Genomic DNA, 72,089 nt, shown 5'->3' with positions numbered 1-72,089 from the left:
GCTGTTTAGTTCGGTCTCTCCCAGATAATAGTTTAATTGCTTAGATAATGTCAGATGTTTGCTGAGTGTCTGAAGAGAAACATAATGGTGGGAAAGCCAAATCCAATGATACTACTACTACTACTACTATAATTTGGTTCATTTCAAGTTTGGTAGTGACGTACATGATGCAGTCATGTCTACAGTAGAATTCATCTCGACCTTTGCAGGACTTAAACCCCATTAAAAGCTATTAAACCAAGATAACACTCATTGAAACAGCTCAACTGATTAAATCGGATCTTCTCTGGTTGTGCACAAGTGTCTGTTTTACATGTGCGATATCGCAATAAAGCTGGTATTATAGCTTCAGTTGGGTAACCGATTATAAAGGAAACGAAAGGAAACAATGGTATGTGTACCTTTGTTCACGAAATGAGACAATGGCCTGCTTTTTGTAAACCAGCATTCTTGAAAATGAGCAACATAATGATTGTTGACTTAACACGGTTTGGAAATAATTTCTTCATATTTTGGTGTTATCTGTCGTTTACATATCCTTCCTAAAACACAAAAGTGCGACCCTCTCCAAACACCTAAATTTAGCTAAAAATTTAGGACATGTTACAAAACTATATTTTCTAGAATTTCATAGAATAGTTTAAATGTAGCTTGTACCGTTTTTTTGTGGAATCCTTCAGAACGGAGCGGTCCGTTACCAATATAGCTCAATATTTTCGGTCAAATCTCCATTCAATTAACACGGGGAGTTGGCTAGCTATGAGCTAGCTGTGCTTTGCCCTCACTCATATTCTACGAAAGTGCGACCCTTCTGAACATCTAACCTAGCTGTAATTTTAGGTCATGTTAGAGAAATATATTTGCTAGAAGTTTGGAGAATAGTTTAAATATTGGCTGGTTATTTTTCACACAGTGATGTTAACTAGGCAATGCCCATATACCTATAACATACACTGTTTGTAGAGGTCACGCGTCAATGGTGAGAGCACTGTGTATTGTGTATAGGAAAACGGACAGTAACTGCAGTATGATATGCGTATTTCGCTCGCCGCAGTATCAAATCGCACGCGTTAAGTTAAATACCCTAAGTGTACACGCACGCGTACATTGGCGGTTTGTTGACACGCTTGCAGCGCAAAGGCGAAGTGGCACTACCAAACTTGAGGTGAACCAAACTATACTACTACTACTACTACTACTACTACTACTACTACTACTACTACTACTACTACTACTACTACTACTACTGATAATAATAATAATAATAATGATAATATGCTTTGCATATTTGACAGCTCATTTTAAACTAGTTACCATGGTTACGGCTCCACGCATGGTCACTCGTGCTTTTATCGCGTGTCTTGCCATGGACCGTGTAATTACTTACACGGTCCATGGTCTTGCTTAGATTTATTCTATGGTTCTTGTTCAGACTGAAAACTGTCAATATGGATTATGCATCGATTCCTTAATCCAATGATTAATTAAATCCTTGTTAAAGGTGTGATAGCTACATCATATTTTGCTTGGTCTCTTAATTTGTATAAAACCAACATCTCCGCAAGAAATCCTGGACATCAATGACAAACAGTTCGTGTTTTGATGATATCAGCTTCTCTCACGTTAAACAAATTGCTCCCTTCAACTCCAAACCACTTGGTCATATTTTCCACCTCTCTCTGTCCACGGGTATTTTTTAAAGTTAATCCTGTCTTCAAGAAGGACAACCCTCATAACTTTTTCAAAGTACCTCAAGGATCTAAACTCGGCCCTTTATTCTTATTGACATGCTAACCACATCTCCCACACTTCAGATCAACTCTCCTTTGACCTCTTTGTTGCTGATGAAAATATTTTTCTTTCTCACCCTCACTTAGACACTCTTACAAACAATTTCATTAATGAGGTTACACATGTCTCAAATTGGTTTAAAGCAAATAAACTTTCTTTTAACATCAGGGAAAACAAATTATATTCATTTTTCAAAACAAAGAAAGAAAACTAGACAATCTACTCACAGTATTAAAATTGAAGCGTAATCAATCAACCCTACATATCATACTAAATATTCTTGGAGTCATGTCAAAAGTGACAAGAATCTTAAGCAGGGGTAAATAACAGGAAACTGGGTGGACATTTGCTCACCCAGTAAATTATTTTGCCCACCCACTAAATTCAACTTGCCCACAAATGTCCATCCGCAAAGAATTGTGCACCATATAATAATAATAACTAATAGTGGGTAAATTTCCTAACTATAAAGAAACTTTTTGCGTAGTTTAGTTAATTTACTAGCTTGGGCGGAAAATAATGGGGAATACCATTATATACGCATGCAGAGATGCCACGCCACACAAAAAACCTAAAAACCTGAAAAATCCCAAAATACCTGGATGGCCTGACACTTGCTAGGGTTCAAGCTAAGCTTGTTTTAGTTTGTCCACTCAGTGAACTCGTCCAGCGTATCTTGAAGCTTGCTTGGTTGGGAATACGGATACTTTTCAGGAAATGTCGGGTCAACCACATACTTCCAACAGTTGATGTTTGCATCTTTGGTCTGATCTGCATCATAAATGATAACCTGGTAGCCAATTGGGGCGAGTTTAATCCCTTGTGGGAGGGCACCATTGATAAGTTTTAAGTCAGAGAGTGATTGATTGTAACGGACACATTGCATACGGTTGCTGACACAACCAAAGAACGATGGATCTGAGGACTCCCAAGTGGGTAAATTTCTCAATGAGGATGTTGTGGCCTATCATATCGAACGCTTTGGAGAAGTCCGTCAGAACCGCCATTCCCACGTTGTTGACCTTGTCAGCACCACTTGACAGACAGATAACACTAAACACACTACACAGTGTCATCGCCCCGATAGCTTCATGGCAGAAATCGCCATGGTAGATTGAATCCACCGCCACACATGGCCATTATACATATCGACCTGTTAAATATAATAGGCCGAAGGACATCTGACTAAGGCTACTGACAATAGCCCCGATTAGCTCGGTGACTCACCTCGCTGTGTGTCAGTCAAGCATGGTATGCCATAGGTCATATTCTTTTAGACAACCTTCACGATTGGCCTATACACTGCGCTATATAATTCGGCATATATAAATCAGAATTTCTCTACTGTCTCAAAGCGCAAGCTAACGACTATCATATCTGTTCAAAATATATATTCATGTGCAAGGAACCACATCTGGTTTCTTTATACGAAATCATTTACGGGAGATATTCATCATTTTCTAACCCGGTATCCGAAGATTTTCGTCTGATATCAAAATCGTGCATAGCAATTCACGTGTATCGATCCCGTGTATTCATTTTAGTGTCTCTGCTGCACCAAATAATTATTAGCCAGACGATGTCGGTGTGCACTATGCTAGTCCAGCAAAATACCACAGTTCGATGATGGAGATATTTCAGTCTGCCGCTTATTTGAGTCGACAGCACAATCGGGCACTATTGGCTCTACTACCGCCAACACATTATAAAACTTCAGTGAATAGATTCATCAGGTTTGTAAGACATATCAATTAGAAATTTTCGCTTGACAAAACCAGTAAGTTTTTACTTACTCTCTAATATTTCGTCCTACACGTCGGAGGACTTCTTCAGATGTGAAACATCTGATCCACTTTCCCGGGAAACTGACTTCCGGTTGTGATTGGTCTTGTTTCCAGTCTTCAAAAGTGGGTCATATACGTGACTTAGGAAATAAGTGCCTTCCTCTGTATTCTCTGGTAGATGACAAAGATCTCAAAAAAGCGCACCAAACTTGAAATTGAAGATATTATCGAACTCCTTGAATTTATTCTCACCACCACATATTTTGAATTCAGAGGTGCCATATATAGGCAACGGTTTGGCGCAGCGATGGGCAGCCCAGTCAGCCCCATAATAGCGAATTTATTTATGGAATTCCTGGAACAGCAAGCAATCGCGACTGCCCCGATTGATTGTAAGCCACGGTATTGGCGTCGTTATGTGGATGACGTGCTTGAAATCATAAAAACAGGTGAAGTCCAGAATTTAACTGATCACTTAAACCAAGTTGACAAAACGGACAGTGTAAAATTCACGTACGAGGAAGAGAAAGAAGGGCAAATACCATTTCTCGACACACTTATTGTTCGGAAACCTGATGGTACGGTAAAGCTCCTGGTATATAGGAAACCAACCCACACTGACCAATATCTCAGTTTTAAGTCAGAACACCCTCTCCATCAGAAAATGGGTGTGGTCCGAACTCTATTTGACCGTATGTACAGCGTGGTCACGGAAGAAACGGATAGAGAAAATGAAGAAAAACATGTGCGTGGAGCCCTTAAAAACTGTGGCTATCCTAAATGGGCAGTAGACCAAGTCAAAGAAAAAATGAAACAAAAATCTAAAACGACTGTGAAACCCAGCGCTAAGAAAGATCAAAAGATTGAGGACAAAAGCAAGGGGATGGTAGTGCTCCCTTATGTCAATGGAATCTCTGAACGAGTTCAAAGAATTTTCAAAAAACACAAAGTAGACACTGCAATGAAGCCCCACCAAACCCTCAAAAAGATTTTGGTCCATCCAAAGGACAAGAGAGACAAACTTAAGACAGGCAATTGTATTTATGAGATCGGCTGCCAAAATTGTGATCTTAGTTACGTTGGTGAAACCTCTCGGTTGTTCGGGATTAGGCTCGCAGAACATCAAGCGGAGGTTAAGAAAGCGAATGACAAAAGGTTCACTCGGTCAGAGCGAAGGACATCGGAGCAAGAACAAACGAAGTCAGCCATATCTGATCATGTCGCTAGAGCAAATCACGTTGTCAACTGGGAGGACTCCAAGATACTTGGCAAAGAACATATCAGAAGATCCAGAGAAGTACGAGAAGCGATGGAGATCAGAAAGAGGGGGACAAAGACCATGAATAGAGAGGAAGGCACTTATTTCCTAAGTCACGTATATGACCCACTTTTGAAGACTGGAAACAAGACCAATCACAACCGGAAGTCAGTTTCCCGGGAAAGTGGATCAGATGTTTCACATCTGAAGAAGTCCTCCGACGTGTAGGACGAAATATTAGAGAGTAAGTAAAAACTTACTGGTTTTGTCAAGCGAAAATTTCTAATTGACATTATAAAACATTATTCATGGTTTCAGACTCAGATAACATCACTGAAAGGTACTGCGTGAAACATGCAGCACTGGACAGCAATGGATAATGGCCACAGTACCGTTGTACGGTCTATTGCCATTTGGTCTAATATCATTTTCAGTCTAATCAGTTAGACTACCAGTCTAATTCCCATTTAGTCTATTGGTCTATTACCAGAAAGGCTAGTTACAACTTAGTCTAATATATAGCCTAATGCCCATTTGGTCTAATATTGTTTGGTCCAATAACCAATATGCCTACTAACCATAGAGTCTAAAATCCATTTGGTCTATCTTTTGAATAACCGTTTGGTCTAATAACCGTTTGGTCTAATAACCGTTAGGTCCAATAATCGTGTGGCCTAATTACCATTTCGTCTATTTGCCATTTCGTCTAAAAAATTGCCATTTCGTCTACTACTGGTTACGATCTGTAAAAACGTTTAATGAGATGAGCTTGTACTACTATTCTACTGCACTTGTATTACCTTTAATTGTGAGAATCTCACTGATTATAAACCAATTTAAACCAGCTCTCAAGCGCATCGTATATTATATTTATCATTATTAAATCCTACTTGACATATATACCTAATACCATAATATATTAATTAATGTATTTGAGTAAATATTACATGATTGATCACTCTACAAGCTGCCCTGGATAGTGTCATTATTATCACGCATGCGCAAACAATCACGTAATATAATATACATCCTCACTGTAACTGGATACAGACAATTAGCTTGAAAAGCTTATCATCTTCACAGTGCTGGGGTAATATTGAATTCAGAACAGATGGTTTTCATATACGTGGATCTTGGTGGATGTTTTCTAGTGTTAAACCAAATAGTAGTCAAGGCTCCTGCGTGAATTATTTAAACAATTAATTTTTCAAACGGGTTTGCCATTGTACAGGGAGTGTAACCTGTAAGTTCAGTGGTTGAGATTGAATGGCTCTGGCTTCAGGACAAATAAGGACAACAAACTGTCCTGAGCAATCTATCACGGCGTCATCACGGAACATGCGGTTTTAAATGCATCTAACTCCACAATGAAGACTTATTTCATCTCGTGTTTCGTTGTAGCATCAAATCTTTCATACAAGTTCAAATTTTAAAATATCATTGAATTGATACATTGGCTATATGAAGGTAAGCTTATACACTGTTGAATGTTCAATGTTTAAGTTTGGTGGTGAATACTGATGACTATATGGAAGCTTACAAGTGCCACCGAGAAGTTAAGCTACTTATCTTGGTAAGTCGACTTCGTAGGGACAATAAGATGAGATGCCAATATTATGGATCTCGTCAAGTCGACTTTCTATGGACGAGAAAATGAGACAACAAGATTGTAGATCTCATCAAGTATTTCATTTTGTCAAACGTTATTCCAGACTGTTACCGATGTGCTTTTTAAAGTTTTACTATAGCCCGACAGCATAGTTGCAATTTTCTTTTACCCCTCGACGATTTCCGCTGCGCTGCGTTTGTAGCAAAGAAAAAAACGCACGCAAAACGTTGAACTATCTTTCAACAATCTGAGAAAAAGAAATCTTTACAGTAGGATCCATCCCGACCACATTTGTAAATGTAGTGTAATGGTAACTTCATAAGAAATGTTAATTCTTTTTTATTCATCTGTTAGTCTAACTGCTCTGTTTTGTGTTTTTGTAGATTTTCCATTTTAATTTCAAATGTATATTGTGGAGCACATACCCCAGTCAGTAATTAATTTGATAGCCGTTTATGACAAACATTATACAAACAAATGATCATCATCATCATCGTAATCATGACCATGATGATCATTACCATGATGATATTGACTATAAATTTCATGTAATGCGAAATGGAAATGAGCTATAGTAAGTGCCATAACCATATTTTCAATATAATATCAGCGCCTTGATCTTTCAGAAAGGCTATCAATGGAATCTGCCCAATGTATCCCTGATTTGGGATTTCAGGCATTCAGATCCACCCAGTGGCGGCGAAGCAATACATACAATACAGAGGGGGACGAGCATAATTCGTACCTGTTTGATTGGGATAGTTGGGCGTGAAAAACTTGAATTTGACTATTTTAGCCCAGAATGAAGCTAATTTGGGGCTAAAGAGGAAGATGTATAGGACACTTACTGCTTAATGTTTTCTTCTATTTGGATTGTTAGGGGGATATCCCCATGGAATAAATGTAGGGGGAAGTGTCCCTCCAACTACCCCACACAATTTACGACGCCTATGCATTCACCATATCTCGCCTACCCCTCATTGACCAGCAGATAGTTCATGCAGCTCCTCATAATAATTTTATCATACCATTTGTAATTTCAATTGCAATATACTCCAATGCTAATTTCCTGGACGCGTTTGGTTCATATATATTATTGTTAATAGTTTCGTTGGTGCGAGACACGTGTTATCAAATAGACGTATATTTTGTGTGTATATTGGTACATTTTGTATTAATCTCGCAGAATATAATACAGCCGATGGAAATCCAACACCTCTTGATGTGAAATATAATGATAATGCCACCCGATATGTGAGCTGTTTATAATAATCACGAAATTTCTGTTATTAGCGTACAGATTAGTGTCATTTCAAAAACACTTTTAAAATTAATAGCATTTTCTTGACGCCAACCTTAATGGCCGCTACACACATTACCAATATGAAGTGTATGATATCAACAACAGCTTAGGATATAAAAGGTATAAGAATAAAATGGACATCAATTTCTGACTAAATCTCCTTCTTTACATAGATATGGCTGTTTCTTATGCTCTACGTAACCAAACCGACGTATAGACAGGGTAAGTAAAATAATTTATGCTCAACATCCAGGTTTTTATTTCTGGATATCTCAGTGCTGACACTCTACATAGGACCAAAAGTTACCTTTCACAAAAGGCTTTGTATTTTGAAAAATAAAATATTTATCAGACGATATTACCATTAAATCAACAAACCATTTTCAGCTCAACGCATGGAGGTGAATTGCAAAGGCAATTTGATCACATTTGATCACAACTACATCCACTTTTTCAACCTAAAATTTCATATTGTCACACCAATGTGACGCGCAAGTATGTTTTAAAAGACCGTATGTGAACAATAAAGCCACAGACTACTACATTTCTCTAATTTCAGCTATAATTGAGAATCCTCTAATTTTGTATTGACTTTTTCGCCAACTGTTAATAGACATACATTAAGAGCCTTTGTCTATGCAGCTGCTGCTTTTCATTCGTATTTGGCTAAAAATACACAGGAAACCTTCCCAGTAGTTATGATAACTAACATTATTATTTTCTCATCATTCTGTGATAGATAATAATGTAAAATCAACACAGATGCTGTAATGTATAACTTTAAAAAAATCCACCAATATTTGTGACGTGTCATGTCAAAAGGAGACACTTTTGGGCAGGTTATCAATTCTGAGGTTTTTACATATCTTAAATAAAGAGATATTTTGCTCCACAACGCCGTTTTTTCGAATGAAATCGGACATTCCAAAGCGAAGATATTGAGTTCGTAAGTTATGGTATTATAAAATTGGAAATCAGTTTCAGTTTTTTCAGTTTAGTTTATTTTCACCATACAATATTATACAAACCAAATAATGAAAGAAAACATTGGTGGGGAGACCAAAAAGAGCAAGGCTCGAAATGTATGGTCACCCTAGAAGTTGCAAATGATGATAATTATAGATGACTACCTTAAATAACTACTAAAAACATGACAACTACAAACACGAAACAGGACTGGGTAAGTGCAGAACAGGACCGGACAGGACATGTGCAACTAAACACTAAAGTGAAGGCAGTGATGATGGCATATAGCAAAATTCAAATTAACTATAAGTTACAGGTATAAAATAAACAAACCAATTAAGTTACTGATAATATGACAACAGATATGACTTATATTTTCTTTTAAATACATACAGTGATTTGGCATTCTTTAACTCATGTAAAATTGTATTCCAAATCAGAGGACCTTGTCTTCTAATTGTATTTCTTGCTAAATCAGTATTGAAATTATACGGACGATAAAATGAGGATATGCGGGTGGGGTAGCTGTGAAAGGACCTGTTTTGAATGAAATAATCGGCAAAATTAACAGGAAGGTTATTGGAAGCATAATTGTGCATAAATGAACAAAGGGTTAATTTGTGGATGTCATAAATAGTCAGAGTATTAAAATTCTTAAATAAAGGTGGAGTATGCTCGAGCCAGTGAGAATTCGAGCAGATCCTCATAATTCTTTTTTGTTTTAGATGGATTGAATGGAGATTGGTGTTATTTGAATCTGCCCAAATTAAATTACAATAAGATAGGTGGGGAAGCACAAGAGTATTGTATAATGAAAACAATGTTTTGGAAGGGAGAACTTCTTTAAGGCGATACAAGATACCACAATACTTAGATAAAATATTAACAACATTTGAAGTATGTTTTGACCAAGTTAAAGACTCGTCTAAGAGAACTCCAAGGAACTTTGTATGGGAGACTCTGGAGATTTTGACTCCGTCAATGAAATATTTAAATCATTATACACACGATTGCTATACCTGTTTTTAAACATAATGTAATTTGTTTTGTCTACATTTAACGACAACTTATTTGATTTAAACCATACAGAAAGCTTATCTAATTCCTGGTTAACAATAGTTATTAAATCAGGGAGGTTAGCATGCGAAACAATAACATTTGTGTCATCTGCATAGGTTACAAAAGCAAGTTTATCAGAAGAAAAAGCAATGTCATTTAGGAAAATGATGAAAAGTAAAGGGCCTAAGACTGAACCCTGGGGCACACCACATGTTATATTACGATATGATGAGTTACATTCATCTAAACAAACATACTGAGTTCTATTGGTAAGGTAACTCTTGAACCACACGAAGGCACTTCCTCTGATACCATAATGATGTAGTTTATCAAGAAGAATGTGATGATCAATCGTGTCGAAGGCCTTGGAGAGGTCCAAGAAGATGCCCATTGTATGTAATCTTTTATCAAGGTCTGTAGCAATCTTATCATAGGCGGTAATGAGTGCCATGTAAGAGGAGAGCTTTTTTCGGAAACCAAATTGACAATTATGAAGCAAATTATGACATTCAAGAAATTTATACAATCTTTTATGAATAATACTTTCAAAAATTTTGGAAAACACAGGTAAAACAGATATAGGACGATAATTGTTACATAAAGTAGCATCACCAGATTTGTAAATGGGAACGACACGTGCAATTTTAAGTTCATCTGGTACAATACCTGAGCTGATAGACAAATTAAAAACATGACATAAGGGTATTTTAATTAAATCAGTAACAATCTTGACAATGTCTGGTTTAACGTCATCAAAACCACTGCTAGTACCAGCTTTAAATAAAGAACAAATATCAACGACTTCCTCAACATTAGTTGGAGATAAGAAAAGAGAGTGCATAGGTGATGGAACTGAATTGAGAAAATCATTGAATTTTGTGGGAGTTGAAGGAATATTACTAGCTAAATTAGGACCAACATTAACAAAGTAATCATTTAAACCATCAGCAATTTGCTGTGAATCGGAAACAATAGAACCATTAATGACAAAAGAATCAGACAAAGGCTTCTTCCTTCTATTACCTAAAAGATCATTCAAGACACCCCATGTCTTTTTAAGATCACGTTTGTGGACATCAAGTAAGTTACAGTAATACTGCTTTTTAGATGCACGAATAACAGAGGTCAGTTTGTTCTTATAATCTGACAAGGCACGCTTGTTAGAAGCATTTGGTGATGATCTATACTTTCGATAGAGTTTGTCCTTTCTGCTGATAGACCTAAGAATTGCCTTGGTGATCCATGGTTTATGAGGAATGCCTTTAGCCCGAGAGATACGTTTGCGCTTAACAGGAAAAGAGCGATTGTACAAATCATTGAATTTTGTAACAAAATTGGAATAGGCTTTCGTAGGTGATGAATCATTCATAATATTATCCCAATCTGTGAGCTGAAGATGATTCTTAAAGCAATTAATATTATCTTGATTAAATGTACGACAATTGATAAATTTAGGACTATGTTTATGTAAATCAATAGCACCAGTAACTTGAAATACGGGATAGTGATCGGTAATGTTATTAACAAAAATACCCGACTTAATCTGCTTACTTAGAACATTTGTGAATATGTTGTCAAGAATACTCGCTGAGTTATTAACAATACGTGTAGGACGGTCTATAAGTGGAAACATATCATGAGAATAAAAGTTATTGACAAATTCATTAACCTTGTTGTCGGTGTCATAATGAAGAATATCAAGATTGAAGTCACCAGAGATGTAACACAATTTATTTTCAAGTGAAATACGATCGAGACAGTAAGACAAATCAGAATTAAAAGAATCAACATTAGTACGATGGGCACGGTAAACATTACCAACAATGATGTTTTTGGATTGTGGAGAAATGATTTTAAAAAAAATGGATTCAGAATAATCAATATCATTACGATCGGCTTGGATTAAATTTAAATCGGGTCTGGCTTTAAAAGATAATAGAGAGCTTGCGAAGTGGAGTTACTTTAACTTTAACTTTAACGTCTAGAGGATTATAGAGGATTAGTATTCAAAACCAAAAGTTAACGCCAGAATCTATAGTGTGCCGTAAATTATGATGAAAATACGTCATAATTAAAACAATGGTTTGCATATTTCCTCATAGACTACATAATTACCACTTATGTATTGTCTAGTTAATAGACCAATTATTGGAAATCTAATTTGGTTTGGGTAAAAATCAAAATCAATTTTGTTCCAAACGTCACACTTGATATATACATTTGTGTGTGCTCATGACGTACACCAAATCAGCTTGCGGAACCAAGTTTTTGGCTTGACTTCAACGCCAAGGGGATTAAGTTCCAGGAAAATGGACTGATTTTACGCGACCCAGCAGTGTAGTGAACTTCTGCGAATTGCAGCTACTGTGAACATTTTTTTACAACGTTGCGTGTCTTATAATTACAGCTCTATATAACCAAATATGTTTGTACTGTTCAGGTATTTTATTTTATTCTTATTTTATTCATTTAGGCCTATATTATGTACCCCAATTCAGCAGAAAGCTGGTCTAACATGTGCCACGCTATTATACGCATAGGCCTATGGGTATTGTATGTCAACCAAATTATTCATTATTAAAAGAGGAGGCCTATTTGTTACAAAAATAAGAATGTCAGAAAAGGTGCATCCAGAAATATGTTGGTTGAAATTCAAAATTCTGGGAGTTTTTAAAGAACAAAATGAGGATCATTCGGGGAGATATATTTAATTCGATCAGAATGCAAAGAGGAGTCCTTGCCCTCCTAAAAGAAAACTCCTGGCAACACCACTGGGGAGTGGGAAATTGAGGATAGATGAATAGATGGAGGGAGGGGATGATATGGAGAGGTGGTGATGGTGGTGGTGGGGGGGGCTAGGAGAGCAAACAGATAAATGGGCTTGTGTCCTGATGGAAATATAAAATTGACAAAGCTGACGTTTACTGGAATAATAATTGAGCTTTTATTATAATAATCCGGGACAATAATATAGGCATATCACAAGAATATTTAATTGAAACATGTTTAGAAGTATAATATTAGCGTATAGCTAGCTCATAACATAGGCCTAATTCCCATTGCATTGGTCATCGCCAAGAGATGTAATCCATGTTTATTCAAACTAAGCGCCTATTGTAATAAGTGTTACCAACAAACCACTTCAGCAAACAAAAGGGAGAAATTTGATGCAGTCGCTTTTACATACCCTTCTTTTGATCACCCATTGATACACTTCCCCTAGTTTAAACAACAAGACGCTGTTGGTACAGAAACCAATCTGACGTTCGCGTTGAAGTGAAGTTGAGCAAGAAATCGAATCGATATTTTTGAAGTTGCCGTTAAAGTTCCAGTAACTTCATTCCGCAAGCTCTCTAATGTATTATGAACATAAAGAGCAGCCCCGCCACTTCTCCTACCTTGACGAGGGATACTTATCAAATTATAATTGGAAATGTCAATCAGGTTTGAATGATCCTCCTTGAACCAGGTCTCGGACAGGGCAATAATCGAAAAGGTGAAATTCAAATTTGAAATGAATGCATTGATAAAATCCTGGTTCTTGTTACAACTACGTACATTTAAATGCAAAATAGAAAACCCAGCTTTAAACGACAAGTTAAAGTCAGATGAAGGATCAAACACATAGTTGAAAGAATTTAAAATGCCAAGGTTTTGAAGGTAATCATGCGATTTGTCATTAATACCGACTTCAAATAAGAAAGGATTGAATTTTAAATCTAACATCTTATTATAATCATAAGAATTATTGAAATAACGAATAGTAAACAGAAATTCACCATCATCAAGAATGTGATTAAATGGGAAAATATCACCAGAGCATTTGTAACAGAACCAATTGTTGTCTTCAAGATTACCATAAACACATCTTTTATGATACATAGCTTTACAGAACTTACATTGAATAGAATTGCAATTCACCTTATAAATACACTTATTACATTGATTACACTCAGCCATCACACTACCAACATATAACAAAGAAACACAAGAAACAAAGAAAACAATAAATGGTAGACAGAAAATAGACATTGAGATATCGGCCTTTAAAAATATTATTGACAATGTTGAGAGTAGGAATTACCTTGAAAAATGCCTCAAGAAATGCCAGTTATATTCTGGTCTGAAACTATCAGACAATATTTTAAAACTTAATAACATCACAAATTCGCAACAAACCCAAATTGTGAAAAAATCGGTGACATCCCGCTATCTCTAAGGACCGCTATCTCTAAGGTTCGCTATCTCTAAGGTTCGATATCACTAACGTGTAAAGTCTATGGAGATCAGAATCCCGCTATCTCTAATAGAGAAAAGGGTTCGCTGTACCTAAAAACAAGTCCGCTACTTCTAAGGTTCGATATCACTAATTTAGAATAAGGTTCGCTAGTTCTAAAGTCCGATATCACTAATGTAAAATAAGGTTCGCTATCACTAATTTAAAATAAGGTTCGCTATCACTAATTTTGAATAAGGTCCGCTGTCACTAATTTATTGAAGTTTCGCTATCTCTAAGGTTCGTTATCACTAATTGCAATAAAGGTCCGCTATACCTAAGGTTCGCTATCACTAATTTTGTTTAGGGTTCGCTATCCCTAATTAATTAAGGTTCGCTATCTCTAAGGTTCGCTATCACTAATTTTGATTAGGTGCGCTATACCTAAGGTTCGTTATCACTAATTTTAAATAAGGTCCACTATCTCTAATTTTAAATAAGGTCCGCTATCTCTAATTTTAAAAAAGGTCTGCTATCTCTAATTTTAAAAAAGGTCCGCTATCTCTAATTTTAAATAAGGTCCGATATCTCTAATTTCAAATAAGGTCCGCTATCTATACCTTATTTATAATTAGAGATAGCGAACCTTATTTAAAATTAGAGATAGCGAACCTTATTGTAAATTAGAGATAGCGAACCTTGTTTGAAATTAGAGATAGCGAACCTTATTTGAAATTAGTGATAGCGAACCTTAGAGATAGCGAACCTTAGAGATAGCGAACCTTAGAGATAGCGGACCTTATTTAAAATTAGAGATAGCGAACCTTAGGGATACCGGGATTGTTAAAATTAGAGATAGCGGACCTTATTTTAAATTAGTGATAGCGAACCTTAGAGATAGCGAACCTTTAATAAATTAGTGATAGCGGACCTTATTTAAAATTAGAGATAGCGAACCCCTGACATTTGCACCACTAGCTCTGCCCCCTGGGGCATGGCCATGGGCCCATTACCTGGCTGCCTGTGTGTTGGTAGTGGCGGCATGTGGGTCTGGGAGCCTGACTGTGTGCTCGCTTTTGCTATGGGATGTTGGCTCCTGGGACGTATGTTGTGCTGCCTGCTCGTGGGTAGTGTTTTGGGGCCCATGTGTGTGCTCCGGTGGGTGGAGTGAGCGGTGGTGGGGGTCGGGGCTTCATCCAATGCAGGTTATGAATAACGTATTATTTCTAGTTTCATATTAATTGGTGCATTTTTATATCTTTAATTTCTTTTGAACTATTTAAATGTTTGTGTGCAATTTTTCGGACTGGGTAAACCCCTGACTTTTGCACTTCTAGCTCTGCCCTCTGGGGCATGGCCATGGGCCTAATCCCGACTGCCTGTGGGTTGGTAATGGCGGCATGTGGACCTGGGAGTCACCTGTGTGCTCGTTTTTGCCTTGGGATGTTGGCTCATGGGACGCATGCTGGGGCTGCTGGCTCGCGGGTAGTGGTTTGGGACCCGTGGGGTGCTCCGGTGGATGGAGTGGGCGGTGGTGGTGGTCAGGGCTTCATCCAGGTCTTTACACTGGTTTAGGTAGCTGGGGTGCTGTTGGAGTGTTTTTCGGGCTGACCCCGGTGTTTGCCTGCTGGTAGCATGTCTTGGGCGCAGGGATGTTCTTTTCCATTCAGTTATGTCCCTGCGCTTCTGTTTCTTGTTCTTGGATATGCTGAGTCAGATCTGACGTTGCTCCAGCTTTGGCCCCAGATACCATAATCCATTGTGTTTTGTCATAAAAAATTAAAAAACCTTTTTCTCTACTGTTTGTATATTTCCTTGATGCTTTTGATGTAATGTGCAATCATATGACCTATGCCTTAAATGATGTTTTTATTGTATTGCTCTTGATGTAATTTGTTGTAATATGTGCAATCGTAATGATATAATGTTTTATATGCCGTTTTTATTGTGTATTATATGTATGGCCTTGTGCCACCTGGGAACCAAGGGAGAACAGTGCCAGTGCATTGATTGGTCACCCCAGGTTAAATAAGAAATAAATAAATAAATAAATAAATTTAAAATTAGTGATATCGAACCTTAGGAATACCGAACCTTTTTCAAAATTAGTGATATCGAACCTTAGGTATAGTGGACCTTTTTCGTAATTAGTGATAACGAACCTTAGGGATAGCGAACCTTAGAGATAGCGGTCCTTAGAGATAGCGAACCGTAACCAAAAAATCACCCTGGGCAGATTTTGGCTATTTCTCCATTTACGATCCTGCCCAAAAGTGTCTCCTTTTGACATGACACGTCACATTTAAGCCCGGGGTTTGTTATATCTGATCACGCTGATTGTTTAGTATAACTTTTATCTTTGCAACAGATACACAAAGAAATTTGGACATTCCTTCCAAACCTGACTTCCAAATCAATTACAACATGGAGAAAATGGCAAGCCAGGCTGAATCTAATGATGACCCATGTTTACAGCAACTGATTGAATCGCTAAGAATGCTGGTAACGTGTGCACAAACTCATTATCATAACCAGATTGATACCAAATCAAAACAAGATGGCGCCGAAATACCTACATTGGCCACTTTAGCACGGTATTACAATCTCAAGAAAACTAACGAAGTAATGGTCCGTGTTCTTGTTATTTTGTCTAAGCTGTTCCATCGTTTTAGAGTTATCTGCTATGGAAACATGAAAGACGCCCGAGAAAAGTATTGTCCGGATTTCTTTGAAAGATTGGACAAGGTAAGACGTTTTTGCTAATCGTACCTGGCATTCTTTTCTTAATATGCGTTTAGGGGGTACGGTGGTCTAGTGGTACTGGTTCTGACTCATAATCTGAAGGTTGAAGGTTCGAACCCCTGCGGTGGTGCTATCGTATTGTGCCCTTAGACAAGGCCCATAACCTCTATTGTCTCACTCCACCTAGACTCGTTGTGCGGGAGAAATGCAGCACAACAAAGAGATGTGCATCTTGGCCTGTAAGCTAGACTAATTCCAATCAGCCGTCTACACTTCGCATGTACTGTGTATGCTTCGTAGTGACGACTGATTATCTTACAGCCAATATCATGACGGACTTCTGAAAACTATTCAATGCGACTTCAGTTGTGCGCCGTAGCGCGACTGACTAGCGGCGCCCGCGTACCGCGTCGCTGTACCGCGCCGCTGTGACAAGATCGCGCTCTGAACTTCTAAAACAACAAACTCGGTCAAAAGGTCAATTTGGACACAACTGCGCATGCTCTATGCCACAGGAATCCTGTTGCAAAATCCGTCACTTTTTTTCCATGTAGTTTTCTCAGTCGTCAATCCAGACGGTTGACGACTGAGGGCAGCAGTCTAGCCTGTAAGCATTGCTCCGCCATGACTTTACCTTTGTCGTTGCACGAGAACATCAATTTTCCCATTGTCAATGTTGTAGGGGCTTCTCATTCCAGCATGAATTACCACAGGACACGGTATCTAAAATAACTTTAAAAAAAAAGAAGAGGAGGTTGGAATACGTTTTAATGTGCGTCTTCCTTTAGCCCACCCGTTGAGGGCGACGTCATTGCTTTGTTGGAAAGAGTACCTTTTGGGAAACTTCATGTATATATTCATTAGATGGTCGGCCTTTTCTCCCATCTACATACACTTTAAATACATATCATTAAATCTATATTTGTATTTTTCTATTTTTTATAGTTTTGAATTTTGACCAACTTTGAGAAATTGTCACGAAAATTGGTTGAAAAATGTTTAATTTGGCTCACAAATAATTTTTAAAAAGGCTGATTTTCGGCCAAATTTAAAATACTTTTGGTAAAGTTGATCAAATATCGCCGTACAAAAAATATCGAAGACCCCCCTCCCCCGGTTTCAAGTGTTCATGTTTGTAAACACGTTACTGTGCTAAATTCATAGATCATGGCTCCCTTCGTTTCATCAAAGATCCGCTGCCACGAAATCATGTTTACTTAAATAATAACAAAAGCCCTCATTCTATTTTTATTTCCTTCTGTCACATTCGCCTTATTTTAACAACATGTATTTTGGTGTACATGATGCAATGGAATGATATTATGGGGATTTCTAAATCCATAAATAAATCTGACTAACTTTTTTATTGTGTGATGAAAGGGGATCATATCAATTTGTAAGCGCTCTTTAACAAAGCCATAGTTGGTTGAATTTACAACCGTATGACAAAACAGGCGAAAATAGTAACTTTTTGCACAAGATGTGCAATTTAAAGAGAATTGGTCATTGCTCATTAAAATGAGGCTAGTATATGGACACTATAAGTGTGCTCTTTCATTTAATGACATACAATTTGAAAAACATTGTAAGGAACACTTGGGGTTTTTACTTTTAAAACCTACATTTTGGTCAAACATTGTGCTAAAATAGGTGGTTTTCTGTGAATATTCTCAGTCATCCAGGTAGATAAACATAATAAAATGAATATTAAATCTGTTCATCTGGACTTACTATTTTTTTGATAGCGACAGTATCGCGTCTCATCCAAGACGCATCATCAGGCTGACTGATCAGGTTGTTGACTATTGACCTGTGACACACTTGATGGTATGACGTCACATGAGTGTCGCATGGGGTCAAGTGTCAGAGTTCACGACTCGCGGTCAACTTGATCAACACAAGAAGTCGAAAGCAAGACAACAACAAAAGTACGAACGTTTGATTTCTGTCAAATCTCGAGCGGATAGAGATAACAATTGGCGTGATAAGGATGGATTAGACCAGGTTTCGCTAGCTAAGGAACGCTGGGTGAAAAACCTCTCCAGTCGGACTCTTTCTGTCGCGGAAAAGGATGTCTTATCGCGAGGATTAAACTTCTCTGTCACGCCGGATAGGATCCAACATGTGGAGCTTATTACAGCAACAAAATCAGCGATAAACCATATAATAATCAATTGGACGTCGCGAAAGCGGACGAATTACGTGCTCAAGTGACTGCTTGTCTTGTTAATGCTAAACTACCACCATCAAATATCAGCAAGGAACAACGCACTGCCATTTCGACGCTAGATAAAAACGACAACATCCTTGTGTTACCAGCAGATAAAGGTAGATGTACTGTTGTTTTAGATACATCTGACTATGAAGAGAAAGCCAATGCTTTGTTGAATGATGTTAAAGTATATAAGCCGTTGAAACGAGATCCCACGGCTGGTTACAAAAAGAAAGTAATCGAGTCTCTTCAACAATTAGAGAAGGCTGAGGACATAGATCGTATTGAATATCACAAGTTGTACCCGGGTGAAACGGTACCGGCTTTTTACGGTCTTCCAAAGATTCATAAGCCTGACATTCCTTTGCGACCCATAGTCAGTAGCATTGACTCTGTCACTTATAATGTAGCCAAACAATTGTCGTATATCATTGGCCCTTTAGTTGGTAAATCATGCCACCACGTAGCCAACTCCAGTGATTTGATGGATAAGCTTAAAGACATTCAAGTGGAAGATGACGAAACTTTAACATCTTATGACGTATCCACAGCAAACACAAAAATGTTTTAAAAACGTTTTAAAGAAGTTATATTTTGGCTTTTGGTTTAGGTAAAAACGTTTTAATAACATTAAAATGTCGGGTTATATGAAGGTCATGAAAACGTTTTAAAACGTTTTGTATGAAAACACACTACAACAATATTTTTAAAATGTTTTCAAATGTCAACACTTGAATAACATTATGTTTAAATATTTGCACCCAACAAACACAGAAATGTTCTTAAAATGTTTTTAAACGTTTTAAAAACATTATAATGTCGGGTTATGAAAATGTTTTTAAATGTTTTGTATGAAAACACACTACAACAATATTTTTAAAATGTGTTTCAAATGTAATTGTAAATTTTTTCGCAAACATTTTTTGCCAAATATTTTGTCAACACTTAAATAACATTATGTGAAAATATGTTAGAAACTTTTTAAAAACGTTTTAAATAAGTTATATTTTTGGCTTTTGGTTTAGGTAAAAAGTTTTAATAACATTAAAATGTCGGGTTATATAAAGGTCATGAAAACGTTTTAAAACGTTTTGTATGGAAACACACTACAACAATATTTTTTAAATGTTTTCAAAATGTTATTGTAAACTATTTTTGCAAACATTTTTGCCAAATATTTTGTCAACACTTAAATAACATTATGTTAAAATATGCAGTAGATTATCCAAAAAATGTTTTTTAATGTTATGAAAACGTTTTATACCCTTAATATACCCTTTATATAACCCGACATTTAAACGTTTTCTGACAACCTTTTTATAACCTTTAGCGAATGATGTCGAAAACGTTTTGTGTTTGCTGGGTCTGCCCTGTTTAAATGCGTCCCCCTGACGGTGCGGTCGAAGTAGTCAGAGAGTTTCTACTAGCGGATACTTCACTGAGTCAACGCACTAAGCTGACCACTGAGCAAATTTGCTCCCTTTTGGAACTTTGTTTGAACTCAACCTATTTTGTGTACGACGGGAAATATTACAAACAGAAACATGGCTGTGCGATGGGTTCGCCGGTTTCCCCTATCGTCGAAAATGTATACATGGAACGTTTTGAGAGGTTAGCCCTACAGTCCTATAACGGCACTCCACCAACGCATTGGTTTCGTTATGTGGACGATACGCTCGTGAAGTTGAAGAAAAGCGAACAAGCCCCTTTCTTTGAGCACATCAACGCTGTTGACGAGAACATCAGTTTTACGCAGGATGGTTTACATGACAACAAACTTGTTTGGTCACAATTGAGAACAATGGCTCGCTAAATACCACTGTGTACAGGAAATCCACACATACGGACCAATACCTGTTGTTCGATTCGCACCATCCGCTCATTCACAAACTCGGGGTAATTAAAACCCTATTTCATCGTGCGGAAAAAATCCCATCTACCGAGGAGGCTAAGTTGGAAGAACGCAATCATCTCAAATCTGCGTTAGGGACTTGTGGATACCAGAACTGGACATTTGAGAAAGCTCTCAAACCTCGCGAGAAATCAAAACCTATCTCGTCTGATTCCTCTGCCACAAGGAGCACTCGTCCAAGGAACATTAGCATCCCATATATTGCTGGGGTTTCGGAGAAGCTTAAGCGAATATTCGGGAAACACAACATCGCTGTCTCCTTGAAACCTGGCAATACTTTGAGACAGAAACTGGTGCATCCCAAGGACCCCCCCCCCCGTAATAAACAAAGCAATATTGTTTATGCCATCCAGTGCAAAGACTCTGACTGTGAGGACTCATATATAGGGGAGACGAAACAACCCTGGCATAAACGCATGTATCAGCACCGTAGACCCAGTTCTACAAGTTTGAACGATTCTGCAGTTTACACGCACCTCAAATTTGCCAATCATTCATTTGAGGATAAGGATGTGCTAGTGCTCGACAGTGAACATAAGTGGTTTGAAAGAGGAGTTAAGGAGGCAATACATGTCCGGCGGGAGGAACCTTCGCTCAACAACCTGTCAAGGACCTACGACGCAGCAATAGTCAACAACCTGGTCAGTCAGCCTGATGATGCGTCTTGGATGAGACGCAATACTGTCGCTATCAAAAAATAGTAAGTCCAGATGAACAGATTTAATATTCATTTTATTATACTTATATCTCCATATTAATTTTTGTTAAATTCTCTTACAGGAATCCAGCAGGATACTTCGGTTATCTCGTGAATTTTCAATCGCTAAAGAAGATTGCCTCAAAATGGAACAAGACATCACTGCCATACGCAATTCCTTGAGCGTCATTATTCAACAATTGGAACATTTGAAGAATTCACAAGATAACAATCGTCATCGAGAAAACTGGATTACCGAATGTTTGATTGAAATAGACCTTGATTGGGACAACGTTGAAAAAGCTAAAAATGAGCTTCCCAATGGATACGTACAAGATTTCTGAACAGTTTTAAAATGAGCACCGGTACAATTCTGGTTTACTCTGCCTAGCCTGTGTGTTAATTATAGTTATTGGTAAGGGTTATTGGTTAGGGTAGTAAAATAGCAAAACATATCAAAATCGTCAAAAGTCTCAAGCATGTTAAGTATGCTAATGGGGTTATTATTTTCTATTCGGCGACATTAGAGAATGAATTTGGAGAAAACCTTCTGATAATTACAAACACTCGCTGAGCAGCGAGACCTTCCCTCTAAGCTTTTAATCCGATAAGCTGATTATCTATTTGTTTTCATGAATTGGAAGACATTCTTTGATGTATTACTGAGCTCAATCATCTGAAATTACTGGAGCGTGAGCCACCCAGGCTGGTGGCTCAGCATAGTATTTTTATTAACAGAAGGTTTTCTCCAAATTCGTTTCCTAATGGACTGGTTAATATGTGTGATGTGTATTGAATGAATAGAAATTTCATGTATTTTTTATATTCGAGATCGTGTTTAGCTAATTCATGTATTTGATCTCGATTCTAGTTTTTCTTGTGGCCCAGGGCTTGTGGAAACATTTTGTACTCTGAATTTGCGTTTTGTGCATGCTTATAAATTTGCAAACCGCACGAGACATCCCACCGCATGCTCTGCTTTTGTTCTTTTTGCAGTTTCCATGGTTATGCGGTCTTGTGTAATCACTGTTAGTCTACAATCTGCTTATTTTATTACGTTTTTCAATGCATATAAATTATTATTGGGGAGACATACGTGGGCAATGGGTAGTTTACATTTTAACTAAACCAAAAAAAAAAAAAAAAAAAAAAATATGGAACTCATTTCATAATCATATTTCTAATTTATTGTGTTTCTTATTTGGTAACGTTCTTTGCTACCGCATAGCCTTTGGTTATCTCCTCCCTGACTCGTTTTATCGCAAAAGTCCGTCGCTCCATACATATGGCTATTTGATCTTTTATTTCATGAAATAAAGTTTTAGGAGCGACCAGAAATTAATATTGTTTGTGACGCCTCGTTCGTACTATCCTTTACATCATTCGCCGTAGAAGTGACGTAATAAGAGGATTAACTACCATAACAATAGATGAATACAATTTTTGAATATATCGCCCTGCACTGCAAGCAGGTTGCGCTCATCACCTGTGTATGTCTGCAATTATAGATTGAATACAATACCGCTCTTTTCAAAGTTACTTATCTTACAGGTGCGAGTGATCAGCATGATATATATTTTCTATAGAATTACGATCCAGGCCTTTATTCCTGTTCTTTGACATCAATGGTTCAATACATATATTCAAAAATTGTATTCATCTATTGCCACCTCTGGCTCTTCGGATAGAAGACACCCTCCCTACAACTGTAACCCAAGTTTTTTCCAAGCTGTCCCCAGGAAACCCTTTACCAGGAAATTGCACGAAAATGTGATAAAATGCGCACGTAGCGCGCGAAAATCTGCTATTTCAATGCTAAAATTCAAAGGGGAATGTATCGGAGTCACCGAGTCAGAAGGCAAAATTTCCAAATCATCCCACTGATCTGTTACTAAAAGAACATTACCAGGAATAGCGTGCAAAACAATTGCAATTTCAATGCTAAAATTAACAAAATTGAGGACAATATGTGCCCTAAAATCATGTTGGTTAATCTAATCCCGGTATTTTGATCCAGTACACAATTATTTTTTTCCAGGAGCATCAGAGGAGCTGCCCTAGCGCTGATATTATTTATGATTTACATTATAATAAAAATTCCCTTTAAAAGGGAAGGCCAGCCTCAATGCAGAAGAGGTCTTGTAAATAGTTTGGGTCACCGTGAAAGGCATTTTTTAGGATCACGCTTACATCCACGTTACATGACAGTTCACCAAACCATCAATGGTGAGAACATGCACACTGAAACAGCAAAAAGCATTAACTCCTATAACTCCTGTCAACTCTTTAATTCATTACTCCAAATTGTTCTGTATTTTTGTCTTTACTGCTTTTTACCCATGCTTATTATTAAAATCAAGAAATACACTGCAGTTGTTAGTTAATTCGCTATGTAAACTCAACTTACATGCACATTTTATTTTAAAATGATTTTATATTATTTCGCAATGTTTAGTTTACTATAAAGTAGATAGTGGCAAGCACATGATAAAGGACTGATCATTCACTACAATCTTCACTTTTAAACTGTATTTTTTGAATGTGTTGATTGTTAGTCCGAAACTCCTGCAAAGCTATGGACATGGCATCTTACCTACTCCATTCTGTAATAGTCTGCATTGGGTGTTTTCTCATTCTTCAATCATTTTGTTGAATGTAATTTTATGAATCAAATAAAAAAGATAGAAAGTGGCCTCACTTTAGTTATGTGTCATTTTACAGTATTTATAATTTATAAAGTAAGACAATAATTTATTTATTTTCTATAAGTGCATGTTAAAATATGGGATATATTGTTCAATATTATAGCTAGCCCCTAAAAACTTTATTTTCCATCGGATTTTTCCCGTTGAAAAGACAAAACTGATGTTAAAGATAGCAATAATATCATCAATAACATTTTGAGTCAATTTTATCCATAAAACGATACAGGATAGGATAGATAATTACTTTGACTTCAATGTGGTCCATATAATTAAGATTTTGATTCTACAACATTATTAGATCTGTTATCAACATATCAATTATGCACTCACAGGCAACCAAACATCATGCTATGATCAGTAGTCCACTGATATGACCTCGTTCCAGTGATCATTCCCCGCTAATTACTAATTGTTGACCATGTCATTTTTTTGATATGCTGATAGCTGAACAAGTTTATGTTTATATGTGTAGGCCTAACCTATGATAACTTTTTAAGTCATAATTAATTCAAACATAACTTTGGCAATACTCAATCGTTTTCGTTCGTTGAAACGGCAAAACATACTTTCTTTTCCTTGCAAATCGAATTAGCAGACATCAAAAAAATTTCCACCACAAGAAGTAAAAAAAATTATTCATACCAATAGAAGAAGGCTATAATCTTAGCTAATCTTTAGTGTACACAAATCCCATCTCAGAATTAGATACCAGCCCTATGGGCTGGCGAAAAGGATAGAATTATAACTCTTAATTTTTGAGATTCGTGTTCAAGTTCGAGATGAAAAAACACACGGACTTTCCAAGGCGACGTCTCACAGATCTACTCACAGAATGGCTTTACCGAGATATGCGCAATCCGGAATTAATACTAAATGGGATCAAATGTGGTAAATTTTGGGTCTAGAATAGACCAAAAGGAAGGTGCAAATCGTAAATTTTGTCACAACAAACGACAGAGCAGAGGAGGGGCCTGACTTGCCACCCTGCGCTTTCTCAATTGGTGCTGATGAACAGAGGAGGCATGCTCCCTGAATACATACTATATCAAGAACGAAACCAAACAAGACAAGAGGGAAACCAGTAATATCAGAACAAAACTATATTCAAAGAATAATATAAGAGCATAATAATAGAACATGAGTAAATTACAATGGATATAACTGCTCTTTCAATTTTGAAAACGTTAGGAAATTGAGATAACGGGATATTCCGTAGCTCCCCTAGAGATTTGTTTTTATGGTAATATGATCTATTAATTTTTGAAATAAACTTTGAGGTGATGAGAATATGTGTGAAGTACAAAAATCCAGATTTGAGGAGCATAATATGAAAATGTGCGATTAGAGGTTAATATGATTTAAGAGATTCAATTGTGTCTGGTTCCAAATGTTACCACATGTTTTTGACATAAATGAAAAGCATAGAACAAATACGTATGGAATGATTAAAATACAAACGAGTTTCGTTAAGCTGTGATATAGAAATTAGCGCGCAAATATTAGCAAAAAAATGTGAATTAAACACATAGTACTCCTCCAAAGTATGCAGAAATCATGACATATGTTTTGTTAAAATAGGCCTACAATGCATGTTATTATCCTTGTACTTTTCTAGGGTATGACGAAGAACATTAACCTCGTAGATCGTGTGCAACTGATTATCACCATGAGGTCTTTGCGATCATGTGACCCGGGTCATGTTGTACTGATTTCGCGGATCATAGTAATATTCATGTTACCATGATTACAAATGTGTAATTTATCTTTAAAGCACTAGCGCTAATGTTGTTGAGCGATTTAAAACATCTGTTTACGATCATTTTTTTCTCAGGCGAATGCCGGCAGTGATGCCTGGTAGTTATAGTTTTGTAGTTCGGGTCACAAAACGGATTAAAAGTTAGGTAAAACATTGTTTAAGCAACTAGTTCACCCGTAGCTGTGAGAGTAACTGGTAGCGATGCTATTTGGACCCCTGATGACCCCTTTTGACTTTTTGACATCTTCCCGTCATATCGAGGATTCTTTTTACCACTTTTAAGCCCAATTGGGCATTGACCCCATGTGACCTTCGCCGTTCGACGAGCAATTGTTCGACGACGTATATGTTCGACGACGTATATGTTTTGTTTTTATTTTATGCGGTTACCGGCGGTTAAACCGCGTGATTGTTTACAATAATAGAAACCGGCTCCAACCGGACGGAATCGCCCGAAACCGGCGGTCGAGTTTGGATTTGATCCCAAACTGTTTTGCAAAGAGCGGTCTTTTTACGATGACGTACTATTATGCGCTAAATTTCCCTAGGCTTTCGGGAATTGCCAATATTATATCTAGCTCGAAATAGTCAATTGTCATGTGCAACTTTATTACTGATAAAGCCAGTATTATTGTACCAAAATTCTCACGCAAGGCAATTAATTTTACATCAGTGATACTGATTGACCCCAGCCCAGCAAGAGCAGAGGAACTTCAAACTTCAATGCATTTAGAGTATCACGTGTGAGTAACTATTGAGATACTCTGCAACTTGCACCCTGTCTCTCCACCTCGTGCAAATCTTTCACTGTCTTTCAATCAGTGCCAAAGTTGTACTGGAAATGTCTCCTCCAAAAGTTGTTTGGTCACCCTTTACTCTTTGGATTAGGTTCATACCATCGACCAGAGAAGCAGAGTGTTCTGGGAATTAGCCAAGCAATGTTTCATTGTTCTGCAAAATGTGGCAGCTTTGTTTGTTTTCCTGAGTAATCTATCTGGTGTTGACAGGGACCAAAGCCTTAGAGGATGAGAGAGAATTTCTTCTATTTGCAAACTTGCGCCGTTGTGCCATCACTATGATGCGGGTAACGGAGATCTATCTGCTTTCAAGCTGATTGAAAACTTTTTTCTGAAAGTCTTCAGTTGATGGAATTTCTTTGTTGGCGAGTCTTTCGTTAATCTCTCATCTGTGCTTGCAAATTTATAATCATTGCCTGGCAGCTACTCTGATGTCAACAAAATTGGATTTCTTTTAAGAATGAAAAAAGAATAAAGAAAATTAAAACCCAATTTCATGGTCCCAATATAATCCATTAAATATGTAAACAATAGATGAATAGAAATAAATATAAGTAAACAATGTGCTTAATTTTTGTAAACAACTAAGTTGTTTAGACGTTTAACTCGGGATGATTAACGCCGAATTTTGATGTTTGATATGTCAAAAGTTGCAAATATAACCAATCAATGATGATTGATTAAACCGTGAAGAGAGTTGCAACTTTTTACCAATAAACGTGTTACCGCGTTATGTAGTGAACCCGTTGCTTACGATTGCATACAATTGTTTGATGATTTCGTATACGGAAAATGAGACTGTATTGTGAATATCTAAAAAGAGGTAGGTGCTTTTGGTGAAACTCGCTGTTGCTTTCGGTTTGCAATTGGGATTATTTTTGGTGGATTTCTTTTCTCTGTATTTATGAGCCAAGCTTGGAAAGGTTGAAAAAAGTGAGTATAAAGAACAATAAACGAATAAGGATGTAAAATATTATTTGGGTGATTTGCTTATTAAGCGGAGAAACGGGGACTACCCACCCCTAGTATGTGATTTTTGTGCTTTGGTGCTTTTTATAAGACTTATATTCTGATTTGTACAAGTAAACATATCTTTACCAATTATATGAAGGTTGATAAATCCTTCAATAATAAGGACATTTTCAGTGGAATCAAATGACACAACGATATAATACTTTGTTTTAATTAGGGTGCTGAATTGGATCATGTTATTCCTCATATCACTTGGTTTGCAAACCTGGCGAATGGGAATTTTTTTTAAAATTATCCCGAACACCGAAGGGCTCCCCAGTGTGAATATCGCTCTCTCCACGCTAGCGCCGGTATCTCCAGAATGTATTTTTGTAACAGGCAGTTTGGATTTGTCAGACAGTACGCCCTCATCAAACCTCCACACTTCGTCGTTGGCAACACAGTTGCATACGCCACCAGTATCACAACCTAACAAATGGAAAATATTAGTTTTACTGTGGTGATGCTATATTTATTCAATCTTGAGAGAAAAAACACCATGTGTTGTAACCAAATGAGAACATAAGATCTGTACACTTCTGTGAAATAAACGAAAAAGGCGAATTCCAACAGTTCAGGTCTCATATACTGCATTGGAAGGTATTCGCTTACTGTCTGGTTCATGTAGATTACTATATTAGATTAAATCTCCTGAAAAAGTTTCCTTGAAAATACCTATAGATGTTAATGTCAATATCAATAACGTAATTCATAACAATACATGACCATAATAAAAGGCCAACACAAACAATTACTGCTAAATAATTTGATTCAAGTGTTTTATTTAGTTTTCGTGTAGTTTCCGTTTGGTTTTGTGATTTGAAATTACATTGACTGCGCGTTGCAGCTTACATAAGACCTGACTCTTTTGTATTTCCTATTCAGAATAACAAAATCATTGGGAAGACACTTATAAAATAATAAATAATATCCTTCTTGTTATCGTATGACTAATCTATTCAAAGACCTGTACTACCCAAACAATAGTCTGGAGTTTTATTTGCGGATGAAAACTTTCACATAACCTCCAAAACCTTGTAATAAACAAAAACAAAATCCCGAGACTATTTTTGGTTGAAAATATTCACCCATTGAACATATTTGGCATAATCATGTACATGTATAACAAAATAAATATTTATTGCGCCGTTTACGTAAAATTACCTGATTGCAAACTACAAGTACAAGCTGAAGTTCCTGTTGGAACACTTCCCCAGTTGTACATATTGTCACCATCTCTGGACACCCACCAAACGTTCCATTTCGATGGAGCTAAAATGTCACGAAAAAGATTTTGAACAAAATGATATTGTGCAATGCGGAGCTTATCAATACTTGCTCTTCTAAAGGCAAGTGGGATGGCAGGAGCCGCAAGTTAAGCCATTTAACTAAACAAAACTGCCGTGTACTTCTTAATATTAATACATTGACCTTCAACATATTATAGGAAATGAACAAAGGAAACCAATAATTGTATCTATATAATATATCTTGCGATTCGTGACCGTTTTTCCCGTCCAATGCAAATTTCATGCCACATGGACATGAAAAGTCACCACTTATATCAGAGCTTTGGAATCTCCTTCATAGAACTAATACTATGAGCCGATGTAAAAAAGGAATAAAAAAACCCAACAACATTTGAATGGAACAGAGTCCAGCGCTCATACAAAAAGTTGTAGAACGCTTGATTTCTTTAACATGTACATAATACAGGTAGACAATGCAAGTAAGGGGCAACGGGGAAAATCGAAATATGGTGGAAGAAATCTGATAATTTGCCTAATATTTGGCGCTTTTTGCCTAAAATAGTTGGATCTGTTGAATCTGCAGATCCCTTCCACCTGCCCGGCACCGCCACTGCAAAGCATCCAAGTATACAGCCATTCACATAACTTGAAAGTCAGTAGAACTATTGCACATAATATATGACAACTTTAAGCAACATCGTCTTTAGAAAAAACAAGTTAAAAGTTTTAAATAGCTACCTCCGTAAAAAATGCGGTGTCGTAACATTCATACTTAATGTACTGTTCACAGTGAGTAGATATGTCAATGAGAGCTGTTATCTGCGGAATGCTAGCTTGGTATACAATCTCCTTAATATGCGAACCAGAGGTCTCAAAACCAGGTGGCGTTTCAATGTCACCTTCACTATCGTGTCCAACGATCGTTGTACCTTTCAAATTTAATAATAATGTGAACCAATGTGAAAACGTAGATGTATATACATAAGAAGAAAAAACACCGATGTTTAATGTTGATTTTTTTCATCCTGCTTTACTGACCATTCAATTAGCTTAGATTCTTGGTTTTTTTTTAAGATACAGGGTGTCCCTGAAAGAACTATATTGAGGAACATATAAACTATCACATGCTTTTGATTTTTTGACAATTGACAATATCTTTTAAATAAAAGAATTTTTACGAGTGATTAGGCCAATACTTTGGGCCATCTTAATTAAATAGTTCATCTCAAAGCCCTTCCCAAGTTAGAAACCTAATACGGAATGGGGATTTAATTAATTTTTTATCTATTTGGTTTTTTATTTTTTGTTTGTTTCTGTGGCAAGAATAGATCACCTTTTAATCACTCAAGGAAGTTTATGTGGTCAAGATGAAGAATTTTTATTGAGACTTACGCTTTAGGCTATTTTGACGTCTGACGAGGGTGGATTGAAAAAATAAATAAAACATCGAAATTTACTCAATCCAGCGGGAATAACGCGAATGCACGATTATTAAATCAAGATGGCGTTAGCACTCTGAATATGTAGTTTGCACAGGCGTAGCGCCGGTCCTGTTTTAAATACATCTTTCAGACTAACATTAATGCTTGAATAAAGCACATCTAGTTTTGTCCTCTGTTTAACCACTTCACATTTTCTTACTGGCGGCACAACTTTGATCTGGGAAAGTTGCACCAACACTAAATGATTAATATTAAGCATATAAGGGAGCCAAAAATTGAACGACCAGCAAAAATATATTGTACCAGTATGAAATGATGTGTTACCATTTACGTTGATATTAATAGTGCTTGAAATAAAATTTAACATAATGTTTAATGATCATTATGTTGTTACAATGTACCTGTGTCCATATCACATTGTACCGTAAATGGTTCAACGCCATTATTAGGTCCATCAGGATCAATCTCATATGTTCCATTACCACTAGAATAACAAGCGTTTCTAATGGCTGCACACGATGGGAATCCTGTTGGAGAAACGTAATGATGATTTCTTAAAATGCCTGATACTATTAAATATTTGTTCATTCCAGTTACTTGCGTACCTATCTTACAATGCATAAAGAGGATCTCAAATAGAAAAAAGCAAAAACTTTAAGAGATCCTTTACAGGTTACCACCACATAACATCAGAAGCCAACACAATACAATTAAATTCCATCTAACTGGAACATATTATACATAGTGCCTTATTTCTAATTTAAACTTTAGAATTGATTTCGGTTTTGGTCACGTCGTTTCCAATTATTCTACCTAAGCTCTTGACGGACGTTATTACCGATGCCGTTGTTTGTACCCTTTGTCACAAATAAAAAACAATGACATATTGAAAACGATACAGCTCTTTTCAAAGACACTAATCCTACAGGTGCGGGTGATCAGCATAATTTGACAATTCTATAGATTTACAATCCGGGTCTTTATCTCTGTTCTTTGATAATCTACATGTATGTGCAATGTAGAGGAACAGCGTTTAGAAAGCGCATTACTTTTATGAATGGACTAAATTAACAATTTTAACTGAAAATCTACAGCAACTGATTTTGATCTATGATGTCCGGACTGGACTTTTTATGTGTGAAAGAAATCATCAGTTCATGAAGGCTAAATTTGAACATGAACATTAAGATTCAAAGGCTACACGATCTTGAAAATCTTGAAAGAGGGTAGCTATCTTTTTTAGCTATCAAGTTTTACATGTTAATATCTTACCTTCCTGTGATGTATGACGAGTTGGTCTGCCAAAGAATGACGTTCTATTTGCGATTGTCAAGTGAGTAGATTGACACTCAGTTTTCAATTCGCAGTTCCCGGTGTCGGAGACATAATTAAAGAAAAGACATTGCCAATGACTGATACATGATAAGCTACAATGAGTGATACTTGTAGCATAAAATGCCTTGAAATCATATCCTTGTAGCGTGTATCCGGAGCTTACGGAGAAGCGAGAAAGCTTCATATATTCATCACATTTCAGCGCTTCAATTTTATGGACGGTGGCAAATAATGTTATGCAAAATTGCAAATATATTGGCTGTATTTTCAACATATTATCCACAACAACTGGATTAAGCTTTCTATAGTAAATAACGTCTTGAGTGATAATGTTTCACGACGGGAGTTCATAACAAGTTTTTAACGGGTGCGCTGTCAGAGTTTAGAACTGTCAAGCTTTCGTCAGGAGTAGCTCTGACCTCTTTAGGACAAAGTACCTAAGCAAGAGACATGTAGACCACCCCTCGCCTATTAATGGCTCATAAAGAGCCGTTCACTGAAGACTGGACTGTCCCTTGTCAATTATCGCACTTCGAATACAATCGCGCTTCTTGGTAAATAATAAATAAACAGTAAATAACGTACTATGCAATGCCCAGTTTCTAGCATAATGCGTAAAATTGATTAATTATAAGTAAACAAATAAATCGTGAGAGTATTTAGTATTAATCAACTACCATTAGTAATTGAACCATGACAGAAATTGAATACGATTGAACCATCGATTGATTAATATGAATTGATTTTCAACATTATAAATTCTAAAATAATTATGATTGACCCTGACAGTCGTAGCAACCAAGTGGAAATCTTGAGTTGCAACACGTCACCTCAGTAGTGCATTTGCAACGTTAATGGTATACACAATCTTCTTGTTTTTAATTCTTAAATAAGATGGATAATCAACCCTACTACATACTCTCTTGAAATCTCCTATCTTCTTTTTTTAAAATTATGTACGAGATGTTTTTGGTACTTTCAAGCATATCGCACTTTAAATATTCATGAAACAAAATATTACTATGATTTATACCATGATTACAGAAAACAAATACATTTAGAAGCAGGTTGAACTAATTACCTGCAATGTCTGCAATCATAGATTGAATACAATCCCGCTCTTTTCAAAGATACCATTATCATTTTGTCTACTATAAGGTTTAGTACACCTGACATGGCATTTGGATATTGGCATGTTTAGAAATAGGACGTGTTACCAGACCCCATTATAATTTAAGCTGTAACAATACCATATGTGTACGGTATTTACTCTTAACATTTTACGCAACTGAAATGTGAACAGTTTATAATATTCACGAGAAATATATTATTTTAATATTATTTTATATTTCGTTTTATTTGCCTGCTAACGACCCATTTCAAATCAACTTGGGTTGACACAGGCAATTTATTTATTTATTTTGCTTTTGTTCTGTGCCATAATAATTGTGCGTGTATATTGTTTTTAAATCATTTCTTGTATATAATTATGTTTGATATTGTTTTGAACGCACCGCTGGTTAGGCGTGTGCCACTGTTACAAAAGTGTATGTTCCAATAAATAAATAAATAAATGAACCCTGATGCTCAATGCAAACACTAGTGTTACAGGTTTGAAAACCTCATGATTTTGCCATGTTTATTTACTTTATTCGAAATGTCCTTAATCGATTTGTCATAATTATACAGAAGCATAAACACGACACCATCCGGTAAGTTTGAATAAGATATTTTTCATTATTAATTAATAACGAAATCTAATAGCTGTTTTGTTTAGTGATACCGCTTTTATTCAAACGAATTTTGGTCTCGCCTTTCAGATCGGGCTTAGCAACTGGTAGACTGTCGAATATAATGGGATTCAACTGAAAGGTGTGACCACGGTAACCACATAAATAAATTGGTTACACGTATATATCGATCAATTAATAGTATGCCTATAATATACGTGTACGACTCTTAATTAGTAGTTTAATATTGCTTGATAAATTATTGAAATGTAGCTTAACTTGTACATAATTGAAAGTTCAAAATTTAGGTAGTAAATAATTATTATTAAAGGATGTTTCCGGCAATCACAACATTATGCCTTATAACAAAATAGAAAAATAATTATCAAACACGAATCACGTGGTGAAACAAACTCATATTGACCAAAAACGAATTAATACTGCCGTCTCTCAACACGCGATATTTAAAATTCCCGAGCGCCGAAATTGTCCAGTGCAATGAAGTACTAGTAAACACAATAAAGGATGGAAACAATTGAGCACAAGTAACCGTCATTGCACTGGACAATTTCGGCGCGGGAATTTTGAATATCGCGTGCTGAAAGCAGGCTGTTTTTTTGTTATTTTTCAAACATATAACACGCATAATGTTGTTATATTTTTTTCTGGCCGTTTTATAAAAGAAAATCATCCGGATATATGAATCTTAGACCTATACGATACACCTATTACTCTGGATGCCTTTATCATCCTTGATTATGTTGATAGTTAATTGGTCAAAAGCACTGGTCCGAAGTTTCAGAGGCCCAAATTCAAATACTGTTTAAATATGGTATATTATATAATATCATTTTATATATACATCAGTATCATACTTGAGTCGATGTTAAATTTTATAATGACAATTATTATTATTCTTTCCAGCTAAGGAATGAAAAACAAAACAAAACATATGAACGCAACAGAGTCCAGCGCTCATATAATCTATAAAAATGGCAAACGTGGAATTTTTTGTCAGTTCTGTCAGTTTTGTTGACTAATACATGCCATCGGCCTAAACATGGAAAATAACTTACCATTAAAAGTGCATCTCAAGAGCCCGCTAAAGTTAATCGTTTTGCATAAGAAATAATGAATACTACACGTGGTTCACAAAATAATGTTGAATATTTCTAAACCGAACTCTAACTTTAAAAAAAAAGGGAGTCCTATAGTTACAGTAGAGCAGTGAGTTGGAAATCGCTGAATCATAACCTTAAACTAATAAGTGTACAAAATATTATTCTGGCGCTTTGATTTTTCAAGGCAGTCAAAAGACACAACAATATAATACATTTTTAGATATTCCAATAAATCACACTTCGTTTTAATTCCGGGGGTTCTCAGTACAAATGACCATAATTATGGAGACGTGCCGCAAATATGGGTAGCATTTTCAGCCTTTTGGTATATCAATGACCCCTTTTTCAAAGCCTATTTTGGTATATAAATGGGTCCTTTTTTCAAACTTTTCTCAATTTTTTTCGGAAAATAGCCCAATTTTTTCGGAAAATAGCCCAATTTTCCTTAATCTAGCCAAAATTTTCCCAAAATTTTAGGAAAATTTGTAAAAAGTAAAACAATTTGGGTTAAATTCGGCCGAAAATTTTGACTTTTGGTATATAAATGGGTCCAAATTTTTTGAAAAATTGGTATATTTATGGGTCCACTTTCAAATTCTCAGCGGCACGTCCCTACCAAAACCAAACTTGATTACCCCCCGAGTTTTAATTGGGGTGTTGACTTGTCACATATTCCGCATATCACCTCGTCTGCAACCAGGTGAATCGGATTTTTTTTAACGAATCATCCAAAACACCGTAAAGCTCCCAGTGTGAATATCGCTTTCTCATAGCTAACTCCAGTATCTCCAGAATGTATTTTTGTAACAGGTAGTTTGGATTTGTCAGAAAGTACGCCCTCATCAGAACGCCATACTCCGTCGTTGGTGACACAGTTGCATATGCCACCAGTATCACAACCTAGCAAAGAGAAAATTGTGACGCTATTAAATTTAAAGGAGTGTTTTGTGATTCTAGCATCATCACTTTATGGCTGCATGTTTCAATAGAAATTACTGTTCAAAGATTTCAATTGATTCTGAGTTGTGCATGATTATATGTATTGCATTGCAACCATTGGCGTAGCGACGCGGACAGTTGGGGCACGTGCCCACCCTTAGGGGGCACCAAATTGACCAATTCCGCATCGATTCCGCGCCCCCTCCTAGCGATGAAAGTCAAAATTTTCGCGCGCATATGAACATTAAATCATTTGAAAGATCAATTTAAGACCGATATTCAAGTTCATTATAACCAAAATTATTGAGGGATAGGCCCTATTTGTGCAACTTTTCTAGCTCGCTCTCCGCGCACACTTTTTTCAAGAATTGGGAATGGCGCCATAATGTATCTTTAGCCCTGGACGCCACAACCCATAGCTACGCCACTGATTGCAATCAATAAAAGTGTCATAACAAGATCAGGATTTGGTGTAGGATGGGTTTAATCACTGCGGACTTTCTTTATTTCAGGTGTTAAATATTTCTTGTGAGGTTTAAATAAAAATTACCTGATTGCAAACTGCAACTACAAGCTGAGGTTCCTGTTGGAACACTTCCCCAGTTGTACATATTGTCACCATCTCTGGACACCCACCACACGTTCCATACCGCTGTAGCAAAAATGTTACAAAAAGATTTTAAGCTCAAAACAATATAATAGAATAAGTTTAGCAATACTTGCTCGACTTATTAGAGTGACATTTTTTCAGTTTAAGCTAATAGCTAAAGAAAAAAATAGTGATGACTGATGTACTCTCAGGTTCCCACAAGAAATACTGTGCAAACGTTGCTATCCGATTCCTTACATGAAAATGTATATACAGATAAAAGGGATAAAATCAAAACTCGTAGAACAATATAAACCGGACGGAACCGAGGGTCAACCGCCGCCGGTCGAATTTTGATTTTATCCCTAATTTAACGAGAGTATACAGAAGAAATTTGCGGATCATTAGTCATTTTCAAAAGCAGTGGCAGCACCAGGAATTTTTTTCCGAGGGCAATAAGAAGAGAAATTTGGTGGGAGAAATCGGAAAATTTGCTCAAAATAGTTAGATTTTTGGTGATAGTTTGTTCTGATTAGCGGAGATGGGAAGTTTGGGGAGGGTGGCACGTGGCATGCTCTCCTGTGTTTTTCTGGAAATGCGAGTAGTTTCGTATTTACTGTGCCATGGAACGTATTCTCATATGTTTACAAATTGATATAACGTAACTCTAAAAAGCCTTGTCTTTAGAAAAAAAACAGGAGCAAGCTAGAAGTATTATATAGATACCTCCGTAAATAAATGCAGTCTCGTAACATTCATACTTAATGTATTGTTCACAGTGAGTAGATATTTCAATGAGAGCTGTAATCTGCGGAATGCTGGCTTGGTATACAATCTCCTTGATATAAGAACCATGGGTCTCGAAACCAGATGGCGTTTCAATATCATCTTCACTATTATGTCCAATGATCGTTGTACCTTTCAAATTAAATAATGAAATATGAAAACAGAAATCAAAATTTAACTTCTACGCACTTTTACCTGGTCTATCGGCTTCTACAGCGGATTTTATTGCTCTGAAGATTTGTTGTTGCTAGTTATGTTGATGATGTCTCAGATGTCGATGACGTGGCGCCCCCTTGGTTCCGGGGTCAGGAGGTTCTCCCAGATAGGGTCAATGTCTAAATCTTTGTCACGGTGCAGTCTGGGGAGTTTAGTTCTAATATGGATTGCTTCTAAGACACTACGAGGGAATACCCTACGAAGATCTCTTGTCTCCCCAAAGGATAAACCTGAACTAAAAAAGAAATCTGGTGTTGGGTATAGCATCCCTTGCAAAGATTGTATATTGGTGAATCTGAACGCCAGTTCAAAAAGAGGCTAACATAATATAAATCCAAAGCAGTCAGTTCCAAATCAGCGATCAAAGAACATATCCACAGGAGCAAAGGACACCAGATTGACTGGGAAAACGTAAAGGTATTAGGGAGGGAGTATCAATGAAAGTGAAAGGACCTCCCCCGTAGGGTCTTAGGAGTAATCCATATCGGGTATGTTGGTTCATTGCTGATTTTATTTATGTTTAACTTTTTTTTACGATGAAAGTTCATGATCATCTGTGACAAAAATGTTACACGCCTTTTAAAGTAAATATGTTTATGTTGTTGTTGTATTTCATTACATACTATATCATTCATTCTGTTTCATTTGTATCAATACTTCTTTATGCGATAACGCAGAGTATTTTAAATTTAAATTTACAATTCATCTATTGCGTCCGATTTGAGTGCTGACATATTGAAAAATGCCGCCAATCAATATTCATTAGAGTGTTCATTCAACGTTCAGTTGTTCAAAATTGGGTGATTTGTTTGGCATGTATGAAATACATATGACTGGGCGTTTTAATTACGTAACGCATAAAGGCTTTTGTATCCTTGAATGGCTGCTTAAGTACTGTCATGTGTTTAGCTTCTATATATAATAATTATTTTTACATTTACTCATTCATTCCTTTCTTTTCCTTTCTCTGCACTTATTCTTTCTTAGGCCTACACTTTAGGGGCATGTCACTTTCTCGCTCTCCTTCTCCCTAGCTCTACGTTTCTCCCGCCCTCTTTCTTTTTTGTTCCTTTTTGTCTTCCTCCCCTCCCCTCTCCTCCCACTCCCCTCCCTTCTCAATCTCCCTTCCACTTCCACTCTTTTCACACAACCCTCTTTCACTTACGTTGCCCTGTGTTTTAAAATGAAAATTCGTGAAATTAAAAAAAAAAACGGCTAAAGTGTGCTTTTTTGTGCTTGTGACGACTCACTCCTCCCTACGCCATACATAAATTCTCCCAGCCACATTTCCCTAATATGAATTTCCCCCTAATATGAAATTAAAAAAGGAAGTATTTTAAGTTTGGCAGAAGTGGGGCTCGAACCCACGTCGCGCCGCTATTATATTATTATTCATTGAAACCCCTTACTCGGCTATTTCTAAAAGGTAACATGCTTCCCTAGAATGTGCAATAAATTAGCATTAAAACTTTTCTAATTTTAACAGCATTCTAGAAACTCTTGCAGTTTGGCGAAAAGAGGAGTGGTGATGACACAAAGCACACCCATGGACTGTATGTAAGGTACCACTGGCTCAAGTGGGCGCTTTCGCAAAACCTACATTTTGGCCAAAAAATGTGCTTGGATAGGTAGTTTTCAACAGATTTACCACATTCGCCTTGCTATACATTGACTTGCGTTATCTGATGCCTAATGGGGAAAATTGTTTTTAGGAGGAAGTGTTAGCTTTCGTTTGATATAAGACAAATTCTTGGATGAAGGGAACACTTGAGGTTTCGACAAAAAACAATCACAGAGACTTGTTTTCCAGCTAGAAGCTCATACAGCTAAAAATTGAAATATTGAAATAATAATAATAATAATAATAATAATAATAATAATAATAATAATAACACTAATAATAATAATAATAATAATAATAATAATAATAATAATAATAATAACACTAATAATAATAATAATAATAATAATAATAATAATAATAATAATAATAATAATAATAATAATAACACTAATAATAATAATAATAATAATAATAATAATAACACTAATACTAATAATAATAATAATAATAATAATAATAATAATAATAATAATAATAATAATAATAATAATAGTAGTAGTAGTAGTAGTAGTAGTAGTAGTAGTAGTAGTAGTAGTAGTAGTAGTAGTAGTAGGGTGTCCAAAAAAAAAGGCCCCTCATTGCGCCCTCTTTTTCTCCTGTTTCTGAAAAGTTGATCAAATGTATTTTGGTATGTAAAGAAACCTTAAATCGTTAGCTTTAATAAACCAAAACAATTATGTCAATCGGCTCACAATTTTTGAAGATATGCCCTCTTTAAGAAATGTACCCGTTTTTCACTCTGTCCACGGATGAGGTTTGGCTACTACAAAGATCTAAACGAAACACACGGTTAATGACATGGATAGGGGCCCAAATGTTAAAACTAAGGGCCGGTCGTTTCTCAGCAAATAAAGTAGCTACAAATAGCATTAGGCTTGGGAAAGCATTCACTATAAGCGATGATCTCCAGCTAGCTTCAAACATCTTCGAAACCCCCTATTACTGCTGCATTCGCAAGTATCCGGCGCACAAGGATGTTAAGCAACGCAATTGATGCAATGAGGACTAGGGTTGAAACCTGTATTCGTCAATGAGGCAACCAGGTAGACATGGTAGAGGGCAGAGCAGCACAGAAAACTCACTTCAAAAGAACCAAAGACAAACTAAACAGCCCTTTTCAGGGCTACCTTTTATTCAAAAAAGAGAAATGACTTATGTTGTCAATAAAAAAAAGGAAGAAATTAAATAATAAAGTAAGAAAGTAATAAACATAATAAAACAAAAAGGCATAAAAATAACCGTAATTGTAAGTATAGCAAAAGAAGTCCGATCCCACATCAATTTCGCCCAAATTAATGACACTTAACAAAATCCATAACCCATAAGCCCACCGGTAAAGCACATTCCCTGAAATAAAGTTGTTATTTTTATAAAGTTATCATCGAGGAATGTTCTATATTCAATAGAACATTCTATATTCTATGTTCAATCTTTGAAGTAGCCTCCTCCGTGGACAGAGTGAAAAACGGATACATTTCTTTAAAAGGGCATATCTTCAAAAGTTATGAGCCGATGAAAATAACTGTTTCGGTTTATTAAAGCTAACGATTTAAGGTTTCTTTACATACCAAAATACATTTGATCAACTTTTCAAAAATAGGAGAAAAAGAGGGCGTAATGAGGGGCCTCTTTTTTTGGGACACCCTGTAGTAGTAGTTTTTTCTTCTATTAATGGCATAAATTAAGCAGTATCGCATTACATTATTCATTATCTATTAATTATTTACATTTTACCATTAACCGAAGCACCAAAGAATATTGACTGGTAATGTACTATGTATTCCTTAAATATGCACTACTTTCCAACGTTTTATTTACAGTGTTCATTAGCAACGACATTCATTGTTAAGCTCTATTCATGAAAACATTTCTGTATGTTGTCTGTGTGCTTTTCCAGCTGACACAATTTCCTATTATAATAGTACTGTTATCGGAAACATAAGTAATAAGAGACATAATGTCTTTTTTGGTTTTTGGCAGATGGAAAATAAAATACCAATAAATAAAATTAGATGACTATTCTCGTTTAAGACAAACCTTAAGGGATGGGGTATGAACGTTTGGACAGTATTTATTGTGGGACATTTGAGCACATCAGACATATATTTTTTTGTAATGTAATACACATTTTATGGCAAATGAATAAAAATTGATATTTTTGATATTTAACAGTACTCGAAGTAAACGTTATAAATCTGATGATATATACTTAAAGTGTATGTAGGTGGGATGAAAAGCCGACGATGAATTGAAAATTTTGACCTTTCGTATTAAAAGATATGGATTTTTCCCCCAAAACACACAAAAAATCTGTCTTTTGGGGGAAAAATCCATATCTTCAATGGAAAATTTTCAATTGATCGTCGGCTTTTCCTCCCAGCTACATACACTTTAAGAATATATCATTAGATTAAAAAAATTTACTTGAAATGTGAAAAATATCAAATTTTAATAATTTGTCATAAAATTTGTATTATATCGTGAATTTCAAAAAATGAAAATTATTTGACATCAGAAAGACATTCTTCGCATTCAGAATGCAATTCGATATGCCTGTCGAAACGCTCATTCCAGATCCCTTAAAGCCATAATGCGTGATTTGCATTATTCCTATTTAAATGTTAGTTTTCACTGATCACATTGTCCGTTTTTAATTTCGAGCCAAACAAATGAGGTAAAACGAAGAAAATTGCTATTTCATTCCTGTGTCTGCAATCAGTGGCGATACCCGGATTTGTTTTCGGTGGGCATGGGGAGTTTTCAGTGAATTTCAGGAGGGGCAAAATCGACAACTTTTGCGCAAAATTGGCGCAAAAAGTGGAAATATACGTAATTGGCCAACCCCGTAGCGCCGCCACTGCCTGTAATGCGTGTATTAGCTCGCCGATCGTATTATTATCATGGCGCAGCTTCACGCAGCTTGGTCGTTCAAGACATAAGACGAATAGCGAAATGCACGCAGTTTATAAGTGAAGACGTAAGACAAATAGCGATATGCACACAGTTGATACGTCACTGATTCAATGATACACACGCACGCGATGTGTTTAGCCATCACTCGATCGGTGAGCTCAGGGAAATAACTGGAAATTTGCGGATTTATAATTATAAAACCTTAAATTTTACTGTAATTAGAACACTCCAGACTTAGTCTTTCACTTGGTATTTTAGTACACCATTGAGCAATGCAATCATGCAAAAAGTAGAAATTCAATAAAAAGTTGGGGAATGATGTGGTGCAAATCATACATTATGGTTTTAATTAAATCAAACATTTTTTTTGCGCCATAGCTCAATAACATCAATTTGTTCCATACTCCCTTTTGTCCTAGTGGGGCATTATAACGTAATTTAAACCTTCATTGAGATATTTAACATTTACAAATAATAGCCTTGCACAAGCATGAAATGAGTTGTTTCTTTTTTACGTTTATGATGAAATTTATAGTGATTGAAATCACTTTTTTAATGAAACAGTAGTTACAATTTACCTGAGTTCATATCACACTGTGCTGTAAATGGTTCGACACCATTATTAGGTCCATCAGGGTCAATCTCATATGTTCCACTGCCACTAGAATAACAAGCGTTTCTAATGGCTGCACACGATGGTAATGCTGTTGGGAGAAAAGTTAATGATGATTTTTATAATGCCTGATATATTTATTTATTTATTTATTTATTTGTTTATTTATTTATTTATTTATTTATTTATTTATTTATTTATTTATTTATTTATTTATTTATTTATTTATTTATTTATTTATTTATTTATTTATTTATTTATTTATTTATTTATTTATTTATTTATTTATTTATTATTTTAAAAGGGTGTTTGTTTGTCCTCGACCGCCCGCTCGTCAGATGCAGGCCGCATTGTTATTGCTTTTTAATTGATTTGTTTTTGGATTCGTGGTGTCCCTGGACCTAAAGCTCCTGGGCTAAATCTAAATGCTAGGATCATTCATTAAACAATTAATAGACTATGACATGAACAAAAATTGTATGCGCATGCCATAGTCTATTAATGATTTCAAAATACATTGGATTTGTGTCCGTTTTGAAATCATTAATAGACTATGACATGAACACAAATTATAACTTTGCTTTTTGAAGAAACATTTTTTTAAGTCAGCCATAAATCGGGTTTTTTACTAGCATCTGTTGAAGCTCTTCTGCAGGATTGGTTAATAAATCGAATTCAGTTAAAAAGACCTATATCTTGATAAAAACTAGTATAATACGATTTATTACCTGCATTTGTTGGACACTCGTCAACGTAAGCAAGAATCTCGCAAATTGTTAAAGGGGATCCTTTTGTGGCCGGTAAATTAACGCTCAAATATCGTCCACAGAGGTCACATGACATATGTATTATTGAACCTGAATTAACTTGTGTTGAAGTAACCCCTGGTCCGCATTCTGGATTTGTCATATTAGAATTCGTACCAATGCGAATAACGGCATCAGTCAAACGATTCTCTGTTGGAAACAAAGTATGACCAACTTAGTTAATCTTAGGGCCAGGGTAGATGCGCTTGAATGAAATTCCTGTAATTGTATGTGGAGGTGCGGGTGTTGGTGTATAAAGTACCAAATGCTTTTAAGAAACTCTTTTAATTGATTATTGTGCCAAAGTATCGTTAATTGGAACCAGGTAATCCTATATCATATCAAAATGAATGATTTTAAAATAATTAATGTACAAATCTATCGTTTCGTTTTATTATGCAGCTACTATAGGCTACTTTTATTTACAAGCTACTTACTACAGCAGTCACTTCTGTTGTAAATGACAACCTTTTTGATGCATGTGGTTTTCTGCATATCGACCACCCACCATTGACCGTAACCACTGGCTGCAAAACAAAGTTTCTTAGAACATTATGTCATCACTTTGCATACTCTGAACGTTAAGGTGGTACTACGGCCCTTGATAAATTTGTGACTAATTTTGCATTTTTCTCAAAAAATAATAACACATTGGTAACAAAAGTTTACAAGAATAATAACCTGCATGCAAAACGGTGACTGGTAAAAACACACGTCATAGTCTAGGTGATGGGTTAAACATGTATCTTCTTGGAGTATTTATTCATTTATTTATTTATTAATAAAGTATCATAAAATATCAGTATGCTTCGACTATATTTATAAATACGTATTTATAAATACGCGCGTGACCACCTCCGCGCAGCAAAATTGTCTATTTTGTTTAACTTTGTGATATTATTGTAAACGTTTCCGTCGATAAATATTTTTTCAGTCGGCAAATACTTTCAAAATGTTGTTTTTGATAACAAATTATAAATTTGGAATTCCCTATATGTAATAATTTTGCAATTCAATTTGATACTTAAATTTGATGATATTTATCTAAAGAGTTCCTATCCATGTCAATGGCATGAGGATTTGGGTCACGCTTGCTGACCTTGGTGTGTCATGCCCTGTGGGTGCCCATGGGTCACGTGCGTATTTATAAATACGGTTTTATTAATATAGTGGAAGGGAGTTGAATATAATAGCATTATAACAAGTTGAATTACTAGCATTCATTTTTCATTGTTAAATATGAATTTTTAATTGTGCTATAATACAGTCATGGACAAAAGTTTATTTTTTTGCATAGCCCTGTTTTTAAGTGCAGATTTCTTACCATAAATGACCCGTCAGCCATGCAAAACGGATCACGGGTGTCTGGCAATGGTACCATTCCATATTCACACAATACGTAATGTGGGACAATGGCTTCTTATGCCTTAATAATGAACCATCGGGCATCCTTTTCGCAGTTATATTGGCTCTTGCATTACCGTGTAAAGAAACCAGATTTACTTTGTTGCACCTGTCTGCTGTGTATGATATTTCTGATCATGGGGTGCGAGTTGAGCGCAGATTTGAACGAGGGAATGTCACGTCGCGTACATGACCTTGAGCTGGCAAGGGGTGGACACACCAAATATTGAGTTGTGTTTTCTCAAGCAAGAGATTTATCTGAACATGTCACAGTGAGAGTTTTCAGTTTTTGTTTAAACAATAAAGTTTGCAAGTCTTTTTAATCTCATTTTGTGATACAAAGAGACTACCCAAAAGTGTTGTAATTATGTGGACCTTCTATTGTAATGCGCTTTCTCAGGTAATTCTTTGTTTAATTGACAAACTATGTGATGTAAACATCAAGGACATTTGTTTTTCAATTAAATTCAACTGAGCACTACCATAGAACAATAAACCTGATGATTGAAAACTGCATTTGATACAAAAATAAAAATATTTTAAACTTTTGTCCATGACTGTATATACATGTGTATATATAATGATAAGTATCAGATGAAGGGACTTGCATTCTTACCGGTGTGTGTGCATGTTGAGCTTAACCATGATGTTCTTTTGTCTCCGTCAATTGCTCGGGAAGGCACGCCACCAGCCAGAGATGACTGAGAACTTGGCAATCCTTGCAATGATAACTCTTTAATAATAAGGAGAATCAAATGTTATTTCTATTGAGTAATGTCTAGCAATAAATATTGTTCGCAACTTAATACATAAACATCGAGGATTGAGAGGCAGAAAGCCTTAACTTATGGCTTTCTGGTTCTTAACCTTCGACATGTCAATTTATTAAAACATATTTTTCTTTAAAGGAGTATTTCGTGATCCTAGCATCCTCTTTTTTGACATTTTTCAGTACATATCCACGAAAAAAGCCTATTCCAAAAATGTCAGTTGATTTCGATTTTGCGTTTGCGAGTTATGCATGATTTTGTGTATTACACCGCTCCATAGACAATGCGTTGTAATTTCGTTCTGGTATACCAGAACGAAATTCAAATTTCACGATATATTTGCTAAACGAATTAATCTGCAAGAAATATTTTGTACATAAACATTATGTAGCCAAAGGTTTCCAGTGATATAAAAATCTCAACTTTTTTTGAGAAAAGTGGGGGATGAGGCTGTGGATTACGAAATGCCCTTTTAAAGCCATATTGTAACATTTGCTGAGGAGGACGCCCTCAAAAAATTTTTAATTCTGGTTTTTACACGATTGTAATGTACTTTAGTAAACCAAGATACCCTGCAACAATCAAGACTTTAGGTGCTGTAGTTTTGTCTACAATAAGAAATTTCAAATAATAAGCAGAGTTGATATACCTGAACGAGTACACGGTTGATCGGGACGGTGGTGATAATAAACTTCATCCGAGACGGGTGATTGCAAATCTGATAAACTACAGTCAGCAAGAGTATCCTTGATTTCACATTGGTGCTGGCTAGCTGAAAAACTGAAACCTCGACATTGAGCGTAGCTTACGCAATGACTAGCACAAGATATCACAGAGCCTATGCCATCTAGTACTTTAAAGTTGTTATTTGCCAACACATATTCTTGATGATATTGAAATTTTTGTGAAAAAACATTGGCTGTAGCAACGCCAACAGTAAACACGGTCAAGAAAAAGATGTTTTCAAAAATGAAAGAGGTTTTCAATCTAGAACCGCTGCCTTCGTTTGAAGACCCCATCTTCCTTTGAAAACATCCAGAGCTATAATAACTAGTCCATAGTGTTGTTTTGTTCTAATTTACTACCTAAATTTTAATTATTTACAAGCTAAATATCGAACAAATAACATGAATAATTAAGTACAATAAATTTGCTACACAAACATTTTCATAATTTATTAAGAATATTGAGCTTAAAGGAACACTCCGGCAATCACACCATTATGCCTTATATGTTATAAAATAACTCTCAAGCACGGGATGCGTCTGGTCCAAAGAGGAGATTGGATGCGTTGTGGACATGAAAACAGACTTGAAGAATCAGGTATCAAAATTAATACACGTAGTATTCTCATAGCGTTTTATTAGTCGACATATAAAAAATAAATGTAGTTGGTGGTAAGTGAGTTTACAGTGTGAGTAACACCGTGGGACAAAAGTCGACTCTTTCTTTTATCCGTATGTGGACTAGCGCCATCTATTCTAGCTCTCCCCGACCATGAGGATGCCCGAACTAACAATGTCAAACACATCATGATAGGTCAAATATAATAGTAGGGTCTAAACATAGCAACATTTTGGTGGAACAACCTGACAGCCAGCGCCACTCGCTGGATTCTCAGTGACTAGTCTCCATACACATTCTCCATACACATTCATTCGCAACGCGCATGCATTAACGGACTGTTATGGTATGACTGCAGACATAGGTGATTGGAAATCTCTGTGTGGATATTCTGAAAAAGCTAATTATACAGTGGACTTCGGGTGTATATATAAATGCGCTTTTATAAATGCGCACGTGACATCTACAAGTCGCCATACCGTGTTCAACGATGTAAGGTACCCGGATGTGCACAAATTCCACACGCAAAAGTATAGGCGAAAATGACAGATTACAAGGAAAATTGGTTTTGCAAAATAGTGGCATTGATTGCAAAGGGCAAAATAATTTGACCCGAAAGATAAACTCTTTATTTGGATTTTCCATTACGGACAAAAAAAAATTATGACGGAAAAGCTAGATATAGCTGATTTAAAAAGTTATATTTCATTATTTCCGTGCTAAATGTGCGTGGCAATTGGCCATATTGATGACGAAATGTGATTCTTACTGGCATTAAGGTCAGAACTGGGTAGCTGCCGATGATGTTATTTGATAATGTTTGCACGTAGGTAACTTAGGGGGCTGTCATTTTCTTCGGAAGGAAGGGGTTATGGATGTATTTATTTGGGAGTCAAGATAAGTATCCCCCCGTAGTGCCGCCAATGAACATAACTCTGACCCTAATTTTAACTCTAATTATAACGTAAATTGAGGAAACTATAACTTTAGCCCTTTTCGGTATAATGACCCTCTCAAACTAATAGGCTAGATGTCTCCGCCCGACCTCCTCAACTCTAACTTACTCATTCGCTCGCAAATGGCCAAAAAACAAATTCAAAATGTGTTTTTAAGCACCTTTTTGTGTCCCCCATGCTAAATCGGTAATCTGTACACCCTTTGTCACCCTTTGACGTACAATATAGAGTATAAACACGTAGATGACTGTACATGATCTAATCATCCCGGCTGGAAGATGTTGAGGAAGACTCGTATACTATACATCACGCTCATACGTTATATGACAATTTGACGTACAATCACGTATGTGATGCATGGTTTGAGGTTTATTCAGCTAGTAAGTTAGATCTCGTCATACACATTATTGTCATGGTATTATATTGTAACTGTATACGTCAATTTTGTTCAGTTTGATTCAACCGGCTTATAAAGTTTTACATTACACGGAAGGGGAAAGTTAGCAAAAAACAATTAATTTATGAGTGTAAAAGGGGGGAGGGGTGGTTTTGGGGGAAGGGGGGGGGGGACAAATAATATTTATAAAATTATAAGTAAGGCGAGAAAGAGAGAAACCCTGTTCTACGGGCGAACGGACCTTTCAAGTAGGGTCGGTCGGTCGGTTGGTATTTTTCTAAACATTTTTTAAATAACCCAAAAAATCACAAAAATCTGTATATAAATTTCCGAAATTTGGGGTCGGCATTCATTTGTACAGGAAAAAAAATTGTTTCCCAATTTGTTCAAAATAGAACAGAATAAATAAATAGCATCGAACCTCCAGCCAATGTTCCTTGCCAGAAACAAGGTCACAACTGTAGCCACTCCTTCAATGGTCGCCATTTCAGTGATTGACAGTGATGTAATGCAAATATGGCGCTGGCCATCTGGTCACGTGCGCATTTATAAAAGCGCATTTATATATACAACCGAAGTCTACTGTTATATAGAGCCACACGATGTGCCTTATATAGGTGGGAAAATCTTTCTTTAGCCAAATATATTAGTTTGAAACGCTAAAGTTTAAACCCAAAAAGGCTCATGGACGAAGTTCAGGTGTGTAAAATCAAAAATCTTACAGAGTAGGGGCAAAAACACTATGAACACGGACGATGGAGCATACAAATTGGACAGAATCTATGACCAGATCATCTCACAACGGCAACCAACAAAAGTGGCGACGTCATCACAGCCACTTGGGTCTGCTGACACCTAGAAACACTATTTACAGTCATTGCCGAGTGAACAAGGTTCCTGATTGGAACTGAAACATATTGAGTGAGTACTTCATTTCTTTTGGATCTGTTCCCAGAATCTAAATAAATTAACTTGACTTTGAACAATCCCGATGAATCTCATCAATAATAAAAAAAATCTTACCGTAAAAGACATAATTTCATGCCTAATTTTAACATCAGGATTGTTTTAGATAAGGTATTTCCAAGTACTATGTTTTTATCTGACATTACTGAAAAAATGAAATTATTGTTTTTAATTTGACCGAGCAAATTAACGGACTGTTATGGTATGACTGCAGACATAGGTGATCGGAAATCAGTATCTCTGTGAGGATTTTCTGAAGAAGCTAATTATATAGAGCCACACGATGTGCCATATATAGGTGAGAAAATCTGCAAAAAGGTGTGTTGATTTCAACATGTATCGATCGACTGTTAGCACGACTAGGCATAACAATAGAGGATAGTCACTGGCGTTTTGAGTGGCGTTTTGAGTGTTTTAAAAGTTTAAGGGATGAGGCCATTTTAAAGCGATCTACAAAAAGTTTTTTGATACGTTCTTTGATTTCTAAAAAAGTAAAAATCGCAGTTTAACAAATAACGGTTAAAATGAAAGCCATTATTGGGGGGCTAATTATTGTATCAATTTGAAAGGCCTGACACCAATATAAACATTTGTTTTGGTGACCCAAGTTCATAGTCACAAACGTTCACGCACTTTTTTACAGATGGCCTAGAATTGCATATTTCGGTTTCAGCGATTGCCCGAAAAAAGGTTGTATGTTTTTGAAAAGCGTTTCCGCTTGGAATGTAGATAGTTATTGTTGATATTACTGTTCGCGATTTTTTATTTATGCACTCTTTAACCGACAATTTTCAATGCATTTTACACGATAGAAATGTCGCTTGCATAAATACCGATATTTTTAACAGTATCGGGTTTTTTAACCCCAAGAATTGGATGAAACCATAGATACCATATCAGACTGCAGGTGACGGATAGATTTTAAACTAGAATTAAAAGAATCAGCGTAGGCCCTCTCAAAATTTAGTTTCGAGATATATCGCCTTGTGCAATTTTGGACAGCTTTTTGGCTGTTTTTATAACAAGGAAATGTTTTACTTACCCCAAACTTCTCACGTAGTCCTTACTCAATGTCCGTTGCTGTTTGGTGTTATTCCAGTAATCCGATTTTAGTTATTTAATTGCATTTTAGCACAAGTTTGCACACCGAACGGTGTGCTATATTCCCAAAACTGTTAATGGCGTCAGCTGGCGTCAGGCTCGCCTTATTTCAAACCAAGTCGTAGATGTGTGACACTAAATTCAGGGTTTTTATATTGGCAATTCAAACCTACGACAGATTTGGTGGTTTGCGATAGGCGATACCATTTTCCACGATTTTATGATATCCAGCTATATAGGCCTAGTATTTCATTTGATTACACTGAACATGGATATGATGAAGCTAAATCTCTACAGCCATCATGCACTGATCATTATTTTGCAGACCCGGCCTTTCGCATCGGTTCCACATGTAGTAGTCCTAAGCACCACATTAGATAATGTTAACAAAAAATATTTATAAAATATGCAGGGCCGGATTTACCATTGGGTCAGATGGACCAGGGCCCAGGGCCCCCGAAATCTGGGGGCCCCAATTTGGCATGTGCATCTTTCTTTTTAGCCCGAATACACCATATTTTGCACCAAAATATGCTAACATTGCAAATTTTACGCGCTTCGCGCCCACTGGCCTTTTATAATTATAACAAAATTCACCTTCATTTTGGGCTAAAATTGTCTGAAATCGAAATGTTTCTCGCGCTTCTTGCGCAAATGTCTTAGTAAAACCCATCTTATTGTAGGCCCCTTATTTGTAAACCAAAACTTGGTCACTTGAGTGCACATGCCTTCCCCACGGTGAGTTTGGGGCCTCCGAATTTTGGCCTGGCCCAGGGCCCCAAAAAAGGTAAATCCGGCCCTGAAAATATATATTCAAAATTAAATTCATGTTAGATTTATATAGCGCTATGAATCAACTAGGCCGGTTGCAGCCGAACACGTCGCACACCTATCCGCTGCTAAGATTGTAATCACCAATAGTATTACAATATGGAATTTTGAGCGCTATGAATGAGCAAGAGCCGCCTCCTGTGTGAAATCTGCTATGGGAGATTTGATGATCATATCTAGAGCAACACCTGTGTTGATTCAATTCAATGCCTCTCTTTTATCTATTGACTTCAAATAAAAGGATTCGAACCATTATAAATAGCGTCCCTGACCTAATGTGACACATATTTAATGAGGCGAAAAGGGATTGGTCTGGAATATATGCTTGACTGAACTCAATGCGATCAGTACACTGTCCTATGCCTTATTGTGATGAGGCAGGAGTTTTAAAAACACGGCCCCTGAACATAACATAAAGCCCGAACATATTTCCAGACAAGGAACAATAGCCATAATACAGACAAACTGTCTGGCATGACGTCACAATAGTCTATATAGTATGATCAGTACAAAATAGTCTGTGATCGTCTACAGTATAATCAGTACTAAAAGTCCAGAGCGATTTTTCATTTATTTTCTAAAATTAAAAGAACCACTTTTCAGCGGGAATTTTTGTAAGTTGCACAGCTGAAGTTGTGAAAGGGTTGAAAGACTACAATATTACGGCATAAACAAGAATATGTTTGTTTGGTCTTTATTCCTATAGGCACATCCCTTAACATATCAATAACTATGTTTAAAGGTAACTACTCTCTTTTAAGATTTTCATGATTGTCTAGCCTTTCAATCTTTGCTTTATGTTCATGTTTGATCTTTAAAAAGTTAACGTAACTTATGTCAGTGAACTTTTATTGACCTTCATATTAAGACTGATACTCAATTAAAAGTCCATTCAGAAAAGCATGCGCTTTCTACACGGACAGTTAGACGGTATGATATGTTTATTGAGTTGTTGGTAGACTATGCCATAGTCGAATTTTGATTTTAAAAAATATGTTATTATTAATCATGATGAACGCATTCCGTTGAACTCAAAATTATACTGATGTTTATTAGAATTAAATTGTTCAATATAGTAAAATGGTCATAAAGAGTTTATATAATTAGATGGTTAGTGACAATAAAAGTTATATTGAATGCAACATATCTTGCATAATTATAATTGCTCACTTCAATATTGAATAATTCTGATTTTGGAATCTACCAGTTTATTGATCGCGAAAGCCCGAGTAAATAATCCCGGGAAGCTAACAAACAGAGGGAGTACGGTGACTGAAAATATCAGATGTGAAAATCCTATCAATTGCACACAAATTAATACAAATCAGCGTTTTATGCTTAAATGTAGTATGCAAAATGGTCAAGTGGACTACGGAGAAGTCTAACATGTCTAAGTTGTTGGTAGCAACCAAACGCATGTACGCTTTTCCGTGGTATTCATAATGACTATCCTTTTGCGCTATGTGTTGTTTTGGAGCTACGAGGATTGCTATCATTAATAGTTATGTGTCATGTTTCTGAAAGAATCTAGAAACCAAAAAAAACAACTAGTCATCTGCCTTGAATGTCTTGATGGTCATACTGGCAAATACAAGTATTACAACGACCGTTCAGGACACGTTATCACAATAATCTTCTGTTTTAGAAGACAAATCAGTGAAAAAAACTGATTTGTCATTTGTCTTCATAGGTTAAGTAGACTATACCATAGTTATTTTTTGATAAATAAACATATGTTTTAAATCATGATCGTGATGATGAACGCATTCCGTTGAACTCAAAATTATACTGATGTTTATTAATTAAAGTATTCAATAGTAAATGGTCATAAAAAGTTTATATAATTTAGCAACAACTCTGATTTTGGTCTACCAGTTTATAGATCGCGAAAGCCCGAGTAAAAATTGGGTAGCTAACAAACAGAGGGAGTACGGTGACTGAAAAATCTATCAATTGTACACAAATTAATACAAACAGAGTTTTATGCTTAAATGTAATGGCAAGAGTATGCACAATGGGCAAGTGTACTGCGGAGAAGTTGATGGGTTAAGTAAAGACGTAAAGAGCTTGATAGAGCAAAAAGTTGGTAGAATGTAGAGATGGTTGAACCCGGGGCCTCCGATTGCAGTTGCAAGTGTTTGTATTGACCGTCTAAGCAGAAAGGGTAGGTTAAAGAGTATTAATTCATGGAATGAAATATGAAATCTGTACTTTAATTATCATTTGGTTACATCTCATACTTCCTTTAATGTTTTTGACAATGTGGTATGAAAGCTTGAAAAAAGGTCAAAAGAAATCAAATGTTGCATTGTGATTTAAAACCATTCGAAAATTCTATACTTCTTCTAAACACTATTTCGTACACAATATGAGGGCAGTGTTCAGTCTGGGTAAAAAAGGCTAAAGTTTGGGAAAGTTATATTTTACAATGCCGTCATGAGTTTAAAATTAATGTGTCAGTTCATGAATATTATATCAACTATTTCCACTTATCTAATTAATTCAATTAAAGTATGATATCGATCTATAGCTTTAATGCGTCAGTTCATGAATATTATATCAACTATTTCTAGCACCTATCTCATTAATTCAATTAAAATATGATATTGATCTATAGCTTTAATGTGTCAATTCATGAATATCATATCAACTATTTCCAGCACCTATCTCATTAATTCAATTAAAGTATGATATCGATCTATAGCTTTGTCTACACTGTATCCTAAAACCAGTAAATTCACAATTGCATCCATGATGGAGCCCCGGGTGGAGCGTTTAGACGTACATGCTTTGTGTCATTCTATTCTCATAATATCCAATCTGATTATTACAAGTTTGTTTTTACATGCAGGACCAATTGATTGCCATACACTTTCGGATCAGTTTTCGCAAAAATTTCGTCGTCATCAAGAGTATGTGCTGAAGAATAATGATATCAACATTTTTGAAAACATCAATTCGATAATATCTTGCGCCAGTCATTGCGTGAGCCATGCGCAATGTCGAGGATTCAGTTTTTCAGCCAGCCAACACCAATGTGAAATCAAGGATACTCTTGCTGATTGTAGTTTACCAGATTTACAGTCTCCCGTCTCGGATAAAGTTTATTATCATCACATAGATGAACCGTGTATCCGTTCAGGTAATTTTACAGGCTTTTAAATGTTTTGCCAATTTTATTATCTATATTCAAGTAGTCCTCATCAATTTTTCAAAACACTCAAATTAATCGCAATGTTGTTATTCATAACCTGATAATCCGGAGTGTTATTGTTCTGTGGAAACTACACATTGCCAATTAGTATTAGCTAGTATTGCATAATCCTAATAATCGAGGTTTTTGTTCATGTAAATAGTTAACACTCAATCGCCTTTCATCGCTTCTATATCACATATTAGATGTCAACATTCATTTCTGATTTTTCTGTTTTTCTGTTTAAGTAATTTAATTTAGCTAATATAACTGTTTCTTACTGTTCAAATAGAACTACATTTACTAGACTTACCTACATCGCAATCTACCAATAACTACCCTACTGTTGGCCATGCCCATGAGGCTACTGACGGAGACACGCGAACTTGTACGCATACAGGTACGATTAGTCTCAATTCTATTAACGGTGCAGCCATGGTCACATTTTGCAATTAGTTTCACTAAAGCTAAAAAACGTCATTTAGGGGTCAAATTTCAAATTTCCTCCAATTATTCTTCAAACTATACCAATTTATTCCTCTAGTCATAAGGATTCAGAAAACGTTTATCCTATCTTTGAGGTGCGGTTCTTGAACTATAAGTCAAAAGGTCAAATGTTGAGCTCCACAAAGGTCAAAACTAGAAATTATCTGATTTTAACCAAAATGGTCTCAAACTGTTTGTCTTGCAAACATAATTCCTTGTTTTGAACTGTTTACGATGTTAACATCGAAACATTGGTCATGGTCAAAAGCGTTCAAAGGTCAACCTCTTTTACACTGCTACCTAACATCCGAAACGAAACATCCAATATATGGCAAACTATTCTTAATTTGGAGTGTTTTTGAAGGACGAACAAATTGAGACCATTTTAAAGGAGATAGTGGCATCTTTTCAAAGTTGGCCCTCGTGGAGCCTACAACATGACCCTATTTTATTGTATTTCCTGTATTGTATAGCAGGAAGCACTTAAGGTTAGACTTAATTGCTGAAATGTCTGTATGTTTGTGACGATGAAATGATACGAATTAAATAGTACATGTGTTAAAACAACATTATGCTGTAATACATATGTCAACAACACACTGCACCACTACAACCCACATACCCAGCAAACACAAAAGTTTTCGACATCATTCGCAAAAGGTTATAAAAGGTTGTCAGAAAACGTTTAAATGTCGGGTTATACAAAGGGTACATTAATGGTATAAAACGTTTTTATAACATTAAATAACATTTGTTGGTAATTTACTGCACAGCAAACACAAATGTTTTACAGAAAACATTTAAATGTCGGGTTATATAAAGGGTACAAAAACGTTTTAATAACATTCCAAAAACATTTGTGAAAACTTGGTACAAATCATTCTAAACAGAATGTTATTTTGGGGTTGAAAAAATATTTTGCAAAACATGTTTGATCAAAATATTTACAATAACGTTTTTAAACTGTTTTCACGACCTCTATATAACCCGACACTTAAATGTTCTTAAAACGTTTTGTAAAAAACATTTTAAGAACATGTCTGTGTTTGCTGGGTGCAAATATTTTAACATGTTATTTAAGTGTTGACAAAATATTTGGCCAAAAATGTTTGCAAAAATAGTTTACAATGACATTTCGAAAACATTTTACAAATATTGTTGTATTGTGTTTTCATACAAAACGTTTTTAAAACGTTTTGAAAAACGTTTTAAAACGTTTTTAAAAAACTATTTCATGACCTATATTAAAACGTTTTTTAAAACGTTTTTAAAGGTCAAAAACGATTTCATGACCTATATATAACCCGACATTTTAATGTTATTGAAACGTTTTTACCTAAACCAAAACCCAAAATATAACTTATTTAAAACGTTTTAAAAACGTTTTTGTGTTTGCTGGGTACATACCAACTTACCCATACTCATTCATCTTCAGAGTATGCAAAGTGACGACATAATGTTAATATTTGAAGAAACTTTATCTTGCAGCCGGTGGTTACGATCAGTGGTGGATGGTAGATATGCAGAAAACAAAGTGCATTCGTAAGGTTATCATTTATACAGGCTGTGACTGTAAGTATAATAACTTGGGACACGTCCTGGTATGGGGGCAAAAAGACTTCTCCAAACACTACTTTTACAGAACATTGCCAAATTTACGCCAAAGATGTTTCCCATCACTCCTTTTAAAAACTAGTGTCATTAAAAGACCTGTTCTATATATTTGTCACCATATCTTCCCTTGTTTGCAAATTGAGCCACGAAAAGTTGGGAAACTTTCATCCAAACTAATGCATTTTTCATCGATGATTTTGTTTTGACTGAGAAAACGGCGTAATTAAGTTCAGAGGGAAAGGACAATAGTCTGAGAGGCAAACTTGTAGTACCCGTACCCGTACTCGTACCCGTACCCGTACTTGAGTCCCAATTTCCGTACCCGTACCCGTACCCGTACCCAAGGCTCCGTGCCCGTACCCGTACTCATGCCTTATTTTGACTTCGGACACGTACCCGTACCCGTACTGGGACCCGTACCCGTACCCGTACTCATGGCTTCGGATCCGTACCCGTACCCGTACCCGTACTCATGGACTGGGACCCATACCCGTACCCGTACTCATGGCCCGGGACCCGTAACCATACAGTACATGGCTAAGGAAAGTGAGAGTCAGAGTAGATCTACTCTCACTTCCCACTCATGAATCCCACTGCACTGTGAGTCCTATGATCATAATCAAAGCAAATCTAGGTTACATGGGATGGGGATGGGGGGGGGGAGTAACACATTGAGCCAGATAGCAAGTGCCCTAAATTTTAGCCTGGCCCAGGGCCATGAAAAAGGTAAATATGGCCCTGGCTACACAAAATGTGTATGCTACATACAGTGTTACCTACATTAGCTTACATTGTGACAGCCTCCAGCCTGATGTGCACACTTTATGCCACCCATATACATGTATTTAATACAATACTACATGTTGCATTCACCATGTTCACAATCTGACTGATACAAAAAATAAGCAGCAAACTGGAAAAACATTTCAAGATATTGTCTTTTGTGGTGAATTTCAAGTTATCATGTTCATAGCTTTTATTCATTATTTTAATATTCCCCATCCTAATACTAGGCATGTCCACTAAAAATTGAAGTACTTTTAAATTGATTCAGACCTAACTTATTGGATGGGAATTGATGAAAGAAACATTTTGGCGTTTAAATAATCTTAATCGGACGTTTCATTCCAGAGATATGGCCTTTCGAGTGTCACGGTTTTATATAGGGCTGCTAGAACATGTTAAAAGTTAAAGTCCAAAAAGGAATACTAACAGAAAGTGCAACTTTAAGGTACTTTTTCTTAATGTATTTATTAACTATCTGATCTGGAACATTATATTTGCTTATAACAACATGAAAATAAGATCATCCTGAAAATTTTATCGATTTTGTTGACATACAACAAAAAATATAAGACCTCAAAACCCATGGTTTGTTTGGTGAAACCTCAAGCATGATCATAGATGGCCGCCATGGAAAATATCTCCATAGAGGAGATGAACAATAAGTGCATTATTTCAAATGAAAAGCGGTAGTCTTAAACATTGTTCAATCTTTTAAGGTCAGCACATTTTATCTTCAAAAATTATTATATTTCATCATGGCATAAGTTTGGTAACATTAATCACTACCAATTTTGAGAAATTTGCTCTAACTCAAAGGTTATCTTTACTACATTGAGCAATACTGTGTGTGCATGGAAGACATGATGGTCCCCGGTTTTTATACTCCCTATGAAATGGACATGGTAGTGAGAAGTGCACGGGGAAGTGCATGATTTGAGATGGGCCGCGGTAGGTTTAAACATTCTTAAATTTCTTAACATCCTACACATTTTGTCTTCATAAATAGTTAAATTTTATGAGTATGTAAGTTTGCTTGTCTGATTCACTCCAAATTAGGAGATAATTGCGTTTGAACACCTGATGCACGGAATGGTGTCACTTCAACCTGTTGTAGTTCTCATCTCATTAAATTTTTCATTAAAAAAAGTTGATCTCTTCATGCAGGAAGGGCCACTCTATTTACTGACCAAACAGGAAAAAGTTTGGTTAATGTTTTCTGGTGGAATCAGGAATTTCTTGAAACACCCTGATATAGGCCTACATTTGGATCAAAACAAGTATGTACGCCATTTAACAGGCCTGGGATTTCTTGTATCGATCCGTTTCTCCATAGACAATACGTGTGTGAGAGCACGCACACAGTAAATGAAAAATCGTTCTAGTGGAAACTGTATTGAGAGTGGGCATCCCTACTAATAGTACACTCGACCCTACATGCACAAGTGCACACATGAAGAACTACACTGATAATGTGACTGGTGTGAGCAGTGAACACTTTCCGCCATGCACATGTACTTGGGATGGTGCATCTGAGTCACATGAATAGAAGAGTTCCTTCACCGCGCCTGTAAACACTTATTTGGAAAATTGACAATTAATTAGAAGTCTACAAATTTTGGATCAAATTTGAGATCCAATTGATGTTTTGAGATAGATACTACTAAATGTATGTTGAAATTAGTATTGCGCAGTCTGTGTGTCCATGCATACAAAGACATTTGTTTTTTTTTCATTTGCATGAATTTTGCATCCCAACATATGCCACCTTTAAGCTAGATTCACTAAGACCATCACCATATATCTCTTTGTACTTGATTAATTCCTAAAAACCAGTTCTGCAACTTTCTGTAAATGAGAGTACATGTACTTCTTAGCAAATAAAAATGTCTCAAGAACTCATGGCACACATACAACTTATAATGTATGTTGTATGATTATGACGTAATAAATTTCTCTAATATTTTTGGTGCGGAATGTAGTTTTATTCATTTGTTGTGGCATAAATAACTTCAAGGAGTGTATTTACAGCAAAATATTGCTGATAAATTAATGTTTGAATACCAATAACAATAGCTTTGTTTATACCCATACCCATAATAGGACCCATGTACCCGTACCCATGGCCCGTACCCGTACCCATCCCGGGTACCCATACTGGGAACCGTACCCGTACACGAGTCCCAATTTCTGTACCCGTACCCGTACCCGTACTCATGGCTCCGTACCCGTACCCGTACCCATACTCGCACCCTATTTTGGGTTCGGACCCGTACCCGTACCCGTACTCATGGACTGGGACCCGTACCCGTACCCGTGGCCTGGGACCCGTACCCGTACCCGTACCCGTACCCGTACCCATGGCCTGGGACCCGTACCCGTACCCATGGCCTGGGACCCGTACCCGTACCCATGGCTTGGGATCCGTACCCGTACCCGTACTCATGACGGGTCCCAATACTACAAGTCTGCTGGGGTGAATGACCCCATGCATCCTTGGTGCTGCTTTGGTTGTGCATATTGTTATGGGCATATTGCAGACAGAAATACATAGCACAAACAAAGTTTCTTAATTTTTTATCTTTAAGCCGGTATTTGTCAACTTCACGAACCTCTCGGCATCGAGGATGGTCGGATAAATGACAACCATATCACGGCTTCCACCGAATGGGCTTCCAACCACGGAGCCAGATATGGTCGTCTGAATCGCCCTGCACAGTCCGGCACTACTGGCGGGTGGAGTGCCGGATATAACAATGCCAATCAATGGATCCAGGCAAATCTGGGTGATTCAATGTTGGTTACTGGTGTGAAGATTCAAGGAAGAGCAGATTATCCCCAATGGGTGACACAATTCAAAGTTCAATACAGTAATGACGGCAGCTCTTGGAAGTTTGTTCAGCAAACCAACAATCAGGGCGACATGGTGAGCTTTTGTCTTCAAAATTATCTTTGCCTTAGATATTTTCGAATACAACCACAGAAATAAATGTTTGTTATTTGTGATGACAACGCACAGCGTCATCATCCCTATATCTTCATGTCAAAAATTGCCGTGATAGTACGGCGAATCCTCTCGTTTTTCAATAGCTACGCATGGCGATTTTGTTCGAGATAGGCCGAGCGACTCAGGCTAAGCATACCATTTACACCATACGACTATCATATGAGATACCACCATGTTTCTATTCTACACATTATTACGATTTGTGCATGCTCTAGTACCCCATATGATGTTGCTATTACAAGAAAATTCGATTTGTTTTCAGGTAAAACCCAGATTTTGTTTTTAATACACTACCTTGAAATTAAATACACTAATTAACGGTCATTGCTGTTTGATGTGGATATATTTTACTGCATTTTATAAGTAACGATTTTTAAATCGTAAATAAAACTTGTGATATATCTAATTTTGAGAATTTACAATTATATAAAGGAACACATTTAGCCCATTCACCTAAGATCCAGGTGCTTGTATAGAATATTCAATCACCGTGTCTATAACACAATGCATATGTAAACTTTCTTTATCTGTGTCAATAATAGAGTATTGATTTCAATATAATTGAATACATTTTGAGTTTATACTTTACCACTGAGCGATCTAGCTATCGATTTTTAGCCAATCAGATAGGACTCCTTTTCTTGCGTTCGGCGAAATACCAATCGCCCGTCGCTCACCAACGGAGTATGGAGCTGTATGGAAAAATGTTTATAATATAGGTGTTGACACTGTGCAACGTGTCAAGTATGTAGCAAAACACCAATCTAACTTGTATAATACATAATAACACAATTATATTGCTACTATTATTCAGAAGTTATTATATGAATCGGGTCATTTTTCATATAATTCAAATCATTATATTCCCTATTACAGATATTTGTGGGAAACACAGACCACACTACGGTCGTCTCCAACTGTTTTCCTACACAAGTTACAGCGGCTTATATCAGATTAGTCCCCACAGCCTGGCACGGACATATAAGCTTGCGTTTTGAAGTCGTTGGTTGTGATGGTAAATCATGTTGTTATAGCTACATCCAAATATGATAACAAGATAAGCAGTCGTCGCAGGCAATTCAACCACATTTAGACTCTTGAAATCTCACCTCTTCCCAAAGTTGTAGTGTGGTGTTTCCCTGTTTCCCTGTGGTGTTTCTGTTCTTCCTTCCGTGAATGCATCTTGCCTACTTTATAATAGGTACTTTATAAATCCCAGTGTTAATGTTTATGTTTATCAATGTAGATGAATAATGCACCTCCATAAATGCGGGCAAAAATTCAGAGTATTCTCACTTGTCGCGTTGCAACCCTATCCCTCTGGATTTTAGCTATGAACGATCTGTGAAATACGGGTCTCTTCTCTCCATTTCCAAAAATTTACACAAATCCCCATGTTGACGTCAAAATGACAAGCTCTATCCCTGATTTACATCACTGGAAATGATAGGAGCCCCACCATCTAAATTGGACGGCCTACATAGCCCCGTATAATGATAAATGATGGTAATATCTCGTGCCCTTATATTGTCTAGGATAGATTACTGTTCCTCCCTCCTTAATGGCATCCCTCAGAAAAACATTCAACGTCTGCAGGGTATCCAGAACAAATCTGCCCGCCTCATCTTCCAGAAGCCCAGATTCACTTCCACATCCCCATTACTTGCCCAGCTTCACTGGCTTCCTGTGGCTGAACGAATTAAATTTCGTACGCTTGTCCACACTTACAAATGTGTCAATCTGGATTCTCCTGAATACCTCTCTTCATTGCTCCATATCCGCCAGTCCTCATACTATCTCCGATCGGCTGGTAACTCGCTTGTTATCCCCAGAACCTTCAAACTGGCTGGGGATACTGCCTTTTCTGTGGCTGGCCCCAGTCTTTGGAATAAGCTGCCAATAGTCATCAGAATGGCCCATAGCACTGGGACTTTTAAAAGTCTCCTTAAAACTCATCTCTTCCCCCAAATATGATGTTTCCCTTCCTTCTGTCTTCTTCTCGCGCCTCGCATCCCTTGGAAATTTGTGCGCGTTATAAGTTCAGTATTTATTATTATTATTATTATTATTAATACATGGAACCGTTTGGCGATTTCTTTGAGCATTTTATGGTGAGAGCAAAACCACGAAGAGGGTGGGGATGATCCGCCACAGTCAGAGCATTCCCGCACAATTCATTCACCTGGAATAAATTCCCGACACATTTATTTCGTTTCATCGGCGAAAAATTGCATAAAATGGCAACTGCTTTTACCATTCATATGCATGTTTATATCTTATATGGATGTGTTTTTATTTTCAGAGGAACAACTTCATGATGCTGTTATTCGTTTTGGCATGCATCCCAATAGAAGCAATTTAGAATGTGGGGCTGAAGTGAATATAACACAAATCAACTCAAGCACTATGGTTGAGATACAATGTGATGCATGTGGCCGATATTTGAGCGTCCATTTACCAGATACATCAAATGGAGTATTAAGGATCTGTGAACTTCTTGCATACGTTGACGTATGTCCAACACACACAGGTAAGAACATCAATTCCTTGGGTCATTATAATCTTTGTAGATTTTACATAGAGACGAATACCATATTACCAAAATGTGAATGTTCATGCTCAAAGCGCCGATTTTCCACTCTATCCTCCATAATGCACTATTCCACCGGGTGACATTTTCTTGCTTGTCTGTTGGCAGCGTTCAACCAACACCTAGCATTGGGTTTTAAACATGATGAAAGTATGAAGAGTAATACAGACTTGACATTTAACCCTAACCCTCCTGAATACTACAAAATACTACTTTATATGCGCTGTTCGTGCATGCATCCCATGTGGTGTGATGACGCAATCGCCCTAAGTGATATATACATGTAGGCACGGTTTCGCTGGCCAGCGAAGCCCAAGACCCGTGGCAAAGTGTCGCCGACCTAGTGCTTGGCATGGGAGGGGTCTCGGGTTCGAATCCCACCCAGAGCAAACAACTTCTTTCCTTCTTTTCTCTCTTTATTCTTCCTTCTTTCCCTTCCCGTCGCCAAAAAGCCCCTAGGCGGTTAGGGTTAATATGGAATATCGCAAAATTTCAAGCCAGGTCTGGGATGACTCAGCATAAACCACACGATTGGGTGTGTCGGGAGATGGTGTAAAATAGTTGTTTCATAGAAAACGTGTTTTCAATGACTTTACATTATGGTGATAATAATGTAGCGAATTTGCCTAAAATGGCAGATTTAGGGAGGCTGAATTTCAGCTTTGTGAGGGAAACTTGTTCTGTTATTATCAAATTTATAGGTATTTGTAATCGCCTGCTCCGCAGCCGACTGATGATGATGATGACTTGGCAAACTGTGTGATGTAAACATCAAAGGACATTATTTTGAATCTTTCAATAGAATTCAACTGAGCACTACTCCAGAAAAATAATTTACTAGAAATATGATTGAAAACTGCATTTGATACAAAAACAAAAAATATTCCAAACTTTTGTCCATGACTGTAGTTATTCATCAAGACTGTCTATTAAAATATGATATAATATTGTATACCGGTAGCTGTAATTGATAGTGTATCAGTTATCGTGGGTGGGGACATTTTTTAATTAATCAACTTTACCCTATTTTACGTGAATTTTAATGTTTACCGGGCCACAGTGTCATCGCCCCGATATATTCATGGCAGAAATCGCCATGGTAGGTTGAATCCACAGCCACGCATGGCCATTTTGTTCCGACCTTTGAGACGCATAATGAGCCGAGGGTCATCCGATTAAGGCTACTGACAATAGCCTGGTAATTGACCTCTGTGTGTGTGAGTGAGCATGTATACGCCATTGATGAGGTCAATGGTCATATGCTTTTATACTGCTTGCACGAGTGAGTGCAGCTAGCCTACGCTGCACTATAGTTCGGCACATATAAAATCAGAATATTTTTGTCAGTTTTTGAGTTCAAGACGCAATGGTTCTTTCTCAAGACGCAAGCTAACGACTTTCATATCCGTTGAACACGTATATTCAAGTGCAAGGAACAAAATCTGGCTTCTTTAGACTAAATCAATTACGGGAGATATTCATCATTTTCTAACCCGGTATCCAAAGATTTATCGTTTGAATATCAAATCGTGCATAGCACATTCACGTGTATCGATCCCGGTCATTCATTTTATGCTGTACCAAAAAGGGACATTCACTGCACAGATCACTTATGGCCGATTTCCGCCCGGTAGATGGAGTTGGTTAGCCCCCAAAAGAGTCATATTCTCCCCCATAATATCGAAGTAAATAAATTACTAAACATATCATTTTGCGAGCAGAAGTGCTTTTGACAACCCACCTTCGCTTATGATTTAAAAAAATAAGAGCATTACATCTTTTATAGGCCTATATTGGAGCGTTGTTTTTCCTTTTTTCAAATAGCATTGCCATCATGTGCAGCCATTAGAGACGCTTGTTATTCTAGTGGGAGTGGAACATATGAGATTGACCCTGATGGACCTAATAACGGCGTTGAACCTTTTACAGTACAGTGTGATATGAACTCAGGTGAGGAGCATAACTTTTTGATTGGATATAAACCGTAACCTCATTTTGCAATAGTGAATTACTTAAAATAATTGTGTTGAAATAAAAATGTAACAACCTGGCATTTTTGTGCAATTAAAACGATATCGATAATACATCGGTATGTATTTTAGGTTGCGTAAATTTGATTTTAGAATACAGCATAACCATAACACGCACGCGTGTAAAGCCAGCACAATTTGAACACCACGACACATACAGAGATGCATTTTAATGTCATTACTAAATTATTTAATTCTATTTTATTCTTGTTTATGGGTTGACCTTTCAATGCACTAACATTGTTCTCCCAAGGTGCCCATGTGTTCCGGAGTTTCGAGAATGTCTGGTTGGTATGGTAACACTAATCGATAAATTCAATTTGAACTATTAAACTGGATATTTTTAACCAAGACATCCATTGAATTTGTGATTATTTAACAACATTAATTTTAAAAGGCATTGACAATTTTCTTTAAATATCTCAAATTCAATACAAGCATGAATGTTTAGTCTATATGATCAATAATACACGGGAAAGTGTTCCTTAAAATATATACGTCGTATTGATCAATATTAAGTTACACAACAAAAGTGTCCACTTGTTCAATTGAACTTTGTAGATGCTGCGCCTTACTTCCAACTTAAAAATATCGTAGAGTATGAATTCATAACTTCAAGTTTGGTGCTTCGTAAGTCAAGAGATCATAAAAGAAAATAAACAATAAGGCGCCCGACACTTGTAAACAAACCGTGCTCGAGTTTGATTGACAGAAGACGTTAGACGCAAGCTAGTCTTTTTATCCCTGTCTTCAATTATAATCACCTAGGGATTTGCGCCCAGTGACGATATATACACCTGAACACTTACCTAATTCAATATTTACTCAATACAAAGAAACAAAGGAAGTAAAATGAAAGAAAACAACAAAGAGAAAACTTAACCAAGTACAAGGTTACGTTTTTGGCACATTCAACTTAATTTAATAGTGACAGATCTCACGCCTTTTGATGCAAGTGTTTTTGAGTTATAAAGTGGCGGATATTTCGCTTTTTGCGGGCTAATTGCTACAAACACTGACTTATCTCCATTTCGGACATTTTAGTCTACCTTAGCATGTGTTGCACTAGCAAATTAGACATATGGGCTATGTTTCACTGTCTTAAATGTGTTTAGAATTTAAAGATTATTATTTGCTGACACTTTTGGTACTAAACAAATACCCATTTTTCGCCAAAAATGGAGATTAGGCAGGGAGTATTGCGCCGAGCTCTCAAGTTACATTTTTTGAACCTCGCCTCATTTACAGATATAAACACTCCACAAGGTTGGCCGATCTCTGGTTGAGTGTCCTTACCTAAATACACTCAATAAGCGAAAAGTGATCAGTAATGCGTGCGGATGATTGATTAGCTAATTATATCGGTTATATTATATATATTATATATGTGGATATTTTCAAACTATGGATCCGAAATGGGGTTCCTTTTGTATACTACTTCCATATTTCAAAACGTAAACAATAATGCTCGGAATTCACTCTTCTTGTCTTTTTATACGTTTTCAAAGGTGTAACAATGATCGGTCATGATAGTGAAGGTGACGTTGAAACTCCACCTGGTTTTGAGACCCCTGGATCTTATATCAAGGAGATTGTATACCAAGCAAGCATTCCGCAGATTACATCTCTTATTGACGTATCTACTCACTGTGAACAATACATAAAGTACGAATGTTATGGTGCTGTGGCGTATTATGAAGGTATGTCTCTACATTTAAAAAAAATAAAGAAGAGACTAGCCAAAGCGTACATTCTCGCATGCACATTATCAATATACCTGCGCGCGCCCGCGACCAAAATACACATCCCCGTACACACACCCAACACCCCACCAACCAGACCCTATAAATATCCAAACACGCACATATTATACTGTGTTGTAATTCAAATGACTCGGCATGGTGCCAGAAATATTAAAACATGGATCACCTCTAGGATCACACTTTACTGTTGAGCCCTCACTGCAAGATATCTGAAGAGTAAATTGCGTCTTAATAAATACAACTCGGACGGTCAGCAAATCTCGGATCTCTGTCTGGGTTGTTGACAAATGTGTCTCCGACCCCCCATTGTATAACAACAAGCTCCTCAATGCAGCGATTGCAGCTTGCCAAAGGCTGGCAACGAATGACAGTTTCCTTTGTTCACGTTGATGGCGCTGTTTGATTTAGGACATGTTCATATATATGCGGAAGAAAGAAAGTAATTCCCTCGTCTCTGTTGAGTGTTTCGGTCTCCCTCTTCCTTATTCAGATGGCTTCCTTGATAAGTCCTACATAGGCGAAACATCTAGACTTTTCGGCACCATGAAAGAACACAAAACCCAAACATGATCAGTTGTTGCCGACTTGTTATCCTCCCCTGTAATGGAGGGCTGTCTCTGGGATCTAGTGAGGACTTTCTTTGAAGCCTTTTCGGCTTCGGTTTTGTGTTCTTTCAGTCTGGTGCCAAAAAGTTCAGATGTTTCGCCTATGTAGGACTTGTCACAATTAAGACACGATATTTCATAAAGTCTTACGTTTGGGGTACATCCCGTTTATCTTTTGGACCAATGTGTCTGATGTGGATTGAAGGCGGTTCTGATACCATGTTTTTAGAAGACCCGTTAAGAGAGCCCTTATTTTAGGGAATGACTGCCCTTGGTTTTGGACTCGGTTTGTTTCTTGTCCTGTGGTTTGGCGTTTGCGTACAGCCCCATTCGGTGTAGCCACATACTTTCAGAGCTTCTTTGATTTTGGATATTTTCTCCTTTTTGTCTCCCTCTTCAGCTTCCTTTCCTATCCATTAATGTTCTTGTGACGCTGAGTTTAATATGTTGTAATGGGTGATGTGAATTGAAGTGCATATATTGGTCGGTATGTGTTTCTTTTGTGATAAACCAATAATTTGATGGATTCAACAATACCATCAACGTCAGCTCCGCCAGCAATCAGCCGTCAAGGTGCGGGAATGAGTCATTCAATTCATGCACGAATCTGTCATTGAATTTATTTAGAAGAATTTTAACTATTTATTTCATTGAAATTCCAAATGAACTTTGGTTGTAACTAATTGTTTTCAAAAGTCAACGTTTATTCTTCACGAACACATAGGCTTACACGCGCTCCTCTTTTCGCTACCACAGTAATGCTCAATATACGCTCAAGCACAGCCACAATTTATACAGAAGAAGAGCAGTGAATTACGTAAAACTGCTTTGTGACAATCAGCATGCATGCGTCTTTGAACCTTTTTACATCCAGAAAACACCGATAAAGTTATATTGAGGAATCGTTTGCCATTACTTTTGGTGCACCTTCTAAAATCTAGTACGTTAGACCCTCTGATTAATTTTATAAACAGTTCATGCACACTAAAAAGCTCGAAATCTTGCATTTGTGACATATTAATTTGTGACAATTATCTTGTTGAATGTCAAATATTTTACAGCCGACGTTTGCAGAACAGGATGGCCAATAGAAAACCGTGCAGGTCCCGATGGCAATGGTTATACGATGGTATCACCAGATAAGCCGTTTCTTTGCAGTGGTCAAGTTACAAGATGGACATATCAAGGAAAGGCCTCAAGATCTTTTCGCGCCATAGTTTTCAGACCGGTTATGGGATCTGTTACTCAATTCCAAATTGTCGGTATTAATGACATACCAGCAGGTGCCGTTAATACACCAGTCAATTATATAGTGCCTGAAAATGAACGCATTACAGTCACATATGGAGATGTGATTGGATGGTCGTTTGGCGGTGGTGTGATAACATATAATGGAGGAGGGAGCTACAATGTCAGATGGGTTGGCGGAAATTTACATGCCAGCTTAGTAGTCGATCAAATACTTAATATCAATGACGGTGCACAACTACGGGAATATTCCATTGAAGCTACGGTCGAATCTTTTGCAGGTAACACAATAACATTCCATCAACTTTTCCCATAATAGTCCAAAACCCCTTCTCAGAAATCGTGCATTGCTAATAACAATGTTTACACTAGCTCCTTGGGTATCTCTAAAATAATAGAGAGATATCTTCAAGATAATTATACCGCATTTTAAATGTATTGAAATTAAAACCTGAACGTTTACTGGGAACAATCAGGAGGAATGTTGCAATTCTGAAATAGCATCTATCATGCCTATAGGAAAGGTCCTTTGAACATCACCATATGCACACATGCCTGTGTTTCAAATGACTACTTGTATTTTTCGTACCGTTTTGCTGCAGCGGAATGGAACGTATGGTGGGAGTCACGAGATGGTCAGAATATGTGTAACTTTGCAAATGTACCAACAGAGACAGCAGATTGTATCTCACAACCAGAAACAGGTATATTGAATTTCTCATATCTAATCAAACATTAAATGAATTTATAACATTTGGTGCGAGTTGAAAAGTTCCAACGTCTATTATACATTGCAAAAAGATACTCATTGATGCGTTTAATGGGTACCAACCATGCATAATGCTCGACAAAAGACCGCGGTCAATGTCGGTTCTCGAGAGATAACACGTTGAGCTACGCTCTTTTTTCCGAATCACACCGATTTTCTTAAATTCGTTTAAATCTTGACGGCTTCGAAATCTTATCACACAAGTAATTTATCAAACTGCAGATGTCTAAGTTCTTCATTAATGTTTTGAATTATTCACAACAAAGATTATGACCCCTCAAACAAGTGCGCCCTCTCTTGTTGTGTGGTGTTTAGCTGAAAGTATTTGCTCGATTTTTCCCTCTGAACCAACTGAAATTTTAGGCCTAATATACCTTTTCCGTTTTGATGGTATGAACAAGATTTATTAAATTCTTATTTCCGATCATTTTAAGGTTGTGATAATGGTGGCGTTTGCAACTGTATTACCAATGACGACATGCAGAGATATGATGAGGGCGTACTTGTTGACAAATCCAAACTACCTGTTACAAAAATACATTCCGGAGGTACCGGAGGAGGTAGCTCAGAGAGAGTGATATTCACACTCGGTGCCTTAAAGTGCTCAGGATGAGTTTCTTGGACAGTTTAAAACTTGTATATTTTGTAGAAAATAATTAAAGTGATAGATAAAAACCGGATACGGGCAGACAAGGATTCGACAGAATTACGAAAGTGGAAGGGACACATAATAAAATATCGAGTGGAAGGGATACGTAATAAATCAATAGTCAATCAGTAATCAACTTTTCGCATGGAAAAAGCCATCTTCTAACTTGTGTTCCCACTGTGGTCAGTGGCGTAGCCAAGATTTTGGAACCGAGGAGGCACAACTTGTAAATGTACCGACGGAAATATTTATTACCGACGGAAGTTGTGATTTGTTGACCCCAATTTTTTTTGCATGGTTTGAAAAAGTGAAGAGCAAAAAAAAAAGGATAATAGGCGGTACTAACTGGTACTGGATCTAAATTCGGGGGGCATTGGGTGAGAATAAATTTAAAATGGGGTCTTTGGGTGAGAGCCAAATGAAGCCAAAAAGAAGTAACAAAATAAAAAAAATATAAAAAAATAATCAGAAATTGATATAGATAAAGGGTATACTTACGAGGGGGTATCAAAAAGTTTATGAAATCTTCCCGAAGTGTAGGAGTTTGTAAAGAAAAAATTCGAGGTGGCCCCAGGGCTTATTTTGATTCTATTAAGCCAGGTAACATATGCCAAGTTTGGTTCTGGTAGGAAAATGCAGTAGTTTTCTCCTGGGATGGACCTATCTATAATAAATAAGTTTAAAATAGATCAAAAATCACCTTTGGGTTCTGAGGATAGCAATAATATAAGAACTATAATGTATGATGTATACGTGTAATAACGCGGCTGTAGTACTTCTGCTGTGAATGTACGCATATTATTAAAGAATAAGATAAGTGCACTTCAATTCATGAAGCGGCCTGTAATATTCACGATAATGATTTTTCTAGTCTAATCGTGATGTAGCCTACTGATCTATGACTGCATATTAAATGAATTGGAGTTACTTAAGGGATGTGTAATGGGCAGGAACCTGGTTTGGATTCCAGAGGGAGTGTGCCTGCAAGAGACACAGCCGTCAGAAAAGGAATAGCTTAGATCGCGCGCCAAATAAGTTCAGAAATTGATATTTTTCCCAGGCTTGAAAAAATATAGGCAAAGCTGGGAATCGAACCCTGGACCTCGCGGTTCTGAAACTCAATGCATTACCACTAAGCCAACTAGCTATTTGCTGTGAGAAGTTTGATAGTAGTCCTTAATATTGCTGAATAGAATAAATCAATACTGATATTTATCTAATGTACGATGTTATTCAAATCTGAACGTTCCACATACACTTTGAATAAATGATGTGAAATGGCTAATAATCGATCAATCAATCAAGTTTTCAGTTTTCAAGTTATCAGCAATCAATAATAAACCAATGAACTATGGAATATTACTAATTAGTTACTAATCTTCCAAATAAATAAATATGTCACTAAATAAATAAATAAATATATAAATAAATAGGCATAGGACCCGTAAATAAATAAATAAACAAATACATAATGCAGAATGCAGTTAGTATTTTAGTTACTAAATTCCAAACATTCTATTATTTATAATTTTCTGTTTTCTGCTATACACGCAAAGGAGCTGTGCTTTTAATATCCGCGCCTAATCAATGATGGGTATTTTACTACATAGACAGTCCCTGATGGATTATGCATTGACCAGCTGCTAAACCAATAAGTCTTTTATTTGTATGCTTTATAACCATGATAACAGATTAAGAGTCTGTAACAAGGTCGGTCATTGGCGGCTTGCTGATTTGAGGTATCTCAAACAGCACCAATAATGTTTGATAATGGGCAACCAACGTATTTATAATAGTATAGTATAGGCGCTGACGCAAGCTTTCATGCGGGAAATATGAACATATTCTCGCTAGTCGTACCTTTTTTGAGATATTGATACGGCGATAAAGGCTACAGCTTTTCCAGACACAGCGACGAACCCTATATACAGAGGTAGGTTATCATCTTGTTACAAGGAATTTAAAGTAATTTTATTATCAATAGATCCACATAGAGGAATACGACATCTATCGTGACCCAATCTACATTCTGTTGCCTGCAAAAGCCGACGATCAGGTAAAAATTCTAAAAGGAGCGTGACTAGATATTTGCGTTAATTTCATGATGTGTTTAAAACGCATTGAAAACGCCAAATTGCAGTCATAAAATATATTATATTAGTAAATCATCAAAGCGAATGGCAACGTAGGTATGTGGAAAAGAACCGCAATAACAATAACAACCTATGTGCCCACAGAGTTGTCTTTGGCATGTCGCTTTTTTTGAAATATCACCAAAAATATCAAATTTTGAAAAAACGCCCCAAAATTTAAAGCAAACACGAACCTTCCAAAATAAATACATATTCGCACTCGTTGGCCCAGTCACTACTTGCCGCTGTGATTTGGGGTAACTCGTTGC

At 36.6% G+C, this 72,089-nt stretch overlaps 3 protein-coding genes and 1 long non-coding RNA gene across 4 annotated transcripts; 2 read left to right on the top strand and 2 right to left on the bottom strand.

Annotated features, from left to right (window-relative positions):
- The first annotated feature begins 5,888 nt into the window (after positions 1-5,888).
- Positions 5,889-24,236, top strand: LOC140155713 (uncharacterized). Its single transcript, XM_072178647.1, has 4 exons — positions 5,889-6,300; positions 7,919-7,967; positions 16,355-16,731; positions 21,633-24,236. The coding sequence occupies exons 1-4, from the start codon at positions 6,295-6,297 to the stop codon at positions 21,891-21,893; spliced, it is 693 nt and encodes a 230-aa protein (XP_072034748.1). The 5' UTR covers positions 5,889-6,294; the 3' UTR covers positions 21,894-24,236.
- A 3,759-nt stretch (positions 24,237-27,995) lies between these two features.
- Positions 27,996-29,092, bottom strand: LOC140154298 (uncharacterized). Its single transcript, XR_011859300.1, has 2 exons — positions 28,983-29,092; positions 27,996-28,247 (listed from the first exon to the last, which is right to left on the bottom strand). It is a non-coding gene; the product is annotated as an uncharacterized lncRNA (long non-coding RNA).
- Positions 29,093-34,958: 5,866 nt separating this feature from the next.
- Positions 34,959-46,417, bottom strand: LOC140155712 (contactin-associated protein-like 3B). The gene is made up of 8 exons (XM_072178645.1): positions 46,006-46,417; positions 45,203-45,319; positions 43,620-43,709; positions 43,105-43,332; positions 42,342-42,467; positions 36,951-37,142; positions 36,186-36,287; positions 34,959-35,596 (listed from the first exon to the last, which is right to left on the bottom strand). The coding sequence occupies exons 1-8, from the start codon at positions 46,373-46,375 to the stop codon at positions 35,421-35,423; spliced, it is 1,401 nt and encodes a 466-aa protein (XP_072034746.1). The 5' UTR covers positions 46,376-46,417; the 3' UTR covers positions 34,959-35,420.
- Positions 46,418-53,707: 7,290 nt separating this feature from the next.
- LOC140154297 (uncharacterized) lies at positions 53,708-70,815 on the top strand. Its single transcript, XM_072176874.1, has 11 exons — positions 53,708-54,093; positions 54,437-54,544; positions 56,119-56,202; positions 59,616-59,953; positions 60,911-61,049; positions 62,337-62,564; positions 64,449-64,574; positions 66,163-66,354; positions 68,084-68,551; positions 68,873-68,974; positions 69,474-70,815. The coding sequence occupies exons 3-11, from the start codon at positions 56,142-56,144 to the stop codon at positions 69,650-69,652; spliced, it is 1,833 nt and encodes a 610-aa protein (XP_072032975.1). The 5' UTR covers positions 53,708-54,093; positions 54,437-54,544; positions 56,119-56,141; the 3' UTR covers positions 69,653-70,815.
- Positions 70,816-72,089: the final 1,274 nt, after the last annotated feature.

The sequence above is a fragment of the Amphiura filiformis genome, chromosome 6 (assembly GCF_039555335.1).
Source record: "Amphiura filiformis chromosome 6, Afil_fr2py, whole genome shotgun sequence".
NCBI classification, from domain to species: Eukaryota; Metazoa; Echinodermata; class Ophiuroidea; order Amphilepidida; family Amphiuridae; genus Amphiura; species Amphiura filiformis.
The sequence above is the reverse complement of the archived record's forward strand: the minus strand, read 5'-3'. Positions and strand labels throughout refer to the sequence as shown.

Coding starts and splice junctions, on each gene's coding strand:
- LOC140155713 (XM_072178647.1), top strand. Junction 7,968..16,354: donor CAAACCGACGTATAGACAGG/GTAAGTAAAATA, acceptor TCTTTGCAACAG/ATACACAAAGAAATTTGGAC. Junction 16,732..21,632: donor TCTTTGAAAGATTGGACAAG/GTAAGACGTTTT, acceptor ATTCTCTTACAG/GAATCCAGCAGGATACTTCG.
- LOC140155712 (XM_072178645.1), bottom strand. CDS start 46,375: ATGGGGTCTTCAAACGAAGGCAGCGGTTCTAGATTGAAAACCTCTTTC. Junction 36,288..36,950: donor GACTGCATTTATTTACGGAG/GTATCTATATAA, acceptor TTTTTGCTACAG/CGGTATGGAACGTGTGGTGG. Junction 35,597..36,185: donor TAGTTGCAGTTTGCAATCAG/GTAATTTTTATT, acceptor TCTCTTTGCTAG/GTTGTGATACTGGTGGCATA.
- LOC140154297 (XM_072176874.1), top strand. CDS start 56,142: ATGGTAGATATGCAGAAAACAAAGTGCATTCGTAAGGTTATCATTTAT. Junction 61,050..62,336: donor TGAAGTCGTTGGTTGTGATG/GTAAATCATGTT, acceptor TTTTATTTTCAG/AGGAACAACTTCATGATGCT. Junction 66,355..68,083: donor TGCTGTGGCGTATTATGAAG/GTATGTCTCTAC, acceptor AATATTTTACAG/CCGACGTTTGCAGAACAGGA.